This window comes from Epargyreus clarus, unplaced genomic scaffold (genome assembly GCF_041222505.1).
Source record: "Epargyreus clarus isolate Ecla_fem2 unplaced genomic scaffold, WU_Ecla_fem_2.2 ptg000003l, whole genome shotgun sequence".
Taxonomy (NCBI): Eukaryota; Metazoa; Arthropoda; class Insecta; order Lepidoptera; family Hesperiidae; genus Epargyreus; species Epargyreus clarus.
In genome coordinates this window covers 14864843-14936931 of record NW_027332211.1, presented here as the reverse complement: position 1 = coordinate 14936931, position 72089 = coordinate 14864843, and the positions used below count along the sequence as shown (strand labels likewise).

General features: G+C 33.7%; 1 protein-coding gene across 1 annotated transcript; it reads right to left on the bottom strand.

The window, feature by feature from the left end:
- Window positions 1–13898: 13898 nt before the first annotated feature.
- Window positions 13899–70638, bottom strand: Drl-2 (tyrosine-protein kinase derailed 2). The gene is made up of 14 exons (XM_073090447.1): window positions 70536–70638; window positions 70118–70342; window positions 42157–42284; window positions 38744–38850; window positions 37430–37560; window positions 27993–28179; window positions 25137–25264; window positions 24491–24606; window positions 17452–17629; window positions 16869–17031; window positions 16272–16415; window positions 15843–16002; window positions 15365–15501; window positions 13899–14984 (listed from the first exon to the last, which is right to left on the bottom strand). Exons 2-14 carry the CDS (start codon window positions 70224–70226, stop codon window positions 14873–14875), a joined length of 1800 nt encoding a protein of 599 aa, XP_072946548.1. The 5' UTR covers window positions 70227–70342; window positions 70536–70638; the 3' UTR covers window positions 13899–14872.
- Window positions 70639–72089: the final 1451 nt, after the last annotated feature.

Here is a 72089-nt window from a genome sequence, read left to right as displayed (position 1 = left end):
TTCGGTGACCTAGCAACGTTTGATCTTACGTCGTAGGGTGGAGATGATGTAGTGGCCATAAAACGAGAGGTCGTGAACAATATAAATATGTGTAAAAGACTGACTTGACCGACTTGACAAAAATGAAGGTAATCAACGATTTTTAGAATTTCTTGCGTATTATCAAAAAAAAAAATGTATTTTTCCGCACGCCTTTTACTATTTGCGTAAGTTAAGAAAAAAATATGTATGGCATAAATATAAATCACCGTAGGTACCACGGTAATAGAAACTACTCGTATTACCGTGCCGTTGTTTAGATGCATAAAAAATATTCACATCTTCTTATCAATTTAAATATCACAACGGTTTCAAAATTTCATTATTATATGCTCTTCTTACAGATATACAAGTTAACTATATTACTTAAAAACGCCTTTTTAGTGGCCATACCGAGGTAAGGCTTCCCGTCCCGTGTTGAAGCTCGGCATATTACAGCGCCTTGGTAACGCATCGATTACACCAGTTACGATGCCAGTACACACAAAAGGAAGTACATGAACATTTAAATGTAAGTACATAAATATTTTGAAACCTATTATTTTTATAGATCTAAGGAAACGAACATAGGGGTCTATACATTGCATTACACTTTTATTTAGTTATAGATATAAAATATATACTTGGGTAAATTTATTAAAGGGGTCTGGATGGCCAAAATAGTTAAAAATGAAGAGAGAAGTTACGAAGCTGATTTTCAAGAAAACCAAAACTGCATCATAAGATTTTATAAATCTATTTCGCTAGCCGGGCATAAAATTAGTTCATTTGGACAAAAAAAGCACTGCGTTATTGTGCTATCTGAAAATATTTTTACTTTTTTATTCTATTTTTTTTTTATAAAATCTCTGTGCAGTAGAAATTGATCATGTTACTGACTCTGAATAAATATTCGTGGTTATTGCTCTTAGCATTTAGAAATACAATGTACAATGTACATACTGTCTGAAAGATGCTGAAAGGTAGTCCTATGGGACAATTTAGGGTCGGTTTGAACTTTAATCTGAATACTGCCAACACGTGGCAGGAATATATAAATTTAATCTAGAAAACCAAAAAAAACTACCTAAAAATAAAATACTAGAAATTCTAGACTACAATAGACAGTTTTAAACACTAAATCCTACCAGTTCGCGTACTCCAGGTGTTGTAGTCTATTTTATTTGCCTGCAAGAGCTACATATTAACGTTTCCACTAGTTTTTTTCCGCTGAATCGTATCGTAAATTCAACCTTCGACTATGGGATACGAGCATCGTAAAATGCACATTGCACGTTTTGTTGAGACATAAATTGTTTGTTCCCATATCGTGGGTGCAGTGGACTCGATCGTGACTTTTAGTGTCGCAGTAAACTTGAAAAAAGTACAGAAAGCCATTTTACAAAGCGTATTTTCAACCGTATACGTTACCGAATAGAACCCAGGACTGCAGATTAAAATAAAGTCCTGATAAGCGCCGGGTGGTACGAAACTGTACCGATATTGAACAGGATTTTGTCTTTCGCAAAAAAGTTTTTAGTTTTGGTCATTCTTTACCTTACTTTATATAAGCCGGAATGTTATTGACCTCAGTTACTAATGGTGAATTGAGAGCGTTCTAAAATGAAACGCTTATAACATTGTCGTTGTAACAAAATAAAAACACTGCGATAAAGTTTACTTGTTTAGTTTGTTGTTTATTTTTAGTACCAATTAAATTACCGGGATATCAAATCAAATCAAAATCAAAGTCACATCCGATCGCTTGACTTACATCAAACAAAATTTCATTAAATCAAGTATAACTGGTGGATGTAACACATATATATTATATCCACAGTTTACTCTAACATATCTCTATTAAAAAGGCACCTAAATGTTGTAAATAATAAATAGGTACTGAATTACTATTTTTTCTTTTCCTATTTAAATATAGAAAAGATAATTCACGTGCTGGGTCAGTCTCCATACCGGTCTCTGATGCAGGCGTCTCTACGTCTCTACGCCCAGACCCTCTGGTCTGGGTTCAATCCGCAGCCAAACAGGCATCTACGCAATAAATTTAGATTTTAATTCCAGGTATTCTAGTTACATATTTGGTTGTTGAAACGACAAACTTAGCTATTTTCAGAACTGCGTGTTACAAGGCTTTTCAGAACCCCCGCAATGTCTTGTCGCCGTCTTGTCGCCATAACGAGAGGGCGTGACAAATGCTCAAAGGCCGCTATTAGGCGCTAAGCGGAATTGATGGCCGTGACCGGAGATGCCCTCATAAATTCTACAGCGTCCTGAGGGTGAAGACGTCGTTCATAGCGTATGCTTGCCTGGTAGTTGGTATTCATTTTGACTAAGGTTTTTTTATAATATAAAAATTCCAAAGGCATGCAGTCCACCTGATCGCCCATGGACATCTGTAATGAACCCTAGATAAGATTAGATTCCCAACAGAAGTCAGCAACAGATGGGTTACTACTCCTGAGAATTAAATTGAGGCGTCTCAAAAAAGTATGTCATCCCTTACGAATCAAATAAAAAAATTACATATAATAAATGAGCACATAATCTATCTAAATATATATGGCCACTGACTCCGATTAACATTAATTAGCGACCTCAGATATGATTGAAGTTCTACATAAGGCTTATGGACTGAATGCTAACACTGAGGTTTAATTTGAAATACTTCGTTTAGGTAAGTCTTTTTTTGTATTTTTTATATATACTCGTCAAACGAAAATACAGCAGTGCTTGAGATTGCTGTCATAAGGCAGAAATAAGTGTGACGGTAGTGCCTCCGGAGTCGAATCATGAAGACTCCTACCTACTTACCTATAGCTAAGCTCAGTATGGATATAATATTTTTAAAAGTCCATCTATTCAACCATAACTTATTATGGTTTAAAAGATGGGACTTTATTGTTTTGAAATTTTCACAACTATGGCTGCGTTGCACATATTTTTCTTTAACGATACTATTATCTTTATCGACCGATAAGAAATAAGTATCGCATGGGATATCGTCGTATAAAATGGTTTCTATCGCTCTATCGTAAAAATGATATGTAGGCATCAAACTTGGTATGGTTATTGTGGAATCTCTAAAGTAAAACAAAATGATAGAGGGTACTGTCAAGCATGAATCGGACTTGTTCTATTAATCACTAATTGAATGAAACAAAAACAAATTTAAATTATGTAGTAGTAAGGAATCCTCTGTGAACAGTACATCGACCGCAAAATCGTAAACCGTTATAATTGTTTAGTATTGTGTACAAAGTTATTTATTAAAAAACTAAGATTTACCAACGCAGTAAGATATGCATCGAATATAACTATAAAATAGTTAACAAGAAACGTCTTCTTGTAATTCATACATAATTAGCGTAACCATGCGTGCAATATGCATACATGTATTTGTATATTATTATGCACATATGCACTGTACAACAAACACGCGCATGACTAAAAAACTCACTATCTTATTATAAGCGCATAAAATTCATGTTTCTAGAACGTCGATTAGCATTTAAAACATTCTGGAAAGCACTGGCTTTAAATAACAGGATTTCCAAAACATATTTTTTAGCCAAATCTAATCCTACATGCAAAAATTAAAACGCATAGCGAATAAAAATCGAAAAAGGACGGAAAAAGCTCCCAGTTCCAAATTTAAAAGCACAAAGGAACTAAAAGCTGCATGTGTTGCCTTTTAAGAGGCAGTGCAGGGCCGGAAGTTGCGAGTTCAAAAGCTCTACTCTTCCATATGCGTTAGCTTAACTCAAAATAATACAATTGGATTTTTGATCACTTTCCTCGGTTTTATATTTCCGACCAATTTTGCATTGTTGTTTTGGCGTTTCATTTCCACGTTTTGCACGAAACAAAAGGAAATGATTGCTGTATCAGCTGTATGTGTACTTTTTATAAATTTTATGCGACGAACTATTAAGGTATAAAAATATCCAGTTCCGTTTCAACTTTCTTTTAATTTTACTTTGGCATGAATGTCACGTGTACTGCAGTGGTTCTAGTCATAGATTACACTACTGCACTCCTACATTTTTGAGTTAAGTCTGAATCGTAATAGTATAAATCGTGATCACGTGTCACAAATGTGACGACGTAACTAAGTTAAACGACAACGGACGCGGTCGATAGTTAAACGTCTGACTGTTTGTACCAAAATCTCATTCTCGCTTCCGTATTTTGGTTAACCGGTCTCCGTTTTTATCGTTGCATACCTGTTTACTTTAACTGTGTCTGAGGCCTTACAGGCAGTTTGAAAACGTGCAATATGACTTGATTACTAACCTGCACCTCCGTCCACCAATCCATGGTGGTGTACGTTCCAGACCTTGTCCAGTTATGTGGAGACACCCGTACCTAGCAGTGAGATATAAAAAAGCGTTGAAACCACTAAGTAACATATAATGTTCTTACTGTATGTATAATGTGCAAACACATATTACATATAATGGTGCTATGGATTAATTATTTAGAAAAGCATCATTCCCTATCGATAGCATTCGTATTTACTTTCCAACACAAACAGTGTCAGCGGATGATTGTTGGCACTCCGAACGTCTTGTTACCGAAGTAGATTGTAACAAAACGCAAACAACGAACAAACGGAAACTCGAACGTTTTAATTGTAACTTCGGAGCTCACTGCATTTATTGACTAGAAATTCGTTTGGAACGATCGGATTCACGAGTTTGTAATATATTAGCAATATTTTAATATGGAGATTGTACATATATATTTGTTCGTTCGGCAGGATGGCCAGAAAAAAAATGTACGTTGCGGGCACCGTCGTGAGTGACTAAGAATATATAGTGGACTGTATGGTATAGAATTTTAAGAGGTATGACTCAATACGTGATGCAGGAGATGGATAGATAAAACCACCAACCTTGCTTTCTAAGTCGATCTGCGGGCTCGAATCGTGTTAACGGTAAGGCGCACGGCGCTGTCATGGGGCTCAAGGAAGTAAGCATGGGCGTGGTCTTCCTGAGTATTCACTTTGCACTTCACAAATACACACGCGATAACATAACTAGTCTACGTGGAAAACTGGAACTACAGGGCACGTACAGAACGTGTGCATATTCTCGGCGAGCGCAAGACGACGACTGGATACACGACCTGACATTAAATGACAACTCTGGTGAAATATTTACATCTACCCACCTATATTTGACAAGCATTGAAAAATATAAGGAAAATATAAAACGAATATAATTATACTATGCTCGTATATAGTACGATATTATTTATAATTAGTTACACAAAACACAAAGGTTTAATGAAAATGACGTAATTACCATAATTAATTCCATCTAAATGTATATTTTGTTAATGTAACTTGTCCGTTATTCTACTACTAAAATAATTATATTAAAATATGAAGACCCTAAATTAATTTTGCCATGTAATCAATAATCATACATTCAATGCAAACTCGTATGAAAACGCAACATTTATGATGTGGTGGAATATTATTTGATACAAAGCGGATAAAGCCCGTATCTAGTTGCGATAAATTCGCTGAACAATGCCAACGAGGCCAATTATTTCATGAACTGTGTGTGACGTGGCCATTATTCTCGTGTCACACACGGCACGCAATTGTTTTATTCGGTCAGCGGACAATAAAACAAATGGCCGAAATATTAGAAAAGTTTGGTGAGACAACGCAGCTGTAGGTCAATTGTTACGAACTCGCGCCTACAAAATGGATGAATCCACTGAAATAACGGCATAAGACGAAAGATCTTTAAAGTGCCACGAGAATTTCTCTTTAGAATCTTAGCGGCCCGAAATAGGTTCCTAAATGACGTAGCTAAAGTTGGTGTCTACGCTCTTTTGGTTTGAGAACGTACGTGCCATTAAAGGCACGTGTTACGATAAGGTGAGAGAAAGGCAAGATGTTCTAAAGATATTATTATGTGTCTGTTGTGATTGGTGGTCAGTAATGAACAGGTATAAATCTCTTCACCGTAGCAAGAAGTGGGCGAAAATAACAAAAGTTGAAGATATTTTCTTGTGTTTGTCTCGTATTTGATTACTTTTCTGTTCAGATGGTTCAGTGTATCCATTTTATTATGAGACAACTCATTCATTATATAACGATTTATTTATTTATTCCGCCTGATGGTAAGTGGTGATTGCTGCCCATGGACAATTGAAACCATGTAGGGGAACGGAAACCATAGGGGTCCAACTTGAAGCCGATCTCAGATCCGTTGCCAATCCTGAGGACTACGACAGTCATTTCTTAGTCGTCAGCCGGCATTCAAATCTTTACCCCAAAACACGAGAACGGCTTCACGCCAGAAATATGTAGTCCTGGTACTTCGCTGGCCGAACCACACTGTTTCTATTAGCTTTCAATTACAATTACTCAACGCGGTTAATGCTGACCATTAACACTTGTAATTACCCGCAGGTGGAATTGGAGCCTTACGTGATATCAGCCATATACGAGTAAGTATATTTCAACCTCCGAGGATTGATTTGAAATGGAACTGTGTCTGAATTACCACACTCCCGATATAAAGGCAGAGAGGCACTTAAGTGGATATAGGTGGTAATCACTAACAGTTCTGCCATATTGCCATTTCCCTTTGTGGTTGGACTCCGGCGGCACCACCGCCACACCTATTTCTACCTTTTAACAGCAGTGTTAGGCGCTGCTCTGTTTCGTTTTCAAGGGTGTGTTAAGGGAGACAGGCTTTTCCGAGGCGTTCCAGCTTAGTCCTTAAGGGTAGCGGCGCCTCTGTGGCCGACCTCAGGTAGGAATATTTAATCCTATCTGGGGTTGATTACAGATGTCCATGGACGGCAGTAGCCACTTACCATCAGGTGGACTGCATGCTCGTCTGCTACTTCTATATTATAAAAAAAGAATACGAATACACGAGTTAAACAGTAAAATTGCACACTTAATAGACTCTAAATCAAATAGAAGTAACTTCTTGACATAATGGCCCATAGCGCTGGAATACAATGTTGCTAGTATACTCATAAACACTTTATGGCTTACGCAATAGCACTAACTGGTTGTGTTAGTATTACTTCGCACTTTTATATCTTACAAGCTTTTAGCGTCGCTCCGCCCAGTTGTTGGTTATTACAAAATATTGTCTGGGTAATATGTATATATTTTTTTATTGTTTTAAGTAAAATCCTTCTTTTTTACGTGGAAGTCTCGCCTAGTGATACAAAGATAAACATGCAAAATAAAAAGTATGTTGTTTATGTTGGAGCACTTAATATTCAATAAGTTTAGTAAATGGTGCGTACTTAATAGTATATTTAAGTTAAATTAGATGACATTGGGTTCTTCATAAAGGTGCGTAACGACCTGTCCTTCAAATCCGACGATGCAACAGTGACTTCTCTGGTGTGTTAAATGTCCATAGATGACGGTAAATACCTTCCATTAAGTAGCCCGTCTACCTCATCGCTTAATTTAAGTATTTAAAAATATATATTCAGCCATTTTTATAAGCCGCGTCAGTGCCATCATAACAACACAATCAAAATAATCAGATTACGTGTACCGACGGACGTCAACGAAAAATAGCTCTGTCCATATCAATTTAATTAAATTTCAATCCAAATTGGACGGCAAGGGCGAATGGATTTTATTTAGTTGTTCCGAAAATTTTACAACCGTTTATCGAGTTGCCCCTTAATCCGTTTTAACGGGCGACGGGGTTTTAATTACTACCCTCATGGGGTCCAAACTTATAATTAATAGGTGTGGAGATTAATGTTTTATGTTAGCCAATATTTCTTTGACACTTTAAATTTGTCAATGAGATGCTACTATTGTAATGATATCTTTAGGTAGGTAGGTTAGTAGTAAGCTAAGTAGCTAAGGTATCTAAATATAAAACGGTGGACTTATTTTAATAATAATATATAAATTAAATAAAAATATAAATTGCCGTATCAGTATTTTCTTCAGGCGATACTGAAGAGAAAAAAATATGTGTTATCCAAAAAACACTATCGAAACATAAAGCATTATTATGTAAATTTTCCAAGTTAATGACGAAATTTCGGTATTACTAAATGAAACTCTTATAATCATAAGTTCGTATTCTAAGTATACCTACTAAATTAACTTTGCGCCTAATGTATCGTAAATAATATGCTGGATTCAGCAAATGGGTGGCCTTTTTCGTACCCAGAGTAATCCAGTTCCAAAATCATGTCTTCTTTTATACAGCTTTAATCTAACAAACCATCTAAGATTATTTATCTGGAGTCACTTAAGAGTCGACCCTCGAAGCGTCGAGGAGAAAGTAATCGGCGTATCAAAGCGAAATTTGTCAAAAACACGGCTCAGCGTGGACTTCCGTCAATTCCCTCCAATTAATAACTATACTTTTTCTCTTTCACTCTCGAGGGAATTCAATATTTCGGTCTCACTCGTGTCCCCTTGTTTGAGAGTCCCCGTCGAGATAGAATATTGCCACTTTGTTCCGTCGCCTCCCGCAGGCTGTGTACACACAGAGAAATTGCAATTTTTCTAGCGTCGACGCAGGAAAATACCTATTGGAAAATTTAAACTTTCACAAAGCAAAGAAAATGGTTTTCTGGCTTAGTGAATTGCCAAAGGTTTAATCTACTTCGCTTGTGACAAATTTTTCATAAACGTCGTTCGTTTTGACTAAAACAAAAAGAGTGCGTCTTGTCGTTGTGCTCACACTTTGTATAAAATTCGCAAAAGGTGCTTTTATGGTTTTGTTTTTTATGTTGTGTCTGTATTTTCTGTTATTTTATTTCTCAAAACCTTCGTCAAATACACATTATGAAAATGATAAGTGTACCTACTTATTGCCCTTTTATACATTATCATAATGCCTTTCGCTACTGCAAACCCAGCTCTTTCATAAATCAAAAGCAGCTAAAATAATTGTGATAACAATTTAAGTACCTTTATGGGTACATCCTTTATTATTGAATGTAATCATATTCATTATTACAACAGAGCCTAGATTAATTACTTCATAAATAGATCATACCGTATTTTATATGTAGCACCAGTTGCGCTAATAAAACTATCGCATAGTATTGCGAATAAAAATAAAAGTTATTCACAGCTCGATGCGTACCGGCATGACTCGGAGAGCCTGTGACGTATGTGGACCTACAGTAAAAACGAAACTAACACGTCGATTCCAGTGGAGGTGGATTCCAAAAGATTCTTGCTCAGTGTAGCACCATGAAATTTTAACTCTGCCAACTATTTTTATCTGGCATCAAAATCCGTAGAAGTTTCACATATATTTTTTAAAAGAATGAAAATATAAACCTTGCACAACCTGCCGGTAAGTTTTCTCTGCCACCAATGAATATATACATATACATACATACAACAACAAAGGTTCTACCTAAAGCCATTTATAGATGCATTGATATTGTTGAAAACTAAGTTGGTCGCCTCATATGTTAGTCGGCAGATCAATATGTTATAGCAAACGCCTAACTAACTTCTTGTTTCATTTAAATACTGATGTGAATCAGCTATAAGCAAAACAGTGCTATAAAAATGGTATTTGAAACCTTAAACTTCAGTTTAACTTTGTACGAGGCCTTAGGGGCGTTTTGAATACTTTTTGTTATTATATTAAATTTAGGTAAGAACAAAAAACTGTGACATAAGGTCACGGTTTTTTCGATTGCTTCGAACCTGTCGAAGGTGTAATGAGCAGTTTAAGAAATTGTAGCAGCCAGCAAGCAGTCCACCTGATGAAAAGTGGTCAGTGGGACCCATGGGTATTATGATCCAACTTCATAAAGGACAGGAGTATTACTTGAAACCGATCACAGATACGTTGCTACTCCTGAGCACTAAGATAATTGCCTTATATGCAAGTCAGCTGGCATCCAGGCCCTTCCACTACTTGCGGTTAAATGCACTTGATTTACATACTCTATTATTAAACTACTGTCTATTCTTGGACAAAAACAAACCCAACCACGCGGTATTTAATCTAACGATAAATAAATGAGGTTGTAAGGGAGGACGATTATTTGGATATAAATCCTAGTCGTTATTACGACTGACTTAAAGTTCAGAATTAGAATTTTGTCGCTTTGTTATTCATTAATCAAACTGTTTTACTTTTAGCATCAGGAATAGAGCTTAGAATAGAGTTTGCACATATTAAGTCCCATTAGGGTTCTGATTTATGGACCCTTACCCGGACCCTGAAAGTTTTCAGCTATTAGTGTAAAACTTATGTGTATTTGGTGTTTTTGTGCGTAATAACTGTGAAGTGGGGACATTAGTTTAGGCAACTTACACATAATAAGGTTCATTTAGGTTACGCATATTAATTAAAATGATCTACATTTTAATTCATGTTGGTTTCCATTTCTTGCATTAATAAATAATTTTCTGAATCCCAACAAAAGTTACTCATTTTATTTTTATATATCTATTGATAATAGGGTGCAAATTTGGATATTTCTTTGGTAGTTTTAATAGAAACTGATTTAAAGTCTAGCTTGGTCTGGATTCTGGATTGATTTCTAGACGTTAGCCCTAGAACTAGATCCTGACGCCGATTTGTGTTGTACTGAGTTAGCAGTATTCAGTCACACATACTATAAAATTATTCTACGCGTGTTAAATATATCTTTTGTTACATTTTAAAAGTTCAAGAACGAATAATAAATAAAGGACAGTTTGGAAATAAAACTTCACTTTATATTGTAAAATAACATTTTATTTCTTCCTTGTTCACAGAAGCCGTATCTGGTTATACATATCCACGTTATACTATTTTAAACAGTTACTTATACTTAACACTTATTAACATTAACATACAATCACATTCATCTGGCACACACGTCATATAAATGACAATTTTCCATAATCACTCACAATTATTCACCCTTACATAATGGTATACAACTACTAATTTTAGACAAATATGTTTATGGACAAAAATGTTTCTTTCATTTCTAGAAATTGGGTGTATAGGATTTTTGATAATCAGAAGCAGACTATGTTTTGTGACAGATTTTAAATAAGATTGCAGTATAAGTATTGAACAGAAATTCTCAGATAATAAATTGTAAGTGCAAACTACTGAGATGGTACTTTTTAGGAAATGGACGTAACAAACGACCAGGCAGACCACTTCATGGTAAATGTACCCAAGACATCTATAATGTAGAACATGTAGAATTGATTTTGTTGATCCACGCCTCCTATAGTGTTATTTGAAAACGTCGTACCATAATATCATACCATTACCCCTTGTTTCAACTTCGAAGGCACCACCGTCACACCTATTTCTGCCTATTAACATCAGTGTTAAGAGCTACTACTGCATTCATGTTTAAAATCAGTTACAAATGTACTGCTTCTATCGGGGACAGAATTAGAATTTTTATACGACTTAAATTTTTACACTTATGCCATAATTATGAATTGATTTTATATCAATAATGGTTCTTTAGAACCCACGACGAAAATACAAATCGTAAACACAGACAAGATACTACTTTCATACAACATCAAGTACACCGCTACTATAAATGGACAATTATGGTCGAAGTCAACATCGACTAGATTACAGCGAATGAAGTTATTATGCATAATAATATACCTAATAATATAGACATTTATAAATAATTAAATCAGGCGTATAAAACGTAACATAAAGATCTAACAAAATGCTAACAGTAATAAAGAAGATGACGTTAAGTACTTAGTTAAAGAACAGAACGAAAATGCTGAAAATAATGATAAAATTAGTGACATTATTACAATGAATCAGAATAATAATTACATCATTATAATCTATTTTACAGAATAGACAGCGATAAGGGCAGTCGCGAATGTGGGCGAATCATCATGAAATAACATTGTTACAATAATTACAATAAGAATTATAATTACAATCTATTGCACAGAGTAACAAAAACTACTAGTAAGAGTAATTACTTAGAGCTAACACGATAAGAGTACATCAAAATGTAAGGACACCGATTTTACGATACAATTGAAATTCAAATCTTACGAGCTAAGACGAAGAAGCGCAAACTAGAAAACTCTTTGATAGGTCTACAAGATGCATACCATGCCTACGAGTTAACCACCCTGTATGATCCATAACGCGTTTTAAGTACAATTTAAAAGTAGTGATTACATACGACACACTAGTATTATGGGATCTCAAACAGGGTTGAAGTATTCAAGATACGAGTAAAGTCCAAGTTGAAAATAAAAATAAATATTAGCGATAGAATTAAAAGAAAAGTGAAACTAAAATTCATGTTTCTTCAAACCTTTGATAAGGTATATATTTTGTAGCAACTGAACATTTGATTTTAATTAACGTCAATGGGGAATTCATTTATACAGTTAATTGTAATGAGGCCCACAATAAGCAGAGTTTAAATTTCGAAACCGTTGCATGATTCATTTTTGGTACATATCCATAGAGATCAAAATCAAGTACATAGAAAGAAAAAACAATCTAGGCGTACGGTAAATACAATAAGTGTATTTCCAGTTTGAACCCGTAGTATAACCGTAATTTTACCTAGTCAATGATCCATGCAACAATTTCGAAATAGAGACATTAAATCTCGCCCCATTTTTTAACTGATTAATAATTTCAAAGAAGCAGCTACAAATTTAATGCGGGGTTTAATGGATACATTTATATCAGGAATACTAATATAGTTATACAAGAATGTAAAGACTAACAGTTAATATATTTGGTAATGAGACTAAGAGATTTTCATCTGAATATCAATAATACTGATTAAGAAATCTTTCTAGCCAATTCTGCCTTACACTAATCTTCCAATTTAGATTTTCAAATTATCTTATGCTTATTTTAGAGTAACGTCTACAGACAATGGTGTTTTATATTCTATATTTAAATATCACGAATATTTTTTACACTTATCTAATTTTAAATTCATGTTTCGAAAATAAATAATAAAATAACTTACGACATTTATATTTACATACATCGCACTATTTTCAGTGTCCATTTATTTATAGGTATTTATAATATGTAATCTATGTATAATTTGTGGTATATAGACAATAATTAATTTAAATTCACGGATTCTGCCGACCTTTTGGTTTCAAAGAATCATGCCTCTGCTGCAAAGTCTCTATGAGCAAGTTAAGAAGAAATTGTACAAAAATAGTAGAAAAAGCTTAAAATACTTAATGTTATAGAAATTACATTAATTAATATAGAAATAATAGTAGAAGATACTTCGCGCGAGACACAATTAAGATTCGTCAAAGCCAAGTCGGCAATAATTCCATGACTAACTACTGATTTGGTGTTTGATCCTTTTAGCCGGCCTGGACGGACTTTTATGTCCTCAGGAACTCTATTCTACAACCTAATCTAATTAATTTATTATAGTAACGATATCTTACGATTGATCCAAATATAAATTACACTTCTTATAATGAATTGTTTCTTCATCATTCATCTTGGATGGTTTTTGTACCCCATCTCAGACAGTGGATGTTCAAAAAAAAAAATATTTTGCTGGTTTTGACTTCAATTCATTTGAATGTTAACTACATTACAAGAAATGTAATTCTTCTTTGGAATAAATAATATTATGACATTCATTTTGACATCAATTATCTACAACGAATTAGTACATTACGATACGAGGACGAAAAATTTTTTTCTGACAAGTGTGAGTTTGCAGGCCGAGCCGCAGGCGAGGACTGCAATCACACGAGTCAGAAAAACATTTTTCGTCCGCGTGTTGTATAAAATTTTATATTACGGGGTCGGAAATGGGGGTTTTGCGCACGCGAAGCGTGCGTAAAACGTCAATTTACGCACGCCGTGATATAAAATTAATTTACCTTTATCATCAAAAATTAAATTCCTTTCGCATCGACTTCCTATGTACAAAATTTATTATCCTCAATTTAATTTCCTTCTACAATTCCATTTATTTAAATTTAGACGTTATCTAAACTGTTTCGCTGACTGATTTTTTGATCAGCAATTATTCGCTACACATTTCCATTAGAACAAAGATTTGATTAATTGTTATGACACTTATTTTTGATGTTTAAATTTCGAAGACGTCTTAACGAATACATAAATCTTATTGAAAATTAATGTTGTTCTTATTTACTAGCATTTTCTTCCCATTGACTCCGATTGTTAGAATTCCAAGAACTCTTAGAGTCATTCAAGATTTTCCCGTTAACCAACTATCTACTTTCCATGCTATTCCATAGTAGCCATTCCCATGCAATGGCCTACCGTAACTTACAATAAAAATATCACTTTCGTAAACATTTACAAATACGCAGTCTGTTCCCTAATTGTTTTCATTTCATACATTCTATACGAATTGGCGAGTTTCTATAAAATCCCAGTTTTTACATATTAAATTATTAAAAATAAAAACAAACAAAATAATTAAGGTTGTTATGCCTGTTATGAATAGAAATAAATTATTGTATACTAATTATCGCTCGGTAACCTTCATAATGTTTCCAGCATGACTAAATTAATAAACAAATAATAAATCAAACTTTTCTTTGGTTTCAAATTATTTTAGATTCTTTGGTTTGTTCAGGACTTCGGTAGGCACTTTGGTAGTATAAAAATGAAGACGCTATTTCGAAGTGTACTACGTCCATAGATTTTTATTACTTTAAAAAACGGAGAAGAAGAAACGATTTTTGAGACTGCTAAAAATTACGAAGAACATTAAGGTAAAGATTATTTAATTATCGATAGTTATGAGATAAATATTGAGTTTAAGGTAGATAATACATAGATACAGGAGAGTGTAGAAAAAATATTGGATAATTTCCTTAAATATAAGTACTGAGAGCCTGTCTGAAGTCATGAAGAGCTGCTAGAAGTTGAGGAGCGGTCGGACGAGAAGTCGCTGATGTTGTCCAACACCATGACATTAGGCCGTACCTAGTTATTATAGGTTTGATTATAATAAATAAAAGCTTAGAACTACTTAGCAAAGTTATGGAAATCGTTAAAAATTCTAATTGTGATGGTGTATTAAGTATCCAGATCGTGATGATAAGGCTTATAAATATGAATTGAATTACGAAGGAATTTTCAAATTAATGACGTTTCTATTTGCACATGCAGATTTTATAATTTAGAGGAAAATAGAACATAACACTTTTTTTATTATATTTTTTTCTTATTATCCTCATTACAAATTATGGAACTTTCAAGCCTTAGAAAGGCATTGATGATGTTATTTTTTATAACGATAGTAAAATTATCAGTTTTATCACATCCTATGACAAAAACCCTAAGCATAAAATTAAAATACTCACAATTCATCAGGACAATTGTGCGGTTGCGAAGGCCGGTACCCACCGTCGAGGAATGCTCCTACGTCCGCTGCATCAAGTTCCGCTAAAGGTGATGAGCCAAGAGTTGCTAGCTCCCAAAGCGTTATTCCTAGTGACCACTGTTGGATAATACGCTGGTTATAAATCTAAACTGAACTATTATAACTAAATTAAATTCTTGATTCATGTTAATTTAAACTTTTACATTGTGAAAAACGTAGAAAACATATTAAAGCAATTGCAGAGCAAATCTCGTTTTAATAAATACATTTCTATTTACTAATCACGAGAAAGTAAATGTTTACAATTTTGATATCAACAATACTTTCATCATTAAATTTCGTAAAATATAGATCGAACTAAAAGAAAGAAACCAATTTAATTAAGGCCAAGTTGCTCACTAATGAATTGGAAATGTTTTTGTGATAAGAGATGAATCTTAAAATTATTAAGATCTTACCACATCAGACGCTGTAGTATACTGATTTTGCAAGAGGGATTCTGGAGCCATCCACTTGACGGGCCGGTTCTCGTTGTCAGCCAGACAGTGGTAGTCATCGGGGAACAGATCTCGAGATAGACCGTTATCTGTCACCTTCAGTCTCAATTTCTCATCCACTCTGGACAAATTACAGAATGTTTTTAAAAGCATATTTAATTTTGTAAGCATATTTTGTAAACGGATTATTATACTAATGTTCGAATATTTATCTTTTGGTCTTAGTCAGCAGAAGGATGTTATTTTGCTAACATTATCTAACCTTTCATTATGATCATAAAAAATGTTGTCGTCAGTAATATCATATTTTCAAAGCATTAATCCTCGAACGTCTATAATAATTATCTGACTTTCTAAAAAACAATCACGAAAAACACGAATCACACTTACATGCAATTCCTAGCGGCTATGTCGGCATGTATGACTCGTTGAACATGCAGGTAGGATAGTCCGCAAGCAACTTGAGCTCCCAGATCAACTAGCTCCCGTGTAGCGGGAGCTGCTTGGTGGCCCAACCGGCAAGATGTAAGAAACCTAGGAGAAAAAGATGTTATAAATCAGATACATATGTAAATAAATAATAATAATAATTAAAATATTTACGAGTTGCAGAACAGAATTCTTATATTGACTGATGGGCAGACAATGCCTTAACCATTGGGTTAAGGAGTATGTAATCTACCCGGTAGTACCTTATAACTCCACTGAAATGGATGATTAAGAAACGATAAAGTATATGAAAATCTATCCTTAACACAAAATAGAGATGAAAGCTCGTTAATAACATATCCCAAATAAGTGTGGTGATACACGTGAGTGTTTGTGTTTAAAGTCAAGACACCTAGATATTTGACCTTAAATTTTATATACCAGAAGAAAAATGAAATGAAGTTACACTAACAAAAAAGACAAAATTTAAACAAGCAGAGAAATAAATGCCAAATATCGTCATCTATGAAATCATATGATCATACATTCAAATCTTACCTCTTCAGATTAGAAGAATGTGACACACAGCAGTACACCAGCAGCGGTTTCCTGGCCTCTTCAGCGCACGCGGCCATCGGAGCCAGTACGTTCGCGTGAACCAACCCGCACAGTCTAAGTCCTTCAGCCACCAGCAACGCTGCTTGCATTGCTGATGCTGCTTCTGTATTTGTGAATTTGGATTCCATTTTGGTTTCAATTTATTTGTATTACTAGTTATTTACAGCACTTAATATGACATTCATATCATCCCCATTATTATTAAAATTATATTAATACATCACGAAACTACGGTTGATGGTATAACGATACAAAGAATAAACAAAGTATATTTTTCGCTCCTAGGTAGAATGCATCAAAAGCAGCATTATCTTTTTCATACGCGTTTATTAAGTCAGTCGTTTAGATGAAATTTAGGTATCTCTTTATCACATCTTAAATTTAATAAAGCAGTTCTAGAGCTAAAATTAAAAGAATTCATTCCTAGAGCTAGAGATTAAAATGTTACTAATAATAATAATAAGAGGGATTGCATTCATTTTCTTGAAATATAAATCACAAGACCTAACGTGACTAAACTTACCTGAAACAGTCTTCACAATGACTTCCTCATACGTATCGCCTCGTTTGTACACACCCTTATAGACTCTTCCAAAGGTACCTTCATGCACGAGGATCTCCAGTCTAATATTGGATCTCGGTGTAGTGAGGAAACGAAGCTGCTCCGATGGATCCGTGATGCGGTCTTTTGGTAACGTTTGCTAGATGATAGACGGAAATAGTTGATCAATAAAAGATGAATAATATTTTCAAACACTTATTTCTAAAACCGGGAAATCATTTTTATCAAAATCCGCGTAACTCCATTTAGCATTTTTTACTGTTAGGCATCATATTTTCGAATGTCGTCATTCATGCCCACTTAACAAATTATGCTTCGTTTTCGACAAAGCTCGAAAAATAGAATAAAAATTGACCTATTTTTTTAGACACGCTTTTTTATAGTTTTATATAAAAAAATCTCGTGAAAATATCGAGATGAGCAACTTCGAAATATTATTTAATTTACCTAATATTAAAAAAAATATTCGTACATACGTACATTCGAATATAAACAGCATAACCGATTCTTGAAAAATATTGTTGCATTGTTTATTACCATTGCAATATTCAATAGTTTAATTAATGATCTAAGCAGTCCAATAAAAGTCAATTAATTTCCAAGTTAACCGCAGTTGTAGCTAAAATTTTCTTTATAGTCCCTGGGAAAGTAATATTCTGAACAAGTTTGATTTAATTTTTATTTACCGGCTGAGCGCACCTGGTGCCAGGTGTAATTGAATAGAATCGTTCGAGCGACGCTAAACGTTTTATTATTGAGTCTGTAGGGTTTTGCGAAATTATACCTTTAGTATAAAATACTAGCTTTATTGGTAACGATGCCACGACAGGCTATTAATATGAATAATTCCCGACTCGGTATGTACAGGATTCAGAATCGGAAGTTATCCGAGTAGTATTTCAATTCTGAATGAAACATGAAGAAACCTATATACCTGAGGAGAGTCGTGCTTCGCAATGGGACAGTAATAGGTGGATGAAAAGGACCTTTGATAGCTATTGGTATATATTAGTCAGCGCTGTTCCTTAAAATTGATATGTTAGTTTACTAGAAGAATTTCTGTTAAAAAACACCGTCGTTCATGCCGTAAGGCCGTTAGTTCTATAATTATTTTAAGGAAATAAAATTACTAATAACTAGGTATAAGGAGTTAGAAATTTAAATGGAGTTTTATTAGCACTGCTATCGTATTTTTACAAACATTATGCACCTTAATAAACTTACTTTCATTTCCTGCTTATTCAAATAAAGCCAGCCGTCTTTAGGCAAGGCATAATTAAAGAAACCGGAATTTAATAAAACCACATTCATATTTCTTTTAAAAACACCTCTGATTTAATAAGCTGGCCGGCTTATTATATTTATTTACAAATCCCCGCCACCCATACACGTCTTACCTTCACTTTTCGCTCCGGGTAACACCCTATTTACACCGAGGCTTCGTTACCGTCTTACCCTCAGTAAAGAGCACTAATTCATATTTCCTTCTGAAGACTTTCAACGGTGCGATAAATTTACGGACAAAGAGGGTTGCAAATTAAAAACTCTGTTCCTTGCCAAGCCTAATAATGAAGGGATAGAGGACTGGATGTGGCTTAGTATAAAGTAATATATGTAATATAAGAAAAAAGCCTAAAGTACAAATCTTAATAGATACTTTTATTAAAAGTCATGTTTTGAAGTGTCTTTTAAAAAACATTTTTTTTATTTATATGCATTTTTTTCCACGAGCAAAAATAAAAGTGTGATGACGCTTACAAATGATGAGAGCATAGCTTTGAACTGCTATATTATAAAAAAATAAATTTGCTAGAATACGATAAATATTAAAATGATATTAGGTTTATTATAGGTACATCAATTTCCAGTGAATTGAATTCAAATAGATAGTGTCTTTAATTATATCCAATCAAATACAACCAATGTAGGAATAATTTGAAGCAATTATAATATTATTACGTTATATTCGTATAATTGAAATATTATTACATTCCAGTGGTTTAACTTACGCTTACATTGCATTACATTACATTAAATTTAAATAGCTTTAAACAGAATACTGCTATTATTTCTATTATTGTGTATTCAAGTTACTTTATCGGTTACGATTTTTATAAAAAAAACACCGCTTAAAAATGATGAAAACGATATAAAAACAATTACAATATTTATATACGCAAATATTTTATATCCTAAAATATGAGACAATCGAGTAATTTCGGTAATTCATAGAATGCCATCACATTTTTTTATTTAAATATCAATTAACAAAACAAAAGTGATCCATTATCTACAAAATCGCTTGCAATACAAAATATCTCATCCATTTGTCTTTAAATCCGTGTTCATCCAAGAAAATCACTAATTGCATTACGTTTGTATCACCTGAAGGGTAGCACAGGCTTCTCAAATTGGACCCCTAATGAGGTAAAGGGCTCATTTCATGCGCAATTCAAGTCGGACGGTGAAAAACTTCGAGAAGTGAGCGTCTCGCTAATTTCGCAATAATGCCACCCTTATGACGGGATATTGCGCTCAGACAATCTTGACTTTTCTTGTTGATTTTTCTTCTATGATTATTTTCTGCGATGCTTTGCGAGACAAGGGTCTTGTTTTATATCCTTGCACTAGATTATTGGTCTAAGATCCGAAGCTAAATCGAATTGGACCGAGCTGATAATAGAATGAAACTCATTTTATAATGAAATTAGTACATTGGGTAATACATTAAAAATGGGTTTGCTAAAAAAATCCTGGACAGGAAAATTAAAATTTAATTGAAAATTAAATTTTGCAACATCAAGATAATAAGAAAATTCTATTCTGAGTGAATGTTAAAAACATACAGAATGTGCAGGCTTTGGGTTGCCTATTATTTATGTGGACGAACTACTGGGTTGTCAGGTATAAACAGGTATTTCGCTGGCAACTACTTTCACTCATGATGATAATAGATAAAATTTTATATCAGTAGAAGCGCTGTTTTATTGTGAACACGTTGATATAGGGTTGTCTGCAAAATGAAAATTAATTTTTCAAAAAATAATTAAAATTATCCTGTCCAGGATTTTTTTAGCAAACCCATTTTTAATGTATTACCCAATGTACTAATTTCGTTATAAAATGTGTTTCATTCTATTATCAGCTCGGTCCAGTTCGACTTAGCTTCGGATCTTCTACTATATGATGCATTTTATTTTTTTAAATAATTAATTTTCTTGTAAGGTAATTTTAACTGACGGATTTGTAATATTCAATTGCCCATCTATTTTATCATAACTAAAATATACATATATTTTATAATTATTTACACGAAGAAGATATTCTGGCAGAAAATGCTATATAGCTTTAAGTCCGCCTTTGTGCCTTTACATTTCTGTAAGGTTCATAAATAATAAATAAATAAATTCTGCTTTAACTACTTATTACTAAATTTGATTTCCACTATACTCAATATTTTTGAGAATATAATTATTATTAACTACAAGAATTATTTCAAAGTTACCTGTAATTTACCTACTCACATTTATTTCATTTACTTTATAAAGGATTAACACAAGCAAAACACTACACTTATTCGAATATACTCAGAAATGAAACTGAAGACAGAAAATGTTAATGAAATATTACTCATTGCCTTGTTAACCCTGCTACGAGTACACTACGCGTAATCTACTACGCCGTAGCTCGTAGCCGAGGTCTACGTGAAACTTATGAGTATCATATCCCTACTACGCCTCACGTGACATACAACTTGACATGATACCACGTCACTGTTATAAATCTGAGTAACTACTATGTACTACAGAAAGTTTTACGTGTATGTGAATGATGGTTTTCCGTACTTTCTCTTACGAGCGTGTCATTCATTAAAAGTACTGTGCATGATATAACTTTGTTGAGTATTGTGATACCACAATATACACATATATTGTAGGTTTTTTATGCATTTAATTTTTTTTTAGAAGAATAACTTTGATATTGTATCTCTGAAACTTGATTTAATCCGTACTAACTTGCGCTCAAACAATCTTACACGAAGACGTATGCAAAAACTGACATTAATATTTCAATGTGGCAATACGAATTAGTAATTGTAATGGGAGTTTAGAAATATCTTTTACTGCAAAGCTTAGAAAATTAAGTGAAACTTCCACGGAAATTTCAAATGGTATTTAGCTTTTAGTATAGTCAAGGATTACTTGTCTACGAGCATTTTATATCGCACGGCTGGGCACGGAATTCTCACATTTGAGAGAAGCATGAAGAATACAATGAGGTAACTGATTCCTTAATTTTGGATTAGTAACAATGATAATATCTAGCTTATTATGTTATTCCAAACACAGAAGTGTACATTTACCTGCAGTTAGCTACTAGCGGTTACCCATCCAACCCCTCACCGCACCGGATGTTGCTTAAATTTATAAGTAAGTTATTATCTACGGAAGACATAGCTTTATGCGAAATTATTATTTTCTTTCATTTAATCCATAAGCTGCCTGGTATAAATATTATAACTGACATAAATATTCCCATTTCATTTAAGCCATTTACAATTATGATCGTATTTTAAAATAAATAAAAGAGTTGTTCCCGGTTTAATATAATTTTCTCTTCGTTATATTTCGCTACAGAAAATGTAAAGTACTAATTATTAACAAGGTTTTCGTAATACTGTAGACTCGACAGCATCAATTAACTGAAATAAAATAAGAGGCACTTATTATGAAAATTACATGTACTCGAATTAAGTTTTAACGAAATTCGAATAAATAATATTTGTGAATAAGTAAAAATTAAAGAACGTATCAACTGAATAAATGATTTGATTATGTATGGGATTTATATACGAAATTTACTGATAACTTTTGATCTACCTATTATTGTCCTATAGCTAGGAACGTAGAGTGAGACTTGTTTACAGTTAACGTTGTACGTATTTCAAATGCGATGGTTTGGTACAATCCGGGTTTATACCATACATATAACTCAGAATTGTCAGGCTTCGAGTTTTCCTTGTAATGTATTTTTTAAAGCAAATGTCATTTATTTACTTATATAGATACGTATGGCAGATAATATTAGACCCTTATCTGAGGTAGACCACAGATGAATTGTTACACCATTATTAATAAACAATCTATCCATCAACAATCTAACCATCCTATCTTGCTTATCAAATAGGTGTATGCCTGGGATTTGAACCTCGGACCCCTCGTTTTTTTTTTTAACGCTTACTTCAATACTCCAAAAGAAAACCAAAAAGCCCGGTACATTTCAACGTGTAGAGTAACCGCAGATAAATCAGCCCACCGCGGTGGCGGCTGCTCTCGAAGTAATTCCGTCCTGATTCCCCGCGGTCACGCTCGCTTTGCGATACTAATTTCGTGGTACGTTTGTTCATAGATAAGTGTTTCTTTTCTATTTTGTTTTGGGTAGCGTGAACTATGGGTGGGTTGCTCCGTAGGTCCGTTAAAAGATTGCGTTAAACTATAACAATAACTTTGAGGGCAGCTATGGTCTCTAACAATTTTGTGTTACAACAAGTTATTTGTCTCCCAGTCACTATAATTATTAGTCGACGTTCATATACAGGGTGAATTTTTCAATCCTTAAGGAGTATACATTACATATGACTTATGTATAAACCTTAAAAACTATACATAAGTCATAACACTGAAGAATTTGTTGGTTAATCAACTAATTCTTCGATGTTATGACCATGACATACGGCTTAGACTATGAGAAAGTAATAAGTTGGTGACTAAGTTCCCGCCGTTTTTAGGATTGATTTTTTAATAAAAATAGATAACTGATTAATTAGTAAATTCTTATTTTTTGTTGTTTACAACTTCGTTACAACGTTGAATATGATTTTCAATATCTCTTTGTTAAGTAATCACTCGGATTTGACTCGAAAAAGTCATTCTCGCAAATTGTTAACTTTACATCTGTATTAAACGAAACAACGCGCACAGCTAGTTGCCAATCTATTACAATGGTCCTAAAAATAACCTTAACTAAATCAAACATTAAAATATAAATTCTTGGAGAACAAAACGTCCGCTTTCGAATAATTTGGAACATTAGGCCAAAAAATTGTTAATACGCGAAATGTTTAAATTAATGAATGGCGGAAACTTAACTGCCAAATTATTATGAAAAAATTCGAACTTTCTTAAAAATGAGGCTTTTCCTTTACTATATCATTTATCATTACTTCCCAGAATTTGATCCTTATAGGCAACACTATGATATAGTGAAATAATATAGAGGATGTATTTTTTTTCAAAATGAACTCGTTCGATTCCCGGCTAGGGAAAAAGATATTTTAAAAAACTAATGATGCAATTTTAGTTTTTAACAAAATCGGTCTCGTAACTCCTTTCAGCATTTTTCGCTAAACCTCATAGTTTCGGATTTGGCCCTGAAGGCCTATTTGAAAAATTCACGCTGTATACAGAAGTTGCCAAAAACAACAACTTTAGCCGACCTAAATGGTCTATTTAACGTGAAGTATTACCTATGTTATTTTAACCAAAACTAAAATGATCGAATGGCAACCCATGAACCGCTGGTTAGGAATTTGTCAACGTTAAAGTGAAACCCAACCTTCGTACGCCAGTTCCCTCGATTGACAGGCCAAATTTCTACCAGAAGGCTATCACTGATTTTTACTTGTACTTTGTACTCAATATTCATTATACATGCCCCTATCGGGCTATGCCCTGGGGGAGCACTTTACGCTCTTCTCCCACACCTGGTGTTTACAACAGTATGCGGCCACACATACCATCCTTCCCGGTGTTGCTTGCCGGACGGTTCGAGCTCCCGCTCTTACCACCCGCAACCCCGGAAGCCCCTCTTCAGTCGCCTCTTACGACAGGCAGGGGACACCGTAAGCCCTATTCTAGCCCCGGGACTACAGGGACGAACTTAGACTATCCTAGACTAACTTACACTATCCTAGCAATGGACTGCAATGAGTTTGTCTTACCTGAGACACGTGCGTCAAGTTAGACGCCGCGTAGTACGACACTCGAGACTCCGGTTTCGCGTACACGTGCTCTCCGATGTGCGTTGTTGCGTACGGCGATGGTGACCGACGGGTTCCTGTTTGAACTTTGTGTTAGATACTGTTTGAAGAATAACGTATGATTGTTCTATGAAAAGTGTTAGGAACAACTAGAACTGGCAGTGGAAGTAGTTACAGATATTTCTTACCTATTTATGTGTGCGTGATTGTAAGTGTGTAAGAGTGAGTATATTTTATGTTCTGTGTGTTAATTTACAATTACATTACAAAACTTTACTCTTAGAATTGCAAATCAAATCTAATCCATTCGACAAATCTGCTAATATTTATATTATCTTTGTTGCTGTACAGATGATTACATTTCATGTGAGCAAGTGGTTTGTATCGTATGATACCATATCGTAGAGTTTTGATTGGTGTGATACCTTTATACCATCCTTTATACCATATATATGTCGCGTCATATTTTAACGTAGCACACAATACCGTAGTCTAAACCTACAACCATCGTACCACATTCATGTTACAGCGTATCATACCAAGTCGCTACTCATATTTTACACATTATTATGCTACTTTTCCACATTAACATCATTTGACTACTTACCAAAGGGGAACTTATGCAAGCTAGCAATAGTCGCATAGGAGCCGGTGGAGCTGGGCGGGCGGCCGAGCGTGTCCAGCCGCAGCAGCACGTTCTGGTGGCTGCCGTACGCTGCCGTGGTATACGATGTGCTGTGAGAACACCATTTGTGTTTATTTTCTAAGTAAGCAGCTAAGAGTGTGACATACTTTTCGTGGTATTTGATAGTTTAAATGACCAATAAAAAGTATAAAAAAAGAATATTGATGCATCATCATAATATGGAGAAATTCAAGTTTGTTCATAAATATCCGGTAATCTCTCAGAGATTTAAAATGTTTATTGTAAATAAACTCGGCATTTTGTTATGCACTTGTAAATTTATTTACTAGTTTGCAGTTATAGACCTAGCAAGATCTACTTGCTAGTTCTAAGGAGTTATTTTTAATTTTTTATCAAAATGAGTTTGTTTTAAATCCTTCATTTATTTCAATAAATTATATTAATTATTGCAATTACTACATTTGTGTATGCACGACGAAAAACAAAATTGAATCATCGTAAATTAATGTAAATACTTTGACATAGTATTTTAATTACTTCTATCATTAATTCCGTTTAATCAGATTCTCCACGCGGCAAAGGAATATATTATAATTTTTTTTTTCTGTAGAGCTTTAGATTATTTGTTAAACTAATCGACTGAAAATCGACAAATGGTTTCCCACTCATCCGTAACTACGGAAATAAAACTCGATGCTGGACAATTTTTCAGTGTAAAACACTAAGGCCCACAATTAAACGTCACCGGATAATTTATTATCCATCGATAAAGCCTCCGCTATCATCCATCAACCACGCCGGAGACAAGGGTCGCTTCAGTACAATACAGTTGTGGTACAAGAGATAAACACGAGCGGGAGAATTAACGAATTTTGTATAAAACCAAAGTACATATTTTACTTCATAAAATAATATCAACTTACGGCCTTTAGATGTAATTAATATACGAACAACATTAACATTAAAAAGAAATCTAAATACGCAAGTATTGATTGATTGCATAGTAAAAACGCAACTTAAATAATTGATATGAAAATATGTACGTATGTATGTAAAATACATTTCTGTTATTAAATAAGGAATCTGAAAATAGAAATTTATATGGTATTAGTTAAACGATTTTGATTATAATTGACCTTTCTAAATAATCTAGTCTATATTATGTCATAAAACTACATTTCAAATTATGCCTATTTTGTTCTCTACGTAAAAAATATACTTTTAAGTATTATTAGTACAACGCCTGTGACTTGGACCTCAGTTGTGGTTCAACCCGATATTTCAAAACAAGTCTATTATTGGGAAAAAACAAAAGCGGGCACGGCCAACGAACTTGATGGTATATAAATTGGCAAAAAGTGGGTTTCAAAAATGCGGATCGCATTATCTTTTACACCCCTATTTCTGGCAATTCTTCCAAAGTAAAAAGGTTATTAAAAGGCGAAACATCTTGTGTGTGAAAGCTATTAATAGATTGTAAACAAACATTTTGTTTTGGGACTTCCGACATTAATTTTAGCTGTGGGAATACAACCATTTGTTTTGGCAAGTAGTTTTTGTAAATACTGCCTGTTTCCTGATGGTTTTGCGCTAATTAAGTACCAAATTATTTTTACATCACGAATTACAATTTATGAGTGATCTTACTTGGCTTGAATCTCACATGTTAGAAAAATAATGATAAAGGTTATAGCGACCCACAAATTATAATTAGTGCAGTATACAAGGCAGGCCTAAACAAGGTTTAATGGAGTATGTGCACTTTCATGTTTATAACTTTTACACGCAATGGTTAAGATAGACCTATGTCTAAATTCGTTACATTGGCAAGACCTTTGCTTTCTTTACTTTTTTATATAATATAGGAGTAGCAGTCGAGAATGTAGTCCACCTGATGGTAAGAGGCTACTGCCGCCCGTGGATATCTGTAATAAACCCTAGATAGAATTAGATATTCCTACCTGAGGTCCGCACAGATGCGTCGCTACCCCTGAGGACTAAGCGTTTAACGCTGCTGTTATGAAGCAGAAATAGAAGTCGAACCACAAAGGGTTCTATTTCTACGCAATTTCTTTCATTTTCTACGCAACGTACTTTTACTTAACTACATAACCTTTCCTTCCACATTATGATGATATTAATTAATTTGTTAAAAACGATGTTTCCAAGGCTATCGTGACTTTCTCAACACTTGACATTAATTTCGCAACAAGTCCCAACGGGCGTACAACTTAACCACTTACTACAAATTATAATTTCAATGTAATATTAAAACATACTATGTTAACTTTTGAAACTCTCGAAAAATATTCGAGTTTATATAAAAGTTTTATTTTATTTTGATTTTGTGAAGCTGCATTTCATTTCCATTCTATTTATTATTACACAATAAATGCTTGAAGTTAACTTATTTCGAGTAAATTAATAATTCTCTATGAATGGCACAAACAACACAAAAACAAAACAACCACTTAGTAGCAAATTGACTCCTTGAGCGGATATGTACCAGCGCCACACCTATTTCTACCGTGTAACATTTCTTACGTTTAGGCGAAAGGAGTTCAGTAGCGTTCAGTTCGACTTACTGAATTATAAAGCCTCCGTCTTAATCCTTACCAGTGCTCGCAGCCTCGCAAGTTTCATCAATTTTCGGTAGAACCGCTTTTCTATATGAAGTTGGTTGCAGATAATCATTGGCGGTAGTGACTACTTACAACAGGGGGGCTGCATGCTTTGCTGCTTCAATGTTCCAAAAAATAAAGCACATTCCTATATACGCGTATGTCTATGCATACTTCTATATTCAAGAACACTTACTGTATAGAATCATGGTGCCTCGCCTTACTGCCCCTCTTGTACAGAGTGCCCGCCGCTGCAGCGCCCGCGAGCAGCGCCAGCGCCGCCGCAGCGCAGCCGCCCGCAGCAAACAGCACGCCGCCGGAGGTCCGAGTTGCGTCCCCAGCTAATCTAGCCGTTTCGTTGCGAGTTGCTATTGTTGAAAGACCTTTTGAAAAAAAATAAGTCGAGAGACGTTTAACATAGAAATAACATTAGGTTAGCGCAGTGACTAAATCCAAACCGTCTTTTAAGGGTGCGTTGTACATTTTTAAGGTGCGATGAATGGTAATGTTAAAAACTTATGTACTTAGCGGTAAAACAAATGTCATTAAAATACACTAAAAATACAATAAAAAAATAATTTCACTTGTGAAAGTTGGAAAACAAGTACAGTGATTTTATACCTTTCTACCTACACTTACATAAGTAGGTACTATGACAAAAATGAAAGATCAATAAAGAAATATTTAAATTAAATAAGTAAAATATAGAAGTAAAAGCCTTGTCGATTACCAACTAAGCGATATCAAATTTAAATTAATTCTCGCCTCATCTCGACTTCCAAACAACAGCGCACCATGAAACGCTAAACAATTCCCCCATAATGATATTAGATGAAGCCCACTCAATGAAATATTAAGGATAATAGAAAAACTTTTGGTGGATAAAAATACGACGGGAAATAATGTATATTGGACAAGAGATACTCCAAATTAAGTGTAGGTACAGTGTATTTTTACCTAACAAAGTAATCTGTCTGTTTACGATTTTTATTCATCCTATTTTTATATTTGATATTTTTATTTATTACAAGTGCTAAAAGATTTGTTAACTTAAGCCACAGGGGGAGTAACGCATCTTTAATGATTTCACATAAGTTCTAAGGATGTAACCTATCACCTATTTTACTTTAAACAAAATATTAACTATCTATCAATATATATAAAATATTATCTATCAACATTGACATTAACAATCAATTTTTCAGTGAAATTTGTTATAAATATTCGAATACGGCAAAGCCAAAAGAGGTATAAAGATTATTCGGTATGATTTAAAATATATTTGAATACTATGCACGGGACTTGTTAACTTATATGCAATTTATTATAATTCAACGTACGAGTATGTAACTGAAATACTCAAAGCAAATATTTTATTAAAAGCAAATAACTTTGCATGCCAATAATCTACTAGACCTACTATCCACATACTAAGGGATAAGCTAATATAAAAATGACAATAATAGTTCCCCAAACAGGACGAATATTTTCATAATAGTACCGCAATATTCCCAACATCACGTTTATTTGTGTCCGGTACATCCCTAGGCACTTTAAATTCAGCATTTAATAAAACCACCCTCTTGTTACCTGTGGGGCGTTTTCGAGCGGAAAATTTAACGAGTCGTTCCGTTCACAGTGAATGCAAAACGATTCGGAAGGATGAGCTAATAGTTCGTTCTGGAGCGATAATTATTTGTCTACTTTGTAGTAAGCATTACGCTTGCCTTTCTAGTGGGTACAATACCGATAATGTTGTATGTAAATTTATATTTGCCACAATAGACGCAACTTTTATTCCTTTTTAGCAATGGGTCGGGCTAACGAGCATTCAATACACTTGATGTTAAGTTTTATATAAAATCGGCTTCAAGAAGGAAAAAGTCGTATCAACTTATTAAGTTAGCAAAGTCTATAATGATAAGCATAATTTTGTTTCAGCTGTTATATAAATGTTTTATTCTATTTAATAATTAAGTCCTCTGAATTATGACATTGAATTTGACTTCTTAATTAGTGTAAGTATTCATGTATCCCTCTTATTAACAATAAATAAATAAATGATACAAATATATCATAAAACATAAAACAATTATACTTATACTATGTAAAGAAATATTTAATGAGAGTCCGCGGCATATAACGGTCTAAATTAATTTTCGAAATTCAAGCGACGTGGTCTTTGTAGGTATTATTTATAACCATTAAAATCATTTCATATTTTTAACCGACTTCAAAAAGGAGGTGGTTATCAATTCGGCCGGTATCTTTTGATGTGAAACATCTATAGCCGCACGTAAAACCGATTTCTGGCGTGGCGACGCATGCCGCATGGCACGCACGCCACGCTATACGATGGTATATATATACAGTATATATGCAGTTAAACGAATTAAGTAGTCACGATTTGAAATAAATTCGTAAATTTTTCTATTTAATAAAAATAAATGTTTATTCAATAAATAGTCATCGTTATCTGGAAAAAATCGTAATATTTTATTTTATCATTATGACATATTTAGTTCCTATCACAATATGTTCTTTTCTGCATATTACTTTTACAAAATAATGTCGATGTTTCACATCTGCCAGGCGTCCCGTGACGGCTCACATTTTTTTTATGTATGTACACGAATTACTCCGCCGTTAGTGGACCGATTTTAATAATTTTTTATTTATTGTGTAGGGACGAGCTGGAAATTGGTCCCATTTAAATATGGTTAGGGTCCATCGATGGGTTCTGGAGAAAATGAGGGGAACTCCTCCACCCATGTAAATATAACAGCCATAACTTCGCCGTTTATGAACCTATATTAATGCCTTTAATTTCGTGTGTGGACAATTGCTACAAGTTGGTCCCATTTAAATATGATGGGGATCAGAGTGGGTTCTGGAGACAAAATATTTAACTCCTCAACCGATGGGTATAATTGAGTTTTGTTTGAAGATATTTGGTGTAGGTTCTAATGAAATTGCAAAACCAGTTCATCATTGACTATTTAAGGGTCTGATGATGTGGCTCGGAGTCAAAATAAGTAACTCCTCAACCGATGGGAATAATTGAGTTGTGTTTGAAGATATTTGGTGTAGGTTCTAATTAAATTACAAAGCCAGTTCATCATTCACTATTTAGTTAGGTTAGATTGGAACATATTAGATAATATAAATCGGTTCCAATCAATGTAAATTCAGACCTTACCTTCATTCATGATCACGTTTTTACAATTTTATATTGTATTAATATAAATGTTAGTATGTCATCACTAAAAAGGGTGAAAAATTTTTTTATATACGCTGATATTACGCTCATATTAGATACGCTGTTTACATCGTTATCCAACTAAATATATTACAAACGCTTTCTACACTCACAGCCCCACACTAGGATTCCCTGTATCGTGGGTGCCATGGACACACACATAGACAAATACACAAACACCCAGACCCAGAAACAGAAATCTAAATTCATCATTTAGATATCCGTCTGGCCGGGGATCGAACCCGGGACCCTCTGCGTGTCAGACCGGTATGGTGACCGCTCCGCCACGCGGGTCGTCGAATATTGAGCACCGACTTCACAAATATGTACTAAACCAACATTTATTTCATTTATTTTTTACTTTGTAGTGACATAGAAGTCGGTTGTATTTTTTGATAATTTTTTTTATCAATAACGGAGGTTAGTGATTGGTGCAAAGTGCAGTTCCATTATCGGTCGGCATCTTAATCCGTTACGGGATTAATTCAAAATGTTTGTACTATTTCCATTAAAACGATATATAGTACTATAATATATATCAAACGTCCGTTTTAAAATGTATGAAATTAATTATTTAAAAACTTTTCAGTTCCATATAAAGTTGCTTTTAAAATTCTGTTTGAGCTTTGAATACAGTTTTTATGAGGTTTTCGCAGGAAGCAGCATCATTAAAACTATTTTTACTATGAGACTAAAACAGAAATTTGATATTCGTATATATAACAAATAAATAAACGATATTCGTTATCATAAACGAAACATTTGAATCAAATCCTAAGCATTGTTCACAGGGAAATAAATTAATAACTTTGAACAAGTACTCGTGCAAAATTTAACCATCCTCCAAATAGAACTTTAGCAACTGGAATAGTTTCCTAATTTCACTTTATAAAGTTAAAAGCGTATTTGAACGAATATCAAATGCAGTATGACGTTTCAAAATGAATTTTACTCTGAATCTGAAATTGAGTTGTTCGTGCGTTAACTTTGTGGTTACCTGTGACTCTCTCTGGGGTTTATTTCACTTTGTATTCTGGAATATAAGATTAATCTTTTATAGAACAGAATATTTATTCTCACTTAATAAAACGTTAAATGTGTAGGCTACCGTATTAAAAATGTAAATTTGTATAAAATAAACTAGCTGACCCGGCAAACGTTGTTGCGATATAAATAAAAAAAAATAAGGGCGAACAACCCTTATCACTCAGGGGTATGAAAAATAGATAGTAGCCGATTCTCAGACTTACATGTAAAAATATGTATATAATTTTTTTTGTGAATCTCGGTAAATCCGTTTCGAAGGAGTACGGTAACTAACAATGTGACACGAGAATTTTATATATTATTATTTATTTATTTTATTTATCTTATCTATATGCACTACAAGTTAAAAAGCATAAATTGTACCTAACAACGTATCTTAAACATATTTACGTGATACCCTGTAACCAGTATACAAGATGGAATCTCCAGTATTCACCCACGTATAGAACCATCAGAATCACAAACGTAAATTCGCTACAACCAGCATGAAAATCGAATAAAAATATCCCATAAAAGCCATATTTACAATCTGCATCAAATTACGAACTCCCGTTCAAAATAAAAATTTGATAAGACGCACAATAAACTTCGCGCTGGGAGAGGGAAAGCGAAATTTCCAAGTCAAATAAAAGTACAATAGAACAATCGATACTTCCTTGTAAACACATTAAAAAGGGGATGGCGGGGCTGTAGCGCCCCTCATAATATGTCTTCATACCCTCGCAAATATCCTGTTGCGTCTACGGAATCGTCTACATGCTAATAAAGAATGCGAGGGAGTGATTTGTGGAGTGAATAAACTTCTAAGTATCCGTTCGGCTGAATCAGATGAGACTGAGACGGTAAGCACAAGACATTTCAGTTTTCATTGGATGTATATTTTTGTGTAAGGTAGTAAGGTAGGTGTTTCATACCTATTGTACATGTTTTATTATAGGTACTTAAATAATATACTTTTTCCAAAGTTTCGCAAATATCTATTAACTACGTGATATTTATAGATATACAGATACACATTATATTATAGCTTAAATTATGTCGTAAAAGTTGGAAAATCATATGGAAAGAAGGAAAGATTAAGGTATGAATATGTAAAGGTATGGATTAAATATAGTTCATAGTTCCTTTATTTGTCAATTTGAGCAAATTACGACTTAGTTCGCATTGCTATGTTTTAAGGAGCTAATACACGACATTACTAGTCGACGACTACCGTTCTTTTGTTTCGTCCCTTAAAGTGTACATTTCAATAGTAGCACTTAGTGACATATATTCAATTAAATTGTACAATTAAAAATCTGGACAATTAATTTTCCTTGGTTTAAATATGAGACAATAACAAAAACCAAGTTTTTTATACTGCTTACGTTATATACATATATACGAGAGGAATGACGTCAAGATGTGTCATACGTCATAGTGCATACCTATTCTGTCTATGAATTCTTAGAACAAAGGGGTGACCTTTTTGAGATGTTGAATTGTAACACAAAACGATGGGTTGGAATGTGTGGGAGTGAAATAAATTCTAACGTTTGATCTTCAATTTGTTGAAGAATTTTACAAATACGAATGAAATAAGTAATGAATTCTTAGCATTCGAAGGATTTTTATTCTAGCTATGTAAAAATGTTCATATGACACTTCAAATGTTCACGGGCGGGTATAAAGAACAGGTGAAAGGTGAAAGGAAAACGCGCTCTTTCTTCTTTTATTTAGTTATTATTATGTGGGTGGTATCCTATTATGATTCTACCACCCGCGTCCCACTGCAGTGACCATATTGGTACAACATGTTGAGGTTTCTTTTTGATCTTTTTGAGACTATGTTTTGTTCAAACATGGTCCTGGAAATCCTAATGTGAGGATGTACAATTCTTGGATTCTTTATTGCGACACGCAATAGCGTGAGTAGCTAATAATAATTAGTATATCATAAATGCTTAATGTTTTAGTTGCTACCATAGATTAGTAAAGATTACTCACTCCTAACTAGAAAATGTACCCAGTTTTGAGAATTGAAATAGTTGCGTAAAAAAGTTTTGCCACGTCTCCGTGCTAAAATGTCCCTAAAATATTTGAAATAATTATTTATTTATTACGTAAAATACGCAGTATTAGTTATTTATTCGTAAATTTTCTCTAAAAATGTTTTGTCATAAATTCAAAAAAAGATTTTACTAAAATAAGCCGTATGTGGCTTCATTCAATTTCAAGGCGGCTAAGTATCTTTACTAATCTATGGTTGCAACAATAAAAAATATTATAGTTTATGTCAAGTTATGACTCGGCAACTCATAACAGTACCCGAATTGCCAATTGCCGCCCGGAGCTCTATTCCGCCCATCGGCACTGTCTGGCGATTTTAATTAAGATACTCTACACAAATTCACATATTGTCCACCCAGTGCTAATATTGTGATAATATATTGCAGTTGTACTGTCCGCAAGCTGTCTGAGGAAATATTACTCTGTGTTATTGAAAATTTTCAATTAGTGGGTAACTTTTTGTCAGTATCAGTAGATAAAGGTTAAACATTTAATTCAGTGAAAAATTGATTGAGATGTCTATAGTCGTTACATTATAAAGTAACAGTTAAGTAAAAATAACGTATTAATTCAGTAACAATTAATAGCTTATTTTTACTCAGCCCAGATGTCAAGAGGTTTTAGGATTTACACATTCTAAGTTTTGAAATAATCCGAATGATTAAACTAGATACAGAAAACATCTGAAAGTTTGCATAAAAATAGGTCTATTCAAAACGTGGCAGTATGGCAAAATTGTAATATAAAAGTAATCTTACCCAGTCGTCATGACCACTCTATTATTATCACAGCAGTTTCCACGTCTCATTTCAAAAATTAGGGTGAAGGCCTTTGCGAATCGCTGCAGCTTTTTACGATTAAATAAATTTGGCATGATCATTTAGTGCTTCAATTTAAATAAGTAGTAGAAATATAAATTATACAAAATCAACTAAAATTGCAAACCATTCATTCTGGTCTACAAATCAAATAACGTTGTTTACTCACAAAATAAACCTTAACGTAAAACCATTGTACGAGTATTATCTCCATAAATTTGAAAAGCAAATCGGACGCTATCAAGTAATGCCATCCAGATATGACACGTTTTGTGGGTACATCTGAGTAAGCGATAGAGGCGCCCTCAACGGCAGACTTGAATTTATTGTTATTATTATTGCTTCAGAATAAGTGCGGCAACTCCGCCTTTATATTGCTTTATGTGATTTTAGTATACCTATCGTTGTTATAAAGTGATTTGTTGTTGGGGCGACGGAGCACAAGTTTTGCCATTCTCGAAGTTCGCAGATATTTTCAATAAAATATCGGGGACATTTGAATATTTTTATTTTACTGCTGGCTCGTTACTATCTGGGTTGGGATTATATATTGGAGTGTTTATTTAAGTATCTATATAATAGTTCTAAGCACTAACTCTTCTTTAATAATTACTACTAGACTATTCGAATTATCTTCTGTTACTTATATCTGAATAACGTAAAGTTAATAATAAGTAATATATCTTTTTGAGCATACAATCACTATACGTGTATTAGCATTAAACGCTAAAGAGTAGTAAACCTCTGTATATAGCAAATAAGTAAGTGTCAGTCATCAAATTGGTTTTCCTTCCAGTAAACATATAGGAAAGGAATAAAAATATTATTTATTGCGCATTCCTTGTGTAGTACAATATGTATGTATGTAAAAGATAAATATTTTACAAATGTTGGGTAACCACCCAAACTTGGGACAAAAACCTCTGTCATGCGGTAAGCACAGTAATGATTAATTGAAAATTGCTTACCCGTGAATATACACCCATAAAAAACACTTAAGTAAATCTTCATAAAATTAAGCTTTCACTACCAAATTCTAAATTGCATGTTTTTAGCCTCGGCGGATTCGCTCCGACGTTGATAAATCGGTCAGAAGGATATTCCTCTATTCGTTCGAAGATTGATGCTAATGACGACATATTTACTTGAACGGTGTGTCCTACGACCGAATTTTCAATTCAATAAATTGATATTATTGAATAATGCTAATATAAAAATATGTCTTTCAGTATAATTAAGACAGTAGCTAAGTAACACAATTATTAAGGTGCAAATAACAACTTAATATCGAAGTTTAAGTTAGGTAAGTAGTTTAAGTTTAGTATAAGAATACATATAAAAATATTAAATTTTCCATTCAGTTTACCATCTTCCCTTAATTTGCAGAGTTAGATTATTATATGAGGAATTATTCAATGGAAAAATATTACAGGGTGTAACTTTTTTAAATTGAACCAGAAAAAAAAACAAAACATTTTTAATTTTTATATCTCGATCTAAAAATATATCTCGTAGCTCCTTTATGCGTTTTCGCTAATCCTTAAGCTTTCTGATTTGTCCATCCACGCACCCTTAAGAAATCCACCCTGCATAGAATACGCAATAACTGCCGCATTAACGTATGATTGAATTGTGAAGCCACGATGGAATCGTAACCCGGATATGGGGCAAATCCTCCGTCTGTATGGCCCACATGATTGATTAAAAATAGGCCGCATGATTTATGTGAAGGCACGCGTGTAACGCTACATGTGGATAATGGCGCATGTTTTGTAGGTTATCGTTTTGGCCCGCGAGGATTTTGTAGCGTTGATGGTATTAGTTATGTAATAATGATATATTTCTGTTTTATGGATGATCTATGTATGTGAATCAGAATGCTAACGACCGCAGTATGTAGTAAAATATGTTGGTAGCAAATATTTGTTCGAGCGACAACTGATATTGTGAAGCACCGTGAAATTATGTTATGTGCCTAGCCTTTATCAACCTATTGCTGTCGTACTTATCGGACTCGGATCGAGGTTACAATTTCAGGCACGCATCTTAGATTTTTTAAATATAGATATGACGGTGAACTCTATCAGTTCGCACTTGGTCTGTACGGTGGACTATGGCCTAAACATTTCTCATTCTAAAACGAGGTTCATGAACAGCAGTAGGACGATAATCGGGTTGACAAAGATATATCCGTAAAAAGTCATCTGTCATCCATTCAAACAAAACAGATTGGTCGCTCTCAAAATATACCTTTGCCAACATCAAACCACAGAACCTTTGTGTCCGTTCTATAAAAATTATATGTCTTTTGATGACCTTACGTAAGCTGAATTCATACTAGTATCCAATAAACTATTCGGCATCATCTGTTTCTAATTTAACAATACTTATTTCTTTGGAACTTTTCCCTTCTATAAAGTTTTACGCGCATACTAAAATATATTTGCAGAAGATACTAACCTTTCAAGCATATCTTGTTTCTCTTGAACAGCAAACGCACGTCCTTGTGAGCTCGGTCCGGGGCGGAGATATTCAGTTGCATCGTCACCAGGATCTCGGCACTTCTTGACCCTGTGCAAGGTAGACGGACCCTGGACAAAATAAAAATATTAAATCAAAGGAATTAAAAAATTAGGTTTATATTAACTAAAAGTACTTACACGACCGTAATGTAACGTATTTGACTTTTATCGTCATTCTGTCTGATGATTTGTATGCAATGACATTAAACTATCCTATTTCTGGCTTACACTGCACTACCCTATTTCTGGCTTATGAAAATTACACCACCACCAAATTGTACTATTGAGTTCTACGTTGTTTGGTGCATCTAAAAACAAATATGGGTTCTTTTGTAAGGTATCTTTTTCTTTAGGAAACTTAATTAACTTTGTGAACAGCTTTGTGTGGACTTTCTTCTCAAATTGGTTTGGGTAATATACATGCATCGGCTGCAATATGCGCTTATTATTAATTAAACTAAATGGTCATTTGTAACTACATATTTCGATAAAAAAAATAGTACGCTAGTTATATCACTTTTGTAACGAAAAAAGATAAATGGCCTTTGCTTACATATAAAATTCTATAGGAAAATTTACTGCCTTCTCATGAGTAGGCTCATGATCAATTTGAATTCCTTTAAATGCACACACACATAAAAATTAAAACCATTTATCATGGACTCTACATCATAAAAATACTGAAAATTGCAATAACTCAATCGCACTCGTGCGATATTGAAACGGATATCACATCCAGATTTTATTAAATTTGAAATTCCCTCTATGCTCTTTCATACATACGATTATGCAATATAATTTACTTTTAGTATGCGAGCTTTAACGATACATGCATATTTCACATGAAATTATTTGACGACTGGTTAATCTTTTTTTTTCATCGCCAGCTCTTTTATCCTTCACTGTCACATTAATATAATAATGTTGATTTTTTTCTGTTTCCATAGATGTCTGTACATAATCATTAATATGTACATTTGGAAGGTTTTACTTTGTGATTTTACTGCAACAGCCACCACACCTGTTTTTAACACGCTTTTTTCTTATAAAGCACTGTTCAACAAGTCGGAATCTGCGATTCAATTTAATCCTCAGGGGTAGCAATGCATCTGTGATGAATTTCAACCAAGACTTCAATCGTATTTAGGGTTGATTACAAGCGGCCATGAGTAACAATGACCACTTACTGTATTTTTCTTCACTAGCTTTTATGAAGAAAACACCAATGTTATATAATTATATAAAGTCTTACCTAAACGTCTGTAGGCTGGTAGGCACAAATCCTCGCTCGGAGATGTTGACCTGTGGCGGCAGCATGGCGCCGCGGCTCTCGTAGTCGATACCCATCACGTACGGCAACTGACCGGAATAATTAATATTTTAGATTCAGATTATACCTTTTTACCAGACATGTGTATGGTAATGTATTTGCCAGTCTACGTGGGTGTAAATTTGTATCTTTAGAAAGTTCTAGACATTAAACGCGCATATTTTATACGGATAATTTTAAAACACGTAGGAAATTTAAGCCTTTTTACGCCATTAATACTGTTTAACTTACATTAGGTACGCAAAAAGTCTCCGTCATTCAGTCAGTCATGATTTATTATTAACCTAATTACTTGGCCAAGGACCGAACCCGAAACACTGCATATTATTCATATGATAATCAGTAGATACATCACGCGAATGTGACCCGCGCACTAAAACAATAAACTGATTTTCGATTCATTTGCGTATGGCAATATACTATGAGCCAAGTTTACATAAAACACCATTAATTTACCATTTCATTTTTACGATGAGCGAATATAATTACAAATATTTAATCTACTCCAGACGCTTAATGCTCTGTAATGCAGATATTATTCCGACCGAATGGCGCCATGACTTTCGTATTCTGCGGCCATCACGAAAAGCAAACATGCGGAATAACAAGCAATATTTAGGCTATGGGAATATTAATCCATGACATCATTCATGTATGGGTCAAACTATTCATTATTCTGTTAGGAATTTTCATATAGCCCACAAGGACGACAAAAAGGTCATAAACTATTTAAGCAAAAATTACATAAACATGGCTTTTTTAAATTAAAAAATAAATAATAAGTAGAATAATAATAGCAAAAAACTTAAATGTGCTAAATACTTTGTTAATCCTAAGCCGTTGTTGTATTTAAACATCGTTGGTCGACCTTCGTTAGAGATTTTTCTCTACGTAATCTGTAGAGTAAACAAAGTAAAATATGACATCTTTATTCATATAATCCTTCGTTGAAACACCCTTTCAAATACTTATGAAAAGATCCGATAAGAAATATGTAAAAATTTGGTTTGAAATATCTATGATTGATTTTTAGTATCACTTACATTCTTAGTGTAATTGTCCGGTATTAATCTATCCGATCTTTTGCCTACCACAAATTGAAACCTATACTATTTGACTTCTGGAAATGATAACATTGCGATATTTGGCAGACAAAAAATGCATAGATTGAATATTAGTAAAGGGCGTATTTAAATAAAATTCATTTAATTATTTCACAATAGTTACGTTAAGTCTTATGTCGAATGTAGTCAATACTACATAGCCGATATAAAATGTAATCGACCGTTCACAAATACCTTTATAATTAATTCAAAGCAGTAATTCAGTGAACACCAAAGGAAGCATTCATCGCGGATCGTATAAAGCTCTCTTACAATTGTGTCGAAAAACGACGGCTTAATCTGGCCTTTTGTTTCACAAATTAAATCGCTTTGACGCTAAATTGGAAAGTGACGAACAACATCCGCTTACTAGCGACTTGTCTCACTGGCATCAATTGAACGAGAAGTGTTAAACGATACTATAGCTAAAAAAATCTATAATATTAAAAATATATTGTATCTACTCATATACGCAAGCTAGAAAGCTTAAATTAAATTACCTGAAAGACATTTGTATCAAATAAATATTAATAGTCCGTTCAGTTGCTACTAGATGGCGTTGCTTTTATAAGTTTAAGTTTACCTTTACCTGACTCGTAGTTTACATAAAATATTATTTAAGATATTCTAAAACTTTGAATTTTATTAAATTTATCCGAAAGCTAATTTTAACAGTTCATTCATTGTATAACTTTGCCTACATACATTACGATGAGTTTCTCTTACTACGCTCATTGAAGTGTAAATTCAATAAAACATGTGCAGCGATGTTTGTAATTCTAATGGTCAGTCGTCTAAGCATTTCGTCATTACCCTTCCGCTTTCCAGAATACAGTGACGAACAATATCCCACTGTAATCCCTAGGGGTAGTGACGTCGGTAGAGCATATGACTTCAGATAGGACGTTTTTTATAACGAGTCATTGGATGAGTTCACGTTTTATCTCCCAATTCCTCAGGGATAGGAACGTATCCTACCCAATCGTTGGCTTGAACTTAAAACCCATTCAATATTGAACTCTTAAATTAGACACGTCCGTTTGTTAGTTTTATCACTTTTAAGAAGGCATAGGCTATATAAAGTATGGCGGCATTTCTATGTCCATATGTGCAACACATATAAAATCGTCCTTTTAATTAAAATATTTAGTAATTAATGTATATAATTATGGAAATAGAAACACATTTTACATTTTTAAGCTCTAACCGTTTCTCGTTACATGGTGACGATGAAACAAATTGTCTTATAAATCTGACTCGAATCTGGATAACTTCTTTGAAAATATTTTACATAATCGTTATCTGTAGTTATTCTATTTTTAATAGAAAATACATTAGCTTGTATATATTATCTAATTATAATTACAATATAATTCAAATAGCACCCGAATAATAGGATAGATGACTGGACGGATAGACAAATAGGACGAAATTAAATTTCCATTCAGCTAAAAGAACATAATAAATGAAGAACATCTTTATCATCTGTATCATCATTGCAATCATCTCTTACTATACTAAATACTATTAACATAAACCTCGATAGCACTACGATTATTACAGTTGGAGTTAAAGCAAAGCTTACCACGTTAAACCCAAAACGTCAAATGCAGGTGCTACTCTAACTGAGATGTTGCAACATAAGGATAACATTTGCCACTGAGAATCGTACCGCAGAAGTTAGTGACTAGAAGATGCGGTGTTACGTGAGGAGAGAATAATCTCTCCACACGTAACTATATCCATATAGCGTATAGCGAAGTTATACGGATATAACTCCACTATACGGAGTTCATATAAAATGAATTATAGCTTTAGTTTGGTATCTATCTGAAATAAATTAAATTAAATTCGTTGGTTAAAAAATATTTTTGTAGACATAATAAGTGAACGTCAGAACGTTCTGACGCTTACCTATGTTTTTGTACCAACGTTTGTGCATCACATTACATTTTTAACACTTTTATGAAAAGCTTTTATCTTCTGAGAGCTCTCACTTTGGATCTGCTTTGGATTTCTGTATTAGAATCAAAATATGTTGATTTATAAACGTTAAGCATCGAGAACAGTATATGAAGTCCAAACGACTAACAGACAATAATTAGCATCTATTCAATGTATAAGTTAAGACTTAACTCGCAACTCGAATGTCAACTGAATTAATATAATTGTTCTTATACATTGCATCCACGTTGTTATATATAGTAACATCTACATTGTATATTCCCTTACCGGTTTCCGGCCGAGCGCTTGCCACATAAACTCCAAGTCAGCGATGTGCGCCGGCACGGGCACTATGAAGCTAGTGGCGTATGTGTTCACTACACCCTCCCTCACGTAATATAGCTCAGCGTCCAAACCTGGAACAATATATAATATTGTGCTGAATGAGGGATGAAAATATGAAACTTACAGAGTTACTTTAATATGCGGCTGTCTCACTATCGTTTAAGCTAATTACAAGTGTAGAATCAAATCAAATTAAACATATTTTATTAAAAGTAGACAGCCGTCATTATTTTGCACTATATTTCGTTAAGAGAAGAAGGGGCGAAAGACTCTTCATAACACCTCTGTTCCACATGAAATATTAGGCATCTTACTATGAACGAATATATTTAGGCACTGCTACTTTTTATATTTCTAGTATTTTATGAAATTTAATTACCAATGAAGAATACGGCCTACATAAAGGAAAGTGGTCACTAACTGAGCCAATATCTACATATTATAGTCAACTTCACTACATTATCTAAGGCTCTAAGGTAAGCAATGGATAATTTGCTGTCACTGAGAAATAATTCGCAATCACTGCTGTGTTTTATTTTGGAGTCTGATACGGCAAAGAGACACATGAGTTTGGATTGCACGTGGTAGATGTTTGAAAGTATGTAATCTGTAAATTTTTGATCAAACGTAGGTAACTATCTAATGATGTAAATAAATTACACACCTACTATTTACATTTCAATTCACGTTAAAAATAATTCAATGACTTTGAAATGCACTTAAGCTCATCAATATTTCAAATGCAGTCGTCTAAAAAATCTTATTATTCTAATTCCTTTTCCCTGCATCGGGCGGATAGAGGTACCCCTGATGCAAGTTCGATTCCCCGGGGGCGCACTGCGTCAAATTATCCAACTAACTCTATTTGCTTTGCCAAAAAGTAACGTTTTTGGATGTACTTCGCCTGAATGATTTTGACATTAGAACGTATTATGTAATTTGTAATCGTTAGTGGGAAAAATTATCGTTTTTAGGTTTTAATTTTAGTACTGTGTTAACTCGATCCCAGATTTTAAATCAATTCAAAATTCTTGCGTATTCTATAATCCATTTGAAAACAAAAAAATCTGAATACACCTACTACATTTTCGAGTTATTCATTCAAATTTACTTCGGTAGCACACCTAAATAATTCTAATCCATTGAGCGCAGTGAATAATTCTTTTCAAATAGGCTTTCCATTTGAATTTAAAACGTTTAAATTATGGCCTATTCAAAATACTCGTCCAAACAATCCCCTTTGATATCACTTCAAATATTAGCTCTTAATCTGTCGCCATTCAGGCCGGAAAAAAATTAAAAACGTTGGATCATCCAATCAGCGTTCATTTGGAGGCGGCAAAGCGGATGCGACAGCCGACAGTGGACTGGATATGAAGTGGCACTTTGCACAATTGATGAATCACTACCCCTACTTTGCGCCCCTACAACCCTCGAGGCGTCCCTTCAGCTACTTTATGTTAGGATATTTTATCTTGGATTTACACATCTGTTTACACAATGCCCGATGTGTTTTTGTGATCTTGAAAAGCTTTGGATTATTTCGCGAAGCTGTGAGATGTCAAATGTTTGAGGAGATTGGGGATATGCGGCGTTGAGACGGTTATCTCTCTATTTTTGATGTATGAAATACCACTTAAGTTAATTTCGAATGTGCCGTCTATATAGACATCTCACACATCATAGATGATTCTAAAAGTTATTGCTTAAGCGTGTATGGCTCTAATCTTTAACTGAACTGACACTTTATCACGCCTATGACAATCATAATGTTCCGCTGTTAAAATATATATTAATATTTTAGAAATTCATTATCAGTTCCCTTCTTTATTTGCCTTTTATTTTTTTGTAATACTGGTATCTACGTCTCAAAATTTGCAGCCGTATTAATGCTGAAATACGTACAAAATGAAATAAGTAGGCAAGACTTAAAATTTATAACATTCATATGCCAAAATAAATATAAAACATTTTTTTTGTAAAAACGTACAAACAAAGGGATGTTTCCTTTCATTCATACGTCGCATCCTCCGGTAACATCTTATCCCTTTGCGACTCCCCTTAATAATTAAAACGTACTAACGACAGTCTACAATTTACGTATACGTGCGAACGCCCGCGGCAATACCTTTGTGTCTCTAATGTACTCATTACACTGACAAACTTGCAGTAATGAACGGTAAGACTGGATACTCTTGATTAGAGGCGATAACGTTTGGGGTTTTGTTTTAATGAGCGATTTTGTTAGACTGTACACTTCAAAGGAAACTTCCGATAATGACACTGAAATGGCAATAATGAGACAATGTTTTGAAAATGATCAGTTATAAGAGTACATTTTAAACATGACAGTATACGTTAATTTTAGATTATTCATAATATGTTGTGTTGTTCCAAAATTCTCATCTAAATCAGTAGCTTTAAAATTTCAAAATATCCAAATATATTCTTGCTTTACCATTGTCCAATAAGATGTTGCTTTACTAGCAAGATGGCAATGATACCTATTGTTATATTTTTAAACGCTAAGCAGAATTAAATAGTGTATACTTTACGGTACCAATTCTAAGTCCATCTTACTCGTCTAATTTTTCTGTAGCTGCATTTTAGCACTCCTTTGTTAAGTTCGTCAAAGAGCTCATAAGGCTCATTATTATGTGCACTATGCGGAACTATCATTGAGGGTTGCGACATATTCGTAAAAAATTACAAGAATCTGACTTAGTTTTCAAGGGGGCAGCGCATCCTTATTCAAACTTAAGTGGACAAAGCATAGTTTTCATATTCAGTGTCAGGTGTCGTGCCTGTTTGCCGCAAAAATATGTCACGTTGGAATAAGTAACTGATCTACTACAAAGGCTGTATTGAAGGCGAGATAACCTAGAAAGCAAAGGGCTAGCGCGACGCTCGAACGCTACTTATGACGCACGTAGAGAGGGCTTCACTCTTGTTCTACAGCGAAATTTCAGTTGTACGTCGTACCTTTTTTAGGGTACCGTATCAAAAGGGTAAGAACGGAACCCTATAACTAAATCTCCGCTGTCTGTCCTCGGTAATAAGGTCTGTAATAGGGCTCTATATTTTGAATCGTAAAAGATAGACACTCAATATTTTTAAAGAGTGTGAATTATTATAGACGCTTTAACAACAAATTCTAAAAATAAAAAAGTTGGAAATATATAGGATCGCCAAACAAGAATTCGTTATTTTTCGGTTTGATATAATTACAATTACCAAAATAAAAGAAAATTTGGTAGCACGGAAACCTCGGTGCGCGAGGTCTACTCACAATTGACCAATTATTTGAAATTGAAGTACCAAATGTGCAGTCAACCGGACGGTAAGGGGTTTCTTTCGTACATCAACATCACACAAAACAGAGAAAATAAGATCGGAAACTTATCGAAATAAAATATCTCTCATAACTTAATTTTGTCTTGGTTGTGAATTTTAATTTTGATATGTTACCAATTACTGTACAAATACCTATGAATACAACATGAATACAATATGAATACAACATGATTATAAATATTTATAATCACTTAATTATTAGAAAAAAATATAAAACTATGAAATTCTGAAAATAAAGTGAGTTTATAAATTAATAAGTTATAATTGTAAATTGCCTTTTATAATGAATCATTAACATATTTTTTATCATTAATAGATTTTTTTATAAGAAGCTTTTTCAAAGTTAATCGCGCGTGGGACATATTGCTTCTATAGTACTCGTTAAAGAGGATTAAATCATTCTACATCATTACCCATACTTTTTTCTTTCTGTAGATGTTTATAGGCTTATAATGTCATACAATGTTTCAAAATAATAGGGGTTTTAAAGGCGACGTGTGTAGTAAATGTTTTACATTTTTAAAGTTCTTTATTTATTAACCAACTTCAAAAAATGATGAAGTTTCTCAATTCGATACATATGTTTTTTTATGTATGTTCGCGGATAACTTCGTCGTTTATAAACCGATTTTGATGTTTTTTTTTATTGGAAAAAAGATATTTTCAAGGTGGTTCATTATAAGAATTTGGTTTAAAAATTAGGGTGATGATGATGGCAGACCAGAGAAATCGGGGGAAACTTTCAAAAATTGTAGGGGCGACTAGTGCGTTTGTAAGTTTTTTCATTTTTTTTTTATTCAAATATTATATTAATATAAACGTTAGTATGTCATCACTAAAGAGCGTGAAAGAAATTTTTAACAAAAAAATACAACAGACTTTTATGTTACTACACAGTGAAAAATAATTGAAATAAATGTTGGTTTAGTACATAGTTCTGAAGTCGGCACTTTGTAGTGACATAGAAGTCGCTTGTATTTTTTTATTATTTTTTTTGCAAAGTGTATTAATTTTATTATGTCTATTGCTCGAAAATGTTATCAGATATTTTTTTTTTATTTCTTCTATCGGAATATCATTAATGAAAACTCAAAGGTGGTTTTTAGGTATATACAGGGTTACTGATAATTCGATACATTCCCTTTGAGGGGTAAAAGTAGAGCTCATTTGCAATAGATTTTGTCATTAAGTACCCTAGCCTATAGTGATTTGTTTTTGAGATATTCAAGTTTTTGTGTTTTTATTTCTAAATACCGATTTCAGGTAAAAAATAAAATGTTCCTAAGTGAATGTCCTATTTTGATCCTATTTTTGTGCATAATCTTATACCTAACATCGCAACACTTCCTTAAAATAACAATACGCTGTAGTAGTACTCTTAAACTTTACGTTATGGAGGTTAATTTGCTAGGGTTCGATACAACAACCCTTTTTATTTCCACTTCAGAGTGAGTTTGCATAAAAAGGATGTATGGAATGTGTTGTACAAATTATTAAAATAATAGCCTTATTTCACTAGCTAACTAAATTGCTACGAAATATTATGGTATTCATTTTAATACAAAAGTTATTAGTTAAAAACAAATATTCAGAACATCAGTAATTTTTGGATTCGCAAACTTTTTAATGGGAAAGAAATGAAAATCGGCTGAATCTTAACATCATTTATTCAAAACATAAAATTACAATTCCTGCTCAAAATGGGAGCCACTGTTAAACTTTGGGGCAACGCCGGGACATCTTTTTCTTTCGCCTTACACATTGCCATTCAGATGGTACTGCGCAGATTCTTACTGTTTGCCACAGGTACATTATCCTAGTTAACACTTTAAACTGTGTTATTGTTGTGATTGTCAATGCAGATAAAAGTTTTATACCATTTTGGAAAGCTAGTGAAATAGGGCTATTATTTTAATAATTTGTACAACACATTCCATACATCCTTTTTATGCAAACTCACTCTGAAGTGGAAATAAAAAGGGTTGTTGTATCGAACCCTAGCAAATTAACCTCCATAACGTAAAGTTTAAGAGTACTACTACAGCGTATTGTTATTTTAAGGAAGTGTTGCGATGTTAGGTATAAGATTATGCACAAAAATAGGATCAAAATAGGACATTCACTTAGGAACATTTTATTGTTTGCCTGAAATCGGTATTTAGAAATAAAACACAAAAACTTGAATATCTCAAAAACAAATCACTATCGGCTAGGGTACTTAATGACAAAATCTATTGCAAATGAGCTCTACTTTTACCCCTCCAAGGGAATGTATCGAATTGCCCGTAACCCTGTATAGGCAACTCTTAGTAAAAAAATAATTGTAGGTATTTTAATGGAAGATAGCTAGAATATGAAATAGCATACGTACGCCTCAAATTGAAAACCTTGTAATAGGGTTTCCCAAGTAATAAAATTAAATCTTTTTAAGACTGAAATACTTAAATATAGAAGCAATAATCTCTATTGTGTAAGAAATAAAAATAGGCTAAGTTGTGATTAAGGCCAATGCATAAAACCTAAAGCATATTTGCTACTCGACTGCATCTGTGAGTAGCTACTTTACCGGATTAAACTATGCGGTGTGCACGTTGGTTTTCACTGTAATGTTCAAGTGTAATGTAACAAATACCTCCAACTCAATGGGGATTTCAAAAAGATGCAAATGAGGCGTTCTCATGATTTGGCGACGCTTTACCACCTAGTCTTTTTTATAGAAATCAAATAAAGTAAGATTTTATTTATGAAATACAGACGTCAAGAAAAGTTTAAGTAAAGGAACAGCTATTATACTGATGACTTTATATGACAAAGAATTGCAGGTTACATTGTTTTTCGTTTAGTACAAAGTCTGTGTGTTCTTCCATAAATAAAATATTATACCTAATATACGTAAGACCTGTTTCTATAGAATTTTAATGCCAAATACTTTAATCCTTAACCAAACTCCAGACGTCCCCATTTCGAACAGCATTATTTTTAAACGAATTAAAAAACTTACAAGCAATCATAAAACATAACCTCTTTAAGACAGTAGGCTACAAATACAACTCGCTTAAATGAAGTATTTCGTGTATCTATTTAATAAGGCATGACATTAGCCTAATCTTATATATAAAACTCTCGTGTCACTATGTTAGTTACCGTACTCCTCCGAAACGGCTTTTCCGATTTTCACCAAATTTTATATGCATATTCAGTAGGTTTGAGAATCGGCTACTATTTATTTTTCATGCCCCTAAGTGATAAGGATTGTTCACCCTTATCGTTTTTTTTTATATGGCAACACAACGTTTGCCGGGTCAGCTAGTATTAAATATGAAATTTGGCCGCTTTGGATCACGTGCAACGTGCTTTTACAGCGCTGTGCCCGTAAATGAGCACCCGTTTTCAACGCACTCTGATTTCAACGGTGATGAGCTTTAACGACCTAATTACTAAATCGTACGACTCCACAGGGTCTATAATTCTACTTTATCACCTAATTTTACGTAGATTTACGATCCTACATGAAGAGTCAGTGGGACTAATGTATTGGAGTTTGACCCAGCATTACTACTCATACATAATGTTCGGGTTTGATAAACCGGCATTTTACGACCGTTTGTTGACGTTAAATCACGTGGATAATTTATATTCGTATGATATCTTATATCCGTATTCCATTATCATATATAATAGAATATTCTATTGCTTTCTATTATATATATAAGAAACTTACGTAACAAATTACTAAATTCCACTGACCCATGACATCACCTTAATCACGATGAAATTATTTAATTTCAACATCATAAAAGTAAGGAAAAAATGACTCAAGTACACATTATTTATATTTTTAATACAAGAAAATATCATACAATAAATTATAGAATGTAATTTTCTTTGAAAATGTAATTTTCGTAGTATTATTCACTTTAGACCGTATGTAGGTACATTTAGCAAGTCCTATGCACGTATTCTGGCTCTAGCAGTAACGAGCCAATTTGAGCTAATTACTAGACATTACGACTTTACTAGGCTTGTAATGTGGCTCTTTTGCGCTACTCTGTGTAGTGGACGGCCTATTTAGTGCGGTTGGTGTTGTAAGTGCAATTATGAGATCTAAATCAAGGTATTTAAATCAGTACGGTACAATAATGATCAGTATTAAAACTTAATTATGTTATATGCTTTCAACAAGTCCAATATAGACCATATTGACATTACTGTCATAGTAGACAATTAAGTTTATCAGATAAACACGTATTTTTTATCTAACATTATTTACGTAACATTACTGATAATACCACTCTAGTTTCGAAAGCAATGGTGGGTCATTCCAAGCTTACTAGCTAATTACTAGCGATGCGACTCCAGAAGAGTTGTTGTTATAATAACTGGGTAAGAGCAGATATTATTTCATTCCCTTAGTCTTGCTAACATCAATTTCTAATTCGTACGTGTAATTTTACTATTTAATAAGCTCCAAAGTTACGAAAATGTAACCATATACAGTAGAATTAAGTAATAAATATAAGTAAGTGCGTTATAAATATCTCAAAATATACACGTTGCGGGACCAGCGTGATAAACAGCGCTAGTAGATAATTTCGCAAGCACCGTATAAATAATGCAAGCATGCATGCAAATATGCGTAAGTTTACCCTGCACTAGCATGGCTTTCCATCTTTCCATGCGCACCAGCATTCCCGAAGATAAGCTTTTATTGCTTTTACTAGCTTATTTATTCTAAGAAAGTTCCGCGCGCATTTATTAAAATGGCGATAAAGGTCTATTTATTGTCTCCTCGTTTGGCTGCGAACACGCAAGCGACAAATGTTGGCTTACACTTGAGCTTTTCCTTCGAATCCAGCTTAAAATGGAAAAAGAGCTGGCTTATCTTTTCTTTTTTATTTTGGTCTGTTACATCCACTTGTGTAATAAGTCGCAATTAACTTTCAAATCACAACATAGAAATCGGACAATAGGAGAAATGCACTGTCTAAAGACGGAATTAAAACTTGCACAGTACTTTACTGTCTTTGAAACCATCACTTTGGCGGCATACCCTATTACTCTAAAGTATTAGATCTGAATAAATTGTATACCGAGTTGAACAAATAATATACTAAAATATAGCCACGTACCCGTGCCGCAATCAAAAAATACTACCGATGATCTTCAAAAAGGGTAAATAAACGGTGAAATCGTGTCAATGTTTTTTGTATGATTTTAAAGAAGAATAATATATTCTGGACGCTATTCTTAAGAACAAAGTATAAACTTTGTACTACTTAGCACTAAATCTATTAAGAATTAAACTTTATCTACTTTCCGAAAATTCGAAAGTTATTTTCCAGGCAAATAAATTTTGAAGTAAAAGTTACAATATACGTACACTCAGTACGCGAAATTTATGCCGCCCTTTCGAAGTTCAGTTATCACCGCAATAAATTCGAATTTGTTCCTGACCTCGTTTTCATAAAGAGTCCTTATTTTGTTCTTGTTTAGACCTACGCGAAAATAAGCATAAACTTGTTAGAATTTGTGGCTGATAAATTAATGGAATTGATTATTCATATTTCTATGACTCTTATCTTAATTTCCTGTAATTGTTTTATATAAAAATAATAGAAGTTAAGCTTTATTCCATCTTTAGGGCACACATGCGTTGCGTTGCTGTACCACCCAAATAGCCCAAGTCGCCCGTTACAACACAATAATTTTTATATTTTAAATATTGAATAATTCTTATAATTACAATTGTAATACGCTGCGTATTCCGGCGTTGAATTAAAAGTACTCTCAGTAGGGGCATGCTTTGCAACGCGTTGCTGCAAAGCTCAACGCTTGGCAGAGCATTGCTTTTTATGTACCTCAGCTTTAAGTATGAATTGTACTTAGACTAAAGATGATTGTAGTACAAGACTACCAAATCTGAAAAGCGGAGGAATCAGACCCTAAAGTCCTATACACTAGTACGTATTTAATCTTTCCTTCATCAAATAACATTGGAGCTACATTGTCCAGTGTACTCTAAGCCTATCCAATCGGGGGAGATTCGTGGAAAGTGGACAAAATTGTAGTCAAGTATTACCATTTACCACATAGTCCACATAAAGTACACGAATAATATTCCAACATTTATACGTTATATTAAATTTCACTCGGACTTAAATCTAAATAGCAAGGGATTTTTATTACCTTAGAGTGTTTTTTCTTGGAACCGTAATTTCTTCATTAAAAAATTAAGCTCCGTTTCCTTAGAAAGACGGTCACACATTTAATTACACCGCTTATCGCGCTAACAAGCTATTTGTAGGCGATTAACGTAACACATGTAACATGCATGTTACGTGTAATGTATGAAACCTGTCAAACTGTCAAGTCGGAACCTGTATTCGACACTCTTTTGCATATTTTATGGAAATTTCATGACGGCACCGATTTCGCTTTTCTTCATAAATGACTCATCAGTTGGTAGCTGTTTTATATTCATTCTAATTTAGCTAAGTAATTAGATGTAGGTTCGAGTTAGTTTTGCGTTATCAGCGTTGTGAAAAGTGGAACATTTTTAATTCACATATATTAACATCATTGCATAATTTAGTGATATTATAATGTTTAAATATATAATAACGGTGAAGTATATTTTTATGGTTTGACTTCTGTGTTAGGGAGAGAAGACCGAACTTCTCCCCCTAACCACACGTCATTAGAATTTATACTATGTCTAGAAAAGTCCTAAAGAGAAGATTGACACAAATAAAATTAAAAGCAACAACTGAACTCGCACGATTAGATTCTGCAACATAAAATCAATATCTCTCGTATTGTGCTTAATCTTCAATTATTACTGTGCAATGCGCTAGCACTAGGTCACACTGCAGACAATCCCTCATTTAGAAGCATGACTTGGATAGAATGGAACGTGCTCAATAACCGAACTTCAATCTGCAAACGTCTAGCTGATTGCTCGTGTAAGCAATATTTGTGTAAGTTAGTTTGAGCTCTAACAGAATAATTATTTGGCTTTCATCCTCTATTAAGCTCTTCTAAGAAATGAATTTGGGATGTAGATGTATTTCGCAGAGATTTCTCTAGAGCTTTAGAATAAAAAGGTTATTAAAGCGCTTTCTCTTAACTCAACAATTCTTAAATATTTATATCGTCTGGAATCGACTACTTAAGTATAATTTAATGTTCCAAAAGAACTCCTCGATAATTTATACCTATAGGTTTCTCTTCTTAACAGTAAGTTGCTTAGATAGAATACCTCCCACGCGGCTACTCGTAATGTAGGCAAATTTGCCTTAAATTAAGTCTATTTTTTCGTTTCCATAATAAAATACAAATCTGCAACAATTCTAAGCAAATAATAAAAATAAACATCATACGAACAGCTTCGAAACTAACCAAAACGACTTGTAGGTTTGATATTCAAATATTAGGCAAAGTCTGACCCCACAACAATACTTCATTCCACACAAGCGGGCTACCGCAAAATGGAACGAAACAAGACTGACGTGCTGAAAAATAAAAGAGCGGCGCACAGTTTTGAAAGGCACGTATTACGAGGAAAACCGATGTGGCCACATTAAATCGCCGGGAATCGTCACAAAGAGCCCGTGGGAAGGGCCGCGTGTGCCCGACAAGAGCGCCATTAGTCAAATCTTGTGACCGAGCAAAAACAGTGTTGGAACATCGCCTTAATGCGCTACAATTGTTGTCGTGTTACCGAATTAAATTAAACCGCCAGACATAAATACAGCTTTGATGTAGACTACCTATTTGCGGCCTTTGAGCTGTAAGTAAAGCGTTTAGTTATTGCTTTGAAAATTGACTGTATAATAGAGCCAAAGTAAGAGCGTCTGTTTTAACTATAGATAATAGTTCTCTCAGTCCATTTAAGTGAGAGTCAAAGCGTTGTAATAACAAGCCCGATATCGTGCATCACTTCTTTTAACGACTACATAGGAACGGTCTGTATCTTTGACTTTATGTATACCAAATATATGAAAATTTTAACGCAGACATAAAAGTGCTAATGCAATTATAACGAGCTTTGAACTTGTAGCCATAAGACATTTATATTTCCAAAACGAAAATATTTAGTTGTAACAGGCCAGTCATGAACACATTCAAAATTAAATTTTATTTCTAATAAGGTAATTTTAAAACAATTTATCTAATCCGACCATTTGCCAGTCAAACTTGAGATAACTTACTTTGACTTCCAAAATTCATTTGGAGGTTAAAATCAGGAGTCCAAATCATATCACAATACTTACTATTACTCCTAATATTGTTACTAAATAAACCTTTTCATTTTCTGAAGATATTATTAGGCCACTTGTTGCGAACCGTACGTGCGTGCAGAATCAACTTTACCCTGAAATAATGTCATTGTTGTCTCCAAATAGGGATGCTTCGACCTTTTATGGAGAAATTAACCGGAAATCCGATGGAATATCGATAACAGATATTGCGAAAGCTATTTTCCTCGAATCTTTGAGAAAGGTTGATCGAGAAAGTTATTTCTCGAACATTAGCGCCGTCCCAATGTTTGTCGGTACGCAGAAATACGAGCTGGTCTACTTTTACGGTGATGATATTATAATAAACATTATTATTAAATAGAAATGTGTTAAGACCTTTTTGCTATCTTACTACAATAATTATAAAGTAAACTAAGTAGTATTATAGCAACCCAAGTTTTAGCGGCCACACATTCCTCGAATTTTGATTGATAATGTTAGGCTTGAATGTTAAATAAAAATTTATAAGATAATAGATTTTTTTCTTCTGTATACCTAAAGAAGAACGCCCTTTACGAGCAATATCTATAAATATCACAGGCGACCAACTATTGTCATCTGCCTTCTAATAAAATATGAATAAAGTTTTGAACCAACAGCAGAAATATTCTTCGATAACATCATGAAAAGTATTGCCATTTCTAGAATAGCCGGCAGAGAGCCAACAACAAATTCGATTTGCCTGAACAGAATCAAAATAAACACAAATAACTTGAGAGATGATACTTTATCACAAAACTGGAACAGGAAATCATAATAAAACGAATATTTTCACGGCGAGCGGCATCAACAAGTGGCGTAAGGAAGTTTCACGTTACGTAAATAATTTTCTTCCGGTCCGTGCTAGCGTCTCTGTTCTGGACTTGTTCTACTATGACCGGATAAACCATAGGTTACAGAAGAATTTTTCGCTTACAATTGCACCAAAGATTTATTGAGTAACAAGAGCGGATTAATATAAATCGCAAGACCTTATATCCACTTTTTTGTGGAAGAAAAAGAATGCGCTGATGTTTATTTTCTGGTGATTTTTTTGTGTTCTATTATTTAAAAAAAATAGCTCTCTATGGGGAAAAAAATCTACACAACAATTACATGTAAAACATTGCAGCCAAATTATTAAGAAGATAATCTTGTACCGAATAAATAAACCAATGCCATAAGTCAGCAAATTTGAAAGAGATAATTAAAATAGCAAACAAATTTATTATCCCTCTGAAATATTATTATTATCGCTGTCTATAAGACAATACTCGACAAAATACGAATAGGACAAAATGTAAAAACTTCGCAAGAACAAACTAACTTTGGAACTTTAGAGTTCTATGCGTCCGCTGACTGTGAAAATGATTTATCTTAATGAACACAGTATTATTGTTTGACGAGCAACAAAGTAATCAGAATTGTTTTATGTATAACTAAATTTCTCTTGAACAATTGTGCTTATTTATTCAGATATAAATAAGTTTGGTATAAAAGTATATAGACATTATTTATAGTATATGAGAGTTTCATTTTTGCGCAAAAGTTTGAAATAATCATATAATGAACTTAGGGTACTAATAATATTCTACCTCCAAGTCTAGTGATCATTTACAAATAAGTGAAACTATCAGTCAACAACGACTAATAAACACAGAAGGTCACTCATGCAATTGATTGATCAAATTAAATCATCTTTAGGTAGCCCCATGCACGAGTACACTAGGCTGCTTACAAGAGGGGTAAAGCTATGGGTGGCTGAATGTTGCGGGCGAGGAACATAAGCCCTCACACTCAATACGACAAAGAAAAAAACTAGGTACTTCTACTTTAGTTAAACAACTGGTACTGCAGAAGTTCTATATTCTAGTGAAGATTTTGTGCTAATGCGTTAACAGTCACATGTGGGGTTGCAACTTACGCCGATTATTAATAAATATTAAATCTATCCAATGTTTTGTCTATCGTGGTAGACGGATTTACTATCAATTTTAAGGAGTAGTACTCAAGGGTAAAGAATAAATCGCCAAATTCAGATAGGATTATCATATTAGCCTAATTACACAAGCCTGCACACTTCAAATTTTAAATCGAACGAGTGTATAAAAATTGAAATAGGAAAAAAAAAATTGTACCAATAAGAACACTCGCTACTCTACTCCGACGCACACTTGTCTTTTTTACTTAACCTAATATAATATTGAACCTACCCCTGTAATACTGCAGCGTCACAGTTTACTCGAAGCCACAGCGCCCCTGGGGGCAGGGAACATAAAAAATCACTTACGGTTATATTGCAGTGACGATTTTGTCGACCGTTCTATAAACGGCACAATGAAGTAACAAGGTATAATAATAACTTTACGGTGTGCGTAAACAAGTAATAACTCTGTCACGCAAGAACACTTAGTCTTTATATCTTGAACGAAACATAAACAGTTTACTTAATATATATTAAATAGCGGCAAATAATTATAATAGGTCTGTTGCATAAATATTTTCGGACGTCGAAGCGAGCGCTTAAACACTCGGTTTAAAACATAAACAATGTGTGTTTTAAATACTCGTTTTACTTTAATATAACGTAAACATATTGGTTTACTTGAAAAAAATTTATACAGTAACTATGTCCGGGGTCCCACTACGGTCCCTCTACACGGCATACCGCCATGCGACTTTGTCCAGCAGAATATTATTAATACGTACTATTGAATTAATAGTGCACATCATTAAAAGGAATATGTTATTTGTCTACAATAAAGTCTATTCCGGTAGTACAAATACTTTAACTGTCTTTCATAATTCACAACATAATTTAAACATGAGGAAATATCTTTACAATAAAGTTTGGAAAGGATTTAGATTTATATTTCAAGGACTTATTTTGGGGATCAGATTTTTTTATACAACTCTCACCAGAGCCGCCTGAACCATAAACCTAAGCCATAAACTTTAACAGACATACCACAATTGAAAATATATTTTTGATCATGTTCAAACTTATATTCATACATTCGGCGCCGCTATTTGCCTCTTTTTGCTTGACTATATAAGTGGAAGCAAAATTTGATGACAAATACAAGCCACAGTCAAATATAACACTTATAACACTGCACCGTTTATTTAGTTGAGTAAATTATTTAGGTTGTTTCATTATCTTAAACAGTTTTCAAGCTGTTACTTAATTCTATTACTGTGTAGCATATAGGTTAGGTTACACTCACTAGAATAAACTTTCTTTCTTATACAATATATTAACATTCTGATACTGTATTGTAGGTGGTCGGTCATACAACAATAGCATCATGATCTCAACCAGGAAAATTGCTGTTGAAGTTGTGGAGAAGAAGTTGCTGAAGACCCAAGATGAGCTCAAACAAGCGCAAGCCTTAAGTGACCGCTTGTTAGAGGAAAGAAATGAATTAGAGCTTGAGATTAAAAAATTAAAAACCAAGAATGCGGCTCTTAACAACAGATTGGCATTGCTGCGCCAATCATGTGATGAGTCTCTTGAGGAAATTGAAAATTATAAGAAAGCAATGCAAGCATGTGAAGACCTGCATGTTAAACTGGAAGTGGCACTCGAGCGCAACAAAATTCTTGACGAGCAACTTCTTGAAGCACATCAACAACTGGCTGAGTTGTACCAAGAGAAGGAAGTATATGAGACCAGCCATTCAGTTTCTTTATGTCAGGAGTTTCAGGCCGTAAATGAATCTGCACGTTGTATAAAGTTTAATTCTAATAAAAAAGTAAAAAAATATTTAAAGTTAAAAGTTTTCATAAGAAAAGCTCACAAGAAAGTTCAGTTATTAAAAAATATTCAAAAAAGTTATTCCAATAAAGTAAAAGAAGTATCATTGAAACAAAATGTTATAGATCTCCAGGATAAACTTACAAAATGTAGTGATAAGTACCTGGAGTCTGAAAAAAATATAGAAAAATTAATGACAAAATTGAAGGACCTCCAATACAAATACTGCAATTCATATAATACCGAGCCCACACAATATAAAACTGCTATGGTTAAACACTCCACACAACCTGAAATTACACCGAGTGTTTCCAAAAAAACAATAATTTTCTCAGATAGAATAGGTGTAGGATTTGGTTCTTTATTACATAATTGTTTGAGGCAAACGGTTATTAACATGTGCTATCCGGAGGCTTCTTTTAACTATATTATGGACAAAATAGCTGGAGGTTGCTATGATGAGCATACTACCATAGTTATTATGTTAGGAAATCATATTAAGGTGAGTTATAAGGACATTAATAGGTGTATAAATATATTGTTAAAATTAAGTAGTAACTACAAGTGCAGATTTATTTTATGTGCCCTCCCATATTGCTCTAACTTAACAAAGGAGCAAAATAATAGAATTTATAAAAATAATATGCATATCTATAATTTGACATGTCGTCATAATGACATTATGTATTTTGACATAAATAAATTTATATACAATTTTATCTTGACTCAGGATACTATGTACCTGTCAAAAAAATTGAAAAAACGACTTGCTACATTAGTAGCATTTAATATACACGATTCAGTTATAGACACTATAACGCAGTCCTCTTTACAGACTGATGTTAGTAGTATTACTAACAATCATTTTTTAAATTAAATATACTGACAACAGAAATACCACATAAAAATATAGTAAGTAAATGTACTGAACAAGGTATTTCTAGCAAAAATAAAATTAAAAGTGGAATATTAAAAATCTTACACCAGAATATACAAGGTCTTGCGAGTAAAGAATTAGAACTGGAATTATTTTTAGAAAAATATAAATATGACATAATGTGTATAACTGAACATTGGTTAAGAAACCACGAATTGCTTATACGTTATAAAAATTATATTATAGCCAGTTCATTCAACCGTAAGTCTGCAATTCATGGTGGTACCTTAATATTACTGAGAAATAATATTAAATTTAAAGAACGTTTAGACATTGTGGATCTTTCGGTTGAGCGTTCTATAGAATTGTCTTGTGTTGAGCTGGAGAAACATATTGTGGTTTGCGTATACAGGCCCCCTTGTAATGATAACTATTATTGTTTTGAAACTGTTATGGAGGATGTTTTAAACATAATTTCCAAAAGTAATAAATTAATTATAATATGTGGAGATTTTAATGTAAATATCTTGCACAATAGCTTATTAACAACTAAATTATTGTCTTTATTTAAATCATTTAACTTAAACAATGTTTTTTGTGAACCTACAAGGGTGACAACATCTTCAGCTACATGTATTGACAACATTTTTTGTAATTGTAATATTATAGATAAGTCCATAATAAATTGCATTCAGTCGGATCACAGTGGCCAAAGTGTTCATATTCTCTGTAATAATCACACAGAAAATAAAGTATTTTTGGAATATAGACTAATAACAAAAATGCGTCTAAAAAAGTTTAACCAGCAGCTATTAAATAGTTTAAAATTTTTAAATTATAATAACAATGTCAATAGTGTTTATTCAAATTTCTTTAAAATAATAAATACGGAGTTTAAAAAAATATTTATACTTAAAAAATATCAGAAATCAGTCGGTTTTAAATTCAATGAATGGGCTACTAAGGGTATTCGTATAAGTCGGGAAACTCTTTTTGACTTGTATAATGAAAGGGCCAATAGTCCTAGCCCCAAGCTTAACGAGCATGTTCGAAGGTACTCTAAATTGTTTAAAAGGGTTTGCAAAATTGCTAAGTCAAATTATTATCATAACAAAATAAAATCATCCGATAATAAAATAAAGGCAGTATGGAAAGTAATAAATGCCGAAGCGGGTAAGTCAAATATGTATACTGACGATATAACTCTTAATACTGAAAAAGGCATTGTCACATCACATAAGGATGTGGCACAAGAATTTGAATCCTTCTTTACTAATATTCCCATGAAAACTACACAATTTCTAAAGTCTTCGCCTGCTCTTTCTGTAAATTTCCTTAAAGAAAATGTAAAAAGTTGCAGTGATAGATTTATATTTAGACATGTTAATAGCAAAGAAGTAATTAAAGTGTTCAAAGATATAAATATTAAAACTACTGAGGATTTATGGGGAATGTCTATAAAAATTTGTAGTTTTATTATTGAGACTATAGCTCCTTACTTAGCCAAAAATTTTAATTTATGCGTAGATCATGGTTGCTTTCCTGATCTAATGAAACAAAGTAAGGTCATTCCTCTATTTAAGTCTGGTGACAACAAAGATCCTAGCAATTATAGACCAATTTCTGTTTTGCCTGTTTTTAGTAAAATATTTGAAAAACTAATACTTAATCAATTATTAGTACACTTTAATTTTTATAATTTATTCCATAATAAACAGTTCGGCTTCACCAAAGGTAGATCAACCGTTGATGCGGGTGTTGAATTAATGCGAAACATTTTTGACGCTTGGGAAGATGCGCAGGATACTATAGGTGTATTCTGTGATCTTTCTAAGGCATTTGATTGTGTAGAACATAAAACTCTCTTGTTAAAGTTGGAATATTATGGTATACGCGGTACGTCTCTAAAACTGCTTAGGTCTTATCTAGATAATAGAGTACAACGAGTTCAGGTTAAGGGACACAAATCGTTAGGTTCTGGTGTTAAAGTAGGCGTCCCACAAGGCTCTATTTTGGGGCCATTCTTGTTTTTGGTATACATTAATGATCTACTGTATGTAATGCAGGACTTATCAAAGGTTGTGTTGTTTGCTGACGATACTTCCTTAATATTTAAAGTTAAAAGACAATCTAACGACGTGAGCGCTGTCAATAAAGCACTTGACATAATTCACAACTGGTTTAGCGCAAACAATCTTGTATTAAATAATAAAAAGACTAAATGTGTCCGATTTGCTCTGCCTAATGTTAAAAAGCTGACGATGAATGTTACCCTTAACAATGATCACTTAGAATTTGTAGATGAAACAGTTTTCTTAGGGATAAATTTAGATTCTAAACTACAATGGAGCCCTCAGATAGCAAAGTTATGTAGTAGACTTAGTTCGGCAGCCTATGCGGTAAAGAAGATAAGACATCTTACCGATATACCAACCGCTAGGCTTGTTTACTTTAGTTATTTTCATAGCATTATGTCTTACGGTATTCTGCTGTGGGGTAACGCTGCTAGCATAGATGTCATTTTTATACTTCAAAAACGTGCAATTAGAGCCATTTATAGTCTTCGCCCCCGTGAGTCCTTACGAGAACTGTTTAAATCTATAAATATTTTGACAGTGCCTAGTCAATATATTTATGAAAATATCTTATATGCTCGCAAAAATTATTCTTCTTTGGAAAAAAATTATAATAGGCACAGTCATAATACTAGAAATAAAGATAAATTGGCCATACCTCAATTTAGATTAAGCAAGGTGTGTAATTCTTTTATGGGGAACTGTATTCGTTTCTACAATAAAATACCAAAAGACATTATCGATCTATCCGAGAAAAGGTTTAAATCTACTATAAAATTAACTTTATGTAAAAAAGCTTATTATAATGTAAATCAGTACTTAAATGATAAATCCGTATGGTATGACAACTCCAGCTCCAACATCAAAAATTAATTATATGTACCACTATGTAAAATTGTATATTATTTACTCTTTAAAAGATGCAAATATGCACACGTATGGAGTTTCTTGCGCCGCTTCTTCTCCATAGCGAAATACCTTCCGAAGCGGTGGTAGTTTGTTGACTTTCAAAAAGTATTCTATATGAATCAATTTTGAATAAATGAGATTTGAATTTGAATTTGAATTTGAATTATAGTACATACATATTAGATTACAGATATACAACTTAGATTTCAGTATCTTACTGAAATTTGTCTATCTGTAATCTAATAATAATCTAATACTCAAGAAACAAATATAGTAACATTAAATACAATCTTGGGCGTTGTAATTGTCAGGGGCTGACAAACGGTGCTGCGGCACAGATGCTGTACAGTGGACCTTGTACGGTTTATGTAAGCTGTGTATAAAGGATCTGTATAATAAGGGTCTAACCAGTACAAAGGGTATTTCGCTTCGTATTGTAAAATGTTTGAATTCTCCTACACATAAAATTACATTATAATTGATTCCTATACTTATTTTCGTTACATTTGTCAGTATAGCCACATCATTTGATCTATTTAAAAAAGGATCCATCACGTAGTTTTTATACCGTTGATATCTTGTTTTTAAATAATTATAAATAATTGTGTATACCTATATCAATAGAAACATATTCATTCAACATCGATACAGACATATTCGAATGACTGATGCTACTTTATTCAAAATGTACATTTGCATAAACACAAGCAAAGAGTATTTTGCGTCGCTCGTTGCTTCATTGCGTTGCGTTGCGTTGTTGAATTAATTCTAGTGATTTGAAATTCGGCTCAATCTGGTGATCATTTTAAATTCCAAGTACGTACCTCAGATTTTTCTATTATGTGCGTACTAGAAATCAACTAACACTTGCTTTAATAGTGAAAGAACATCGTGGCCACAGACCTGTATTTGTACCCAACAAATACAGGTCTGTAGATATAGGTCTGTGATCGTGGTCAATTGTGCGCCTGATAGTTCTTAAAAAAAATGACAATAGTGTGAAAAGTCTACCAATACTTGGTCAATGCGGCCTCCCATTTTGCGAAAAGGCCCTTTTTTTTTTTGTTTACGAGGGGGAAACCTTCAAAAGGTACCCGGTGTCGTGGGAGCGACGTAGGGTTATGTGGGATTCTTACCGCACTAAAACCCCCCCGGTGGCCGTCCTCGGCGCTGCGTAGAGGGCTCCGGGATCTCCAAAGGAACGCAACCGGAGCGTTAGCGCGTTGCCCCGTCGGGCTCCGCCCAGGCGAGCTTGGCGCTCGCCACACCGTCTGGTGCGTACGACGGTATGCGACCACACATACCGCCGTCCTTCCCGGGGTCGCTGGCTGGGCGGTTCGATTGCGAAAAGGCCCATGTCAAGCAATGGATCATCAATCATACGAAAAGCGTATTTTTACAGGTAGCAACGTTACTGTAAATAATATCATAACAATTTTATTAATTAAAAGTCTAGACTAAATTATCGTAAAATGTTTATGTTGTAGTAACACTCGATTAAAGCTCAGCAAAAGAAAAAAGTCGGATTCGTACGTAAAAAACATAATTTTGAACAAAATGCTCCGCAACGAGCAATCGACGTTAAAACATCGGAAACCGGTGATAACTCGTAATGTCAAATCAAATGACTCCCGAGGCACGTAAGGTGGCTGGAGCCAAAAATGATAAGCGGTTAATGTGGCAGTTGTACGAGTACGTTTTGCATGTAGCTAACGAAGGACCTATGGGAGATATTATCGGTTATTTCGCTGGTAATGTCGAGGTATAAATTACGGCTACGCGACCGAATTATAATGATTATATGAAGAGTTACGGTGCTATTTTCGTGGCCTATTTCGCGGGGAAATGCCGTCGCGGATATAAATTCTGATACTTTTTTCTTTGCTTAGTAAATGTGTCTTACAATATTTGCCAAAGCTAATAGCGAATATAAAACCGTGAATATTTTGGTTTTAAAAATACTTCAGCGTTAATTTAAACCATCAAATTTAAAAAATTAAAGAAACTTATTCTCGGGTCTTATTTAACAATGAAAGAACTGAAATGTAAATGGTCATGCTAACTAAATATGCTTTACAACCAAGCATACCTTTAAAATATTGGAAAGCTCTTATATCATGTAAGTTCACTTATGACTTTATCTCAATGATGATTTTTTTTAAAGAAACAAACGAACTTGATATCTGGTCACACTCTGATGATATATGCTACCATTTATGGTAATTAATATTTGTGTTACTTAAATAAGAATCAACATAATTATTAGACAACACCATTAATTAAACTGAGAAACAAATACCTACATGCCATAACCAATTTATGTCAAATCCAAAAATAAATCATCCAACCCGTTACGACACTCGCCTTTCAAAACATGAGACGTTACGCACTAACCTATTAATTAAGTAAGCACAAGTTAAAGCAATTTGTATCGACTACGCACCCACTCCATCATACCGTGATATATGGCGAGGTACGGAACCCACTGAAAAATGTCATGCCCGGTCCAATTAAAAGGTAACCCGACGCGTACCAAATGGACGACATTAGCGTTCCATCGTATAGTTATGATCGCACCTATATGGGTGCGTTTATATGTTTACACGGTGGAAGTTTCATATGGGATGCGGTATATCAGCGACTGTATAATAATATGCTAATGGCAGTTTATTTGCATTCAATTATGAAAAACAGGACAGTGAGTTTAGGTGTGTACTATTGTCGTATAGTCAAGAATGTAAGCTCATGTATAGTATAATTTTAGTTTTACAGTATAATTAAAAAATTCTCTTGTATGCAGTTTTCCTCGCGATTTAATATTATTATGTTTTTGTTATAAGTAAGATTGAAGTGCATCAAGTATACAGTAAGCCTGAAGGTAGTCAATCCTACCCATGGATATATTAACTCCATATTAGTACATACATTGTATATAAGTTTTACCGGGAACCAATCAAAGACGCGTGTCCATTCCTAAGGAGTATGTAAAATAATCGCCTCATAACTGTTACGGTGTATAGGTGTGGCGGCCGTATTTCTCAGGAACGAGTTTTCTCAATCTTCCAAAATTAATTAATTTTTCTTTTAAATACTAAATGTTACGTTAGCGTAACATGCTGTCCGAAAGCCGTGAAATACATTCAAATCACGGTATGTACAGCTACCTACCTCCGAACCAAATTCAATATTGCTAGTTTAGCATTAGATACGATTGACACCAGCCGCGGGGCTATACGCGTTTCACATAAAACATTACGTTCTACTAAAATCCATTGCATAGTGCCATGATCATATTACTAATGTACCATCCACATAATGCCTCGACATCACATATAACACTTTATCCGTATAAATATTTGAGCAAAAGCGATCTATTAAAATTGTACCGCATGTTATCGAGTCCTAATGGATCTCGTAATGACGTTTATATCGGCTAAATAAAAGCACGATACTGTCACTACTGATGGTCTTTTGTTGAAAAATAGTTCGATTTATGATGCATGGAAACGCAAACATGTTTCATAATGTATAGTCGTGCTGTTATTGATTTTAGATAGATAGTTCGGAATCAGTACAAGCATAGTTGTGCATCATATTTAACCTAATTGTTATTTGTTTTTTTTTTTAATTAATACGCTTTTTCCAAATTGATATTTAGAAATAGTTCCGTTATATTTTGATATGGGTGATTGATACAAAGATTAAACTTATTCAAATACATCACTCACACACTTACATTTTTAAGAGCAGATACAAAATTGATTTAAACCGAGCCCTCTTCTAAACATTAATTAATGTATTCAACTTAAAGTAGAAGAAGTCGAGAACTAGGCTATAGTCAGATATCTAAAAAGGTAAATAACAGTGAATAACTAGTACTATTAATGCCAATGGGAATAGACATTTTCAGTGTTCCGTTACAAAATATAAGAAACTAAAACGGAAATGTGTTGGTTGTAATACTCACCGAATAAGCATCGTAGGCGGGTCAAACCACATAGTGCGTCATGCCGCTTAACTTTATTGATATTACCCCCAATAAGGCTTTCACCATAGGGATGCGTAATGTAGTTTGTTCACGTCTTAGTCATTGAATGGTAGCAACAAGTTGTTTTTTTTGTATTATATACGTTTGTAACCTTTTGTGGTTTTTTTTATTATAAAATGTAGTCAGAATGTTAAATTCATCTTTTTTGTTGACGAAGGAGGAAACCTTTAAAAGGTACAAGGTGCCGTCGGAATGATACCGGGTTATGTGGGATTTTTTCCCCAATAAAACTTCCCCGACAGCCGTCCTTAGCACTACTTGCACTCTTGGATATCCAATGGAACACAACCGGAATTCTCCGAGCGCCTTGTCTTTATAGGAACCCTGCACAAGTGGACAAATACGCTCACCACACCTTCGAGTATTTCGACGTCGTGCCGCCCTTCCCAGGGCCACTGGACTCTTGCCACCCGCAACCCCAGAAACCCTCTTTTAGTTGCCAATACCAAAGTTCTATTCTTAGTCTTTAGATTACAGGGACAAAGTATAAATGACCCTAAATCGTTAAATTTCTAACAAGTCAATAAGCATTCTGGTATATAAATCATCGTTTGTACAAACAAGCGACAATCAATGTGTCAAAAATAATAGACTCTAGCGACATCTGTCTACCGCTGGATTAATGGCAGTTCAAATAACAATTCGTCTTATCGCGCCGCGGCAGCGTGGGGTGCCAACTCTTGCAAGTGCGGGTTGAATGCATGCTTTTGTTCCATAATGTTATTACACAGGTGATTTTAAAAATGACTTCTATTTGCTCTATTTGTTTTGTTTTGTATTCTTAGGGTTAAACAAACAAGGTGGAACATTGGATTAAATTGAATTGCATTTCTGTGAGTGACCGAACGCCATCAAAGATTTCGTAATTATACGAATATGAACTTCGGTCACACGATTGTATATTTTCCTCCGAGCTATTGATATTGTAATGATAGTCCTCTGAATGTTTGCTTTATATTGCCTTTAACTACTTTATATTACCTTACTTTAAGCTTAGAATACACTCAAATAACGCTACAACGTTAGAATAATGCGACGTTCACGCACAGTTCTCAGAGAAATGTAGAGTAGAATTTTATTTTTACTGTAAAATTTTACTTTACAATAAATAAATGCGGAAGATGGAGATAAAATGCACGAAAATCATTTTATATTTCAAAAGTACTCCGAAAACTTAAAACTTTTTCCTCTCCTATTCTTCTGTAAAAACCGGATATAATAAAATAGATATCTATTGCTCATAAAAACGTAACTTCTTTTAAAACTTTCACATATAGAAAAGCTTCTACTTTGCATATTTACAGAAGATAGTGCGCATATAATACTCATGTGAGCATTTTATTTCTACATCTCATTTTCTCTATGACAGCTTGTTTTATGAGAATGGCGGTGCTCAGTGCTCAGTATGCATTGCGGGATGGCAAGTTCCTTTTATCTCTAACTAGATCCCAATTCGAATACAGTGATGTCGTGGCCTCCCTAAAGTAATAAACTACTGGAGACGCGTATAGTTTTGTTTCCATTGCCACGAGCGACACGACAACCGCATTGGTAAAACTGCCTAATACTATTTAAATCTCTGTCTTGTATTTAAAGCGGTTATATCGTTCATAACATGATTTATTCATGTAACATGTTCTACAATCATGTTTTACGATATAAATCATAATTATTATTTCATCACATCGCGCTGGAAAAGTTTTGTACAACAACTAAGGACGGAATAATTATTTTATAAAACTTTGAAGCTTTTTATACCGGTTGATTTACTCGTATGTAGTTTTACTTGTATACACGGTAGAATGCTTTTAAATTATTTATAGTTAAGCGAGTTTAAAACGTTTTCAAATTTATTTAATATAGCTGGTAGTAACGTTGTATTTATTGTTTTAATGATTCAGGTATTTTAAATATATTTGCATTTCCTGCAACAAAATGTTATTTATTTTGTACACGTGAATTTTCCTACAACCAGAGTCAATATCGTGCCGTATCGAACATTGGAGTTATACCCGATTGCGTATACGAAATACGTCGAATTTGTAGAACAAATATAAATTGTTGAGGGTAGATCGGGGGTAGATAATTACATTTTTTTGATCTTCGGAAACGGGGGATGACGTCAATGTCGAGGCGTCGGTATTGTATTGGAAGTGTTTCGATAGTGTCGAAGAAGTGACGTGTGTAAATATAACAAATGGGTATTTTATGAGACCGAATGTTATTTATTTGGAAGGCACACGAGAATAGGGATTATGGGAGCGTAAGTACATTGAGCTTGACGCTGGTAAAAATATATAAACGAATTGATATTTTTATCATAAGAAGTTTTGTCAGTATATACTTAATAAAAAAAAATAATAAAATAATCATTTATTTGCTCTCACAGTTAAGTATATTATAAAATGTATTATAGGGTCTTAGGTACAACAGTTGGGATACAAAGCGAAACAGAAAAGCATATCCAAGTGTACCTGGCGAGAGCATGTCGCCTGTGATAGGTGTGAAAAGAACCCGAGTTACAATATATAACTTTGATTTTCCTGTAACGGTTACACAATTTACAGGTTGACATTAAAAACCGGATTTTACTTCTTGTATAGTTTAAAAATATGATACACGAAATATTCTATAAAGATATTGTGTGTAACTCATAACCGTATTAGAAATGTATAAAATATAATTTGTTATTATTAGGCACTTGCTTTAACAACTTAAACCTCGCGAAAAATGTTCCTAATAGCGTGTAGAGCCACTCCCGATTTGACCAGTATGGTAGACTTAGCTTTATTAAATCTTTGTCATCGCGAGGGGAGAAAATAATGGTCCACAATGCGTCTTTCAAAACATATTTTGGCTGACAATCTTTGTAGAACAAAAGAAGTAGGTAACTCTTTCGGCTTTTCTCGATGAATTCGTGGTGATTTTTTTTATTTCGAGTGACTGTTATTCTTGATATTTAGAGAAATAATAGTAATACAAAATTTACTTATACTTACTTGCTTAAAATAGGAAAATCATTTTAAAATAATTATAATAATAATATCTTAATCTTACATTTTAAATAGCATCTGCTCATGTTATTTTAATCTTAATATAAATACATAATTGATATTATGATGTTTACAAAAACATATTTTCCTTTTATTTCATAAGCAATATTGATCTGTGTAATCGGTTATTATGACGAGAGGAAGTCGCCATACTCAGACCTGTGTCATACATGTTCGTTTGACATAAACATTTTCTCGCCGGAAATCGAATCCGGGACCCTCTGCGCCGAAGTATGTTCATCATCAACCCCTTACTGTCCCACTGCTGGGCACGGGTCTCCTCTCAGAATGAGAAGGATTAGGCCATAGTCCACCGTGCTGGTCAGAGGTGCGTGCCTGGGATTTGAACCTCGGACCCCTCGATCGAGAGGCCCCGTTTCTTAACCACTAGGCTATCACTGCTTTTTTAAGTATGTTATTTATGAATATTCATAGTATACAAATAGGTAAGTAACTCTTGGATAGCTATTATTAGTGTTAATATAAAGCGTTATTATGAATTACTCCATACGAACAATATGTATACAAAATTATGTATAACGTATGCCTACTCAAAGTATTCGTACATATACGTAAATTGTTTGTTTTATTTCTAATATTTCAGTCGGGCTTCTATGTAATATTGGGCTCAAGTTCGTGAAATCCCACACTTTCAATAAAGTTATTCTCAAAATTTCCTTCATCTTGGGTTTAGGCAGGTTATCAGCGAAATCTAAAACAATCATGTACTAAGTACTTCGTAGAAATTCAAACCGAACCCCTTTGAATATTGACTGCGGCACAACTGCTATACCTAACTATGCGTATATTTGTCTTAAAATAGCTGGTACCGTGAGATAATGGTATATAGACGTTGCAACTTGAACAGCACCTGTGAATGATCTAAAGGAGGACTTCAATCTTCATTATATACGTCCTTTGTCTATGATGATTCCTTATCTTTCAGCTTGCCACAGAGTCCCACTTAAATTTCATAAAGAAAAACTTATCTCTATGTCAATTATTTTCTACTTGCATGCACAACCTAATAAAAAAGGGTCGCTGAATCCAAAAAGCATAGGTCTAGTCTAAGTACTGCGGAATAGGGGAGGCCTATTCATTCTCCAAAGGATCATGTATGGACGAAATTATCTAAGTTCCTTTAAAAGTCCATATAAAAATAGACAGTTGTTTCATATTTTACTGGATATTTGTGTGTGAATGAGTACATAACTCGTAGTAATAACTGCGTAGAAGAAACTACATAGTGCAAATATATTATGTACTTATATTATAAAAATCACAAAACGCATGCAGACGTAGCCATGCAGTGAGCTCATAAAATGGCAGTTATTTAAAGTCACAGCCAGATTCTCCGTCATATTTAATGTATTCATACAAATACAACTGGCATGCAGCCATCGCAGCCGGTCAATATTGACTATTTAATAACATTCAAATTTGGAAGGAAATATTACAATACATTAGCTCTCATACTTCCACCGTGAAATATAATATCATCAAATATGATATCAGATTAATTCGTTAGCATTAAGAGTAATAAGTAACGTACCTAGTAACTTCATAACTTCAGCTTGACTGATAAGCACGTTGAGATGGCCCGTTGCCAATGGCAACGCGAGCCAGACTGCCCAGGCGATAACGAGTCTCTTGGACGCCATTGCAAAAATATTTCACTGTTCAATCATTTCAATTTCACCTTTGACATTTTAACACTCTTCGATTGTTCCCTCCAATTATGTCGTATCCATTATAAAGATAATCTTCGTAAACAGCCCTTATAAAATAAATAGAATAACAACGCAAAATTAAAAAAAAATGATTGAATAAATTTGTAAAAAATAAATCATAAAAATATTGTTAAAAATAAAAGTAAATTATTAATTTAAAAAACAGAACACATAACTTATAAAACAACTATTTAATCACATAAAACAAACAACGAATACACAAAAAAACACGGTGCTTACTTTTAAATAATAAAAAAAAACTAGTTCGAATGCGCGGGCTTTCGAATTTCGAATTTCGAACGTAGTCACAGCGGGATACGCGTAGAGCGTCCGCGACACCGCGTCGCACTGCTACGTTCGGGTACTACAAGCCAACAAGTTAGTTGCTGACATGCGCACTTAACACTAACCCTCTCGTGCCACTTTTGCACCAAGGTGTTCGGGTGTCATATTGGGACAAGCGATTTTATCCCTTTTAAGATGGGGAGATAACAGCCAGAGTAGCGTTGACGTTTTTGATATATTGCTTGTTCCGTGGTCGTTACTAGCGTCAACTATAAATAATTCTACATTCGGGTGAGCTTGGTTTGGATTTATAAATATACAAATCTTCACTCTTTTAATGACTGACTATTTTATGTAGATTGTAGAGGTAGCTTTTATATAGTGTTACCGTGTGCTGGTTTATATGTTTTTTTTTATTAATAAAATAGCAAACGACCACGCAATCCACCTTATGGTAACATGTCACTGCTATCCATGGATGTCTGTAATCAACTCGATATTATAGAATAAAAGTTTTATCTGAAACCAATCCCGGATGCGTTGCCACTTCTGAGGACTATGTAAGTCAGTAGTCTCTTGTATGTAAGTCAGCCGTGTTAAATAGTACAAGTTTATTTACACGAAGCGTTGCAATTTTAGTCAATTATGATTATATGAGAGGAGACCCGTGCCCAGCAGTGGGACGATAATGGGTAATTGATGATGATTCTATGGTCTAAGTGCCGCTTTTTGCACTTACATCCCTTTACTACGATACGTGCCAAATTTATAAATGCTAGTAGGCAAATATCAATTTAATAAATTTCAATTTCCATTTAGATACTTCGTTGGCTATCAAAGCCAGGATCCTGTACCATTCAGAACGATATGTTAGTTTTTGCGCCACGGGTCGTCAGAAAAATACAATTAAAGGTTAGTTGGTAAAATAAAAAAAAACTATATTATTATCGAATATTTTACTAAACTTTTCATTGAATTTCTAGACCATTACTTACTATATACTGTTAATAGTAATACTGCGAGTAATAGGTATCCTGTTATACATAGATTTAAAATAACTGCAAGCACTAAGTAAAATGAGATCAGCTTTGCGAGAAATGAGTTAAAAAGGTTACAACGCTCGTATCGAAGCTGCTATTATAAAGGGTATTAATTGAATTTGTCTCAAGGGAGAGCGTTTCCGCTTTGCATTAGGCTACGGTGGACACAATTTTGTTATTTTTGAAACAGTCCCGCTTTTCAAGCTTTTAGAAACGGAAAATCTTATAACCCACATGCATGTATCTCTTGATAATTAATTATTTATTAAATCCACGACGGTAACATTTTAACGTTTAGTAATTTTTTTCATCAATAACATTTTTATGATTGATATGATACTTAAAACGAATTGAGGTACTATCGTTACACATAGGTACATACATATGTATAGTTGTATACCTACATATGTATGTGTGTAGATTTAAGTAGTTATTTTTTCGATATTGAAAATTATTAGACTAAATACAT

What these genes read in the sequence shown, in the direction of transcription:
- Drl-2 (XM_073090447.1), bottom strand. Translation starts at nt 70,226, where the DNA reads ATGGCGTCCAAGAGACTCGTTATCGCCTGGGCAGTCTGGCTCGCGTTG. An exon ending in ACCAGCCTACAGACGTTTAG is followed by an intron (nt 37,561 to 38,743) that starts GTAAGACTTTAT and finishes TATTTTGTCCAG; the next exon opens with GGTCCGTCTACCTTGCACAG. An exon ending in ACTTGACGCACGTGTCTCAG is followed by an intron (nt 17,630 to 24,490) that starts GTAAGACAAACT and finishes TCTATCATCTAG; the next exon opens with CAAACGTTACCAAAAGACCG.